Genomic DNA, 72089 nt, shown 5'->3' on the forward strand with positions numbered 1-72089 from the left:
GCAAGTGGAAGTGGCAAAGAGGCAGGTGCTGGAGGAGCCCCTGGGACTGAGGGAGGTGCTGGATATTATCAGGGGTATGAAGTCGGGGAAGGCCCCTGGGCCGGATGGGTACCCGGCGGAATTTTATAAGGAGTTTGTGACGGACCTGGCACCACATCTATTGGGGGCGTTTAATGAAGCGCTGGAGGAGGAGAAGCTGCCAGAGAGGATGGCGCAGGCAGTCATCACACTAATCCCGAAAAAGGGGAATGACCCGATGGAATGTGGGTCGTATTGGCCCATGTCACTGTTGAACACGGATGTGAAAGTATTGGCTCAGCTGTTGCTGGGGAGGATGCAGGATTGTGTCCCGAGGGTGGTTGCAGAAGATCAAACAGGCTTCGTGAAGGGTAGGCAGCTCACAAGTAATATAAGAAGGTTATTGAATGTAGTTAGGAATCCGTCAAGAACTCTGGTACCGGAAATGATGGTGTCGATGGATGCGGAGAAGGCACTTGATCGGGTGGAGTGGCGGTACTTGTTCGAGGTTCTGGGAAGTTTGGGTTTGGGCCGCGATTTGTGGCATGGGTGCGGTTGCTGTATGTGGTCACGACCAGGGTCTGGTCTCGACCAGGGTCTGCATGCTCGTGGCCATGGCGCACACGGAGTGGGTCATCTCCCTCTGGGACTGGGCTACCTCCCTCTGTGTCTGCGCAACGCTGCCAGCGCCTGGATAATGCTGTGACTGAGCCACGCTGAGGAGCGCCACTGCACTGTCTAGGTGGTTCTGGCACATGGCTGCCTTGAGAGGGCAGCCCTGCCCTGAGCCTCGGCCACCACCTGCACAGAATGCCGCAGGCCTTGGGCACACTGATCCATAGCCAAAACCATCACCACCAATGTCTCCACCGCGGACTCCACCCGCGCGGTGTCAGCCTGGGTGGTACGCATGATCGGCACCACACCCTGCTCCTGCACATGTTTGGACTCCCCCGCCTGCAACTGCAGGTGCTGGATGCTCGCCGACAACCCCTGCTGTAGCCCCTGGCTGTCTGACTGCATCTGCACTGTGGCTGGGACTGGTTATTCCAGAAGCCCAACCCATCTGGATGGCTGCTGGGGCTGGCCTGCCTTCCGACCGTCCAGCCCCTCCGCTGCTCCTACTCCACCTGCTGTCCGGATGCGGTGTGTGGTGAGCACCAGATACTGTCCCAAGAATCTCTTCACTAATGTACATAACCGAGCTGATAGATTTTGGGACGGTGGAGCGTGTTGGTGACAGCTGTGACGGAAAGTCAGTATCATCCTCCGACCCGAGCTCCGGGGTGTCCTGAGTCTCAAGCGGAGGGCTGGTGTTCGGGCTGCTCTCCCCGTCAGTGCTTCGCTGTCTGGGGACACCGGCTCTGGCACTGCCCGGGGGCGGGGGCCCCAGATAGACCGGCCCCATCTCCGGCAGGTCTGTAAGACACAAGACGACACGTATGATTAGACAGCGGGCCAGGGGGGAGTGGGGTGGGCAGGAGGGGTGAGAGGGGTGTGAGACGAGGGGGTGAGGTGGGAATAGGGGTGAGGGGGTGTGGAGGGCGAGGGTGCATTGGTGGTGAGGGGAGTGTGGCGGGTGAGGGGGGTGTGGCGGGTGAGGGGGGTCTGGGGCGAGGGAGTGAGGGAGCTGGGGCAAGTGAGGTGGGGGGTGCCCACACACATGTCAAGGGCAACCGTTATTCAGCGGGATTTCACTTGCTCGCCCGTGACCGCACTCCACCTCAGCGACCTCCCTCTCCCCTGGGCCACCCTCTGCTCGGGCATGGTGAGGGGACGCGGTTCAGCTGGTCCCCCTCCGGGCTTCACCCGTTCCCAGCAGCTGTGCGCCGCCTTCTCGTGGGGAGTGGGGGGGGGGGGGGGGGGGGGCGGTGGGGGGTGAAACACATACAATGAATCCGTCAGACGGTCCAACACATGCAGCCCAGGGGTTGGGTAGAAGGTGGCCTCAGTGGCCAGGGCACCAGGTCATGGCGGATGGTATGATGCTGGCAATATGGGGCAGGGTGGGGTACGTCCGCCCCCCGGGGGGGTGGATGCCGGGTTATGGGTGTGTGGGAGGGGTGGTTAGTGCCAGGGGTACGGAGCAATGAACTCACCCTGGCCACATGGTCATGAAGTTTCTTCCGGCACTGCATACCAGTCGGGACAATGTTGTCCATGGCACTGTGCTCAGGCAACCCCTCCCGAGCTGGATCGAGCCCACTGATCACTCAGGCGGAGGCCCTGTCCCAGCAAACCAGCGTGGGCAATTAACATGAGGTTCTGTAGTTTTAAAGAGAAGGAACAAGTTCTCAGATCGGCGAAGGATGATCGAGACTACAACTGGGTGGGTCACGCCATCAAGCTCTTATCAGGATATGGGTGTGGAGTTGGCTAAAAAGAGGGAGGAATTAATAAGCAGTGCCTGCTGGAAAACAGGACATCTGACCTGCGGGACATGGTAAAGCTAGCTACCTTGTTTGAGGTGGCCTACCAGAGCCTCAGTACGTTCCCCGCGGGCCCAGCGAACCCCTCGTAGACACCATCGTCACGGCCCCCGTCGGACCTGACTATGTCACAGGCCTGTGTCGCGCGGCTGCCAGTCCAGCCCGGGGAACCGCAGTGCTTCTTCTGCGGCCAGGGTCTACGCCCCCAGCAGCGTTGCCCAGCCCGCACAGCGACGTGCAGCGACTGTGGGGAAAAAAGGACACTTCGCCCCAGTCTGTCTGGGCCGACCTAAAGCCCAGAAATCGAAAACTCACCAGGCCCGACACATGGACTCACAGGCCCGCAGACCCCGCAGTGTGGCTGAGTGCCTGCTCAGAACGCCCCCTTCAGATGTGTCATCAGCCTCGTGCGACTCGTGGGGGCCGCCATCTTGGCCGCCGGCTCCAACACCGGCCGGCACGTGCCACTCATGGGGGCCGCCATCTTGGCCATCGGCTCCGGCACCGACCGACACGTGCAACCGATGGGAGCGGCCATCTTGGTCGCAATCTTCGACCCAGCCCGACACGTGCGACTCATGGGGGCCGCCATTTTGTGACCCCGATACTACCGACCACGCTGGCTACCCGCAGCTTGGCGAAGTCACCATCGACCAGTCGTAGCCAAAGCACCTCAAAAACTCAATGATGGTCGTCCGGGTCAACGGGCACGAGACCGCCGGTCTTTTCGACTCCGGGTGCACGGAGAGCTTCGTCCACCCTGACACAGTAAGGCGCTGCTCCGTCCACATCTACCCCGCATCCCAAACAATCTCCCTTGCCTCTGGTTCCCATTTGGTTCAGATCCGGGGTGTCCTGAGTCTCAAGCGGAGGGCTGGTGTTCGGGCTGCTCTTCCTGTCAATGCTTGGCTGTCTGGGGACACCGGCTCTGGCACTGGCTGGGGGCAGGGGCCCCAGATAGACCGGCCCCATCTCCGGCAGGTCCTGTAAGACACAAGAACGAAGTCACTGGAACGAAGGAGGTTGAGGGGAGACCTGATCTCACTGGAACGAAGGAGGTTGAGGGGAGACCTGATAGAGGTCTACAAAATTATGAGGGGCATAGACAGAGTGGATAGTCAGAGGCTTTTCCCCAGGGTAGAGGGGTCAATTACTAGGGGGCATAGGTTTAAGGTGAGAAGGGCAAGGTTTAGAGCAGATATACGAGGCAAGATTTTTACACAGAGGGTAGTGGGTGCCTGGAACTCACTACCGGAGGAGGTGGTGGAAGCAGGGACGATAGTGACATTTAAGGGGCATCTTGACAAATACATGAATAGGATGGGAATAGAGGGATACGGACCCAGGAAGTGTAGAAGATTGTAGTTTAGTCGGGCAGCATGGTCGGCACAGGCTTGGAGGGCCGAAGGGCCTGTTCCTGTGCTGTACATTTCTTTATTCTTTGTTCTTAGTAAGACGCCACGTATGATTAGACAGCGGGCCGGGGGGAGTGGGTTGGGCAGGAGGAATGAGAGGGGTGTGAGACGAGGGGGTGAGGTGGGAATAGGGGTGAGGGGGTGTGGAGGGCGAGGGTGCATGGGTGGTGAGGGGAGTGTGGCGGGTGAGGGGGGTGTGGCGGGTGAGGGGGGTCTGGGGCGAGGGAGTGAGGGAGCTGGGGCGAGTGAGGTGGGGCGTGCCCACACACATGTCAAGGGCAACCGTTATTCAGCGGGATTTCACTTGCTCGCCCGTGACCGCACTCCACCTCAGCGACCTCCCTCTCCCCTGGGCCATCCTCTGCTCGGGCACGGTGAGGGGACGCGGTTCAGCTGGTCCCCCTCCGGGCTTCACCCGTTCCCAGCAGCTGTGCGCCGCCTTCTCGTGGGGAGTGGGGGGGGGGGGGAATGGGGGTGGGGGGTGAAACACATACAATTAATCCGTCAGACGGTCCAACACATGCAGCCCAGGGGTTGGGTAGAAGGTGGCCTCAGTGGCCAGGGCACCAGGTCATGGCGGATGGTATGATGCTGGCAATATGGGGCAGGGTGGGGTTCTTCCGCCCCCCGGGGGGGTGGATGCCGGGTTATGGGTGTGTGGGAGGGGTGGTTAGTGCCAGGGGTACGGAGCAGTGAACTCACCCTGGCCACATGGTCATGAAGTTTCTTCCGGCACTGCATACCAGTCGGGACAATGTTGTCCATGGCACTGTGCTCAGGCAACCCCTCCCGAGCTGGATCGAGCCCACTGATCACTCAGGCGGAGGCCCTGTCCCAGCAAACCAGCGTGGCCAATTAACATGAGGTTCTGTAGTTTTAAAGAGAAGGAACAAGTTCTCAGATCGGCGAAGGATGATCGAGACTACAACTGGGTGGGTCACGCCATCAAGCTCTTATCAGGATATGGGTGTGGAGTTGGCTAAAAAGAGGGAGGAATTAATAAGCAGTGCCTGCTGGAAAACAGGACATCTGACCTGCGGGACATGGTAAAGCTAGCTACCTTGTTTGAGGTGGCCTACCAGAGCCTCAGTACGTTCCCCGCGGGCCCAGCGAACCCCTCGTAGACACCATCGTCACGGCCCCCGTCGGACCCGACTATGTCACAGGCCTGTGTCGCGCGGCTGCCAGTCCAGCCCGGGGAACCGCAGTGCTTCTTCTGCGGCCAGGGTCTACGCCCCCAGCAGCGTTGCCCAGCCCGCACAGCGACGTGCAGCGACTGTGGGGAAAAAAGGACACTTCGCCCCAGTCTGTCTGGGCCGACCTAAAGCCCAGAAATCGAAAACTCACCAGGCCCGACACATGGACTCGCAGGCCCGCAGACCCCGCAGGTGGCTGAGTGCCTGCTCAGAACGCCCCCTTCAGATGTGTCATCAGCCTCGTGCGACTCGTGGGGGCCGCCATCTTGGCCGCCGGCTCCAACACCGGCCGGCACGTGCCACTCATGGGGGCCGCCATCTTGGCCATCGGCTCCGGCACCGACCGACACGTGCAACCGATGGGAGCGGCCATCTTGGTCGCAATCTTCGACCCAGCCCGACACGTGCGACTCATGGGGGCCGCCATTTTGTGACCCCGATACTACCGACCACGCTGGCTACCCGCAGCTTGGCGAAGTCACCATCGACCAGTCGTAGCCAAAGCACCTCAAAAACTCAATGATGGTCGTCCGGGTCAACGGGCACGAGACCGCCGGTCTTTTCGACTCCGGGTGCACGGAGAGCTTCGTCCACCCTGACACAGTAAGGCGCTGCTCCCTCCACATCTACCCCGCATCCCAAACAATCTCCCTTGCCTCCGGTTCCCATTTGGTTCAGATCCGGGGTGTCCTGAGTCTCAAGCGGAGGGCTGGTGTTCGGGCTGCTCTTCCCGTCAATGCTTGGCTGTCTGGGGACACCGGCTCTGGCACTGGCTGGGGGCAGGGGCCCCAGATAGACCGGCCCCATCTCCGGCAGGTCCTGTAAGACACAAGAACGAAGTCACTGGAACGAAGGAGGTTGAGGGGAGACCTGATCTCACTGGAACGAAGGAGGTTGAGGGGAGACCTGATAGAGGTCTACAAAATTATGAGGGGCATAGACGAGTGGATAGTCAGAGGCTTTTCCCCAGGGTAGAGGGGTCAATTACTAGGGGGCATAGGTTTAAGGTGAGAAGGGCAAGGTTTAGAGCAGATATACGAGGCAAGTTTTTTACGCAGAGGGTAGTGGGTGCCTGGAACTCACTACCGGAGGAGGTGGTGGAAGCAGGGACGATAGTGACATTTAAGGGGCATCTTGACAAATACATGAATAGGATGGGAATAGAGGGATACGGACCCCGGAAGTGTAGAAGATTGTAGTTTAGTCGGGCAGCATGGTCGGCACGGGCTTGGAGGGCCGAAGGGCCTGTTCCTGTGCTGTACATTTCTTTATTCTTTGTTCTTAGTAAGACGCCACGTATGATTAGACAGCGGGCCGGGGGGAGTGGGTTGGGCAGGAGGAATGAGAGGGGTGTGAGACGAGGGGGTGAGGTGGGAATAGGGGTGAGGGGGTGTGGAGGGCGAGGGTGCATGGGTGGTGAGGGGAGTGTGGCGGGTGAGGGGGGTGTGGCGGGTGAGGGGGGTCTGGGGCGAGGGAGTGAGGGAGCTGGGGCAAGTGAGGTGGGGGGTGCCCACACACATGTCAAGGGCAACCGTTACTCAGCGGGATTTCACTTGCTCGCCCGTGACCGCACTCCACCTCAGCGACCTCCCTCTCCCCTGGGCCACTCTCTGCTCGGGCACGGTGAGGGGCCGTGGTTCTGCTGGTCCCCCTCCGGGCTTCACCCGCTTCCAGCAGCTGTGCGCCGACTTCTCATGGGGAGTGGGGGGGGGGGAGGTGAAACACATACAATTAATCCGTCAGACGGTCCAACACATGCAGCCCAGGGGTTGGGTAGAAGGTGGCCTCAGTGGCCAGGGCACCAGGTCATGGCGGATGGTATGATGCTGGCATATGGGGCAGGGTGGGGTTCATCCACCCCCCCGGGGGGGTAGATGCCGGGTTATGGGTGTGTGGGAGGGGTGGTTAGTGCCAGGGGTACGGAGCAGTGAACTCACCCTGGCCACATGGTCATGAAGTTTCTTCCGGCACTGCATACCAGTCGGGACAATGTTGTCCATGGCACTGTGCTCAGGCAACCCCTCCCGAGCTGGATCGAGCCCACTGATCACTCAGGCAGAGGCCCTGTCCCAGCAAACCAGCGTGGGCAATTAACATGAGGTTCTGTAGTTTTAAAGAGAAGGAACAAGTTCTCAGATCGGCGAAGGATGATCGAGACTACAACTGGGTGGGTCACGCCATCAAGCTCTTATCAGGATATGGGTGTGGAGTTGGCTAAAAAGAGGGAGGAATTAACAAGGCCAAGGCCGCATTGTATAAGAGTGGAGTTCGATTTGGCGTGGTATATCCTGCACGTCTCAAAGTGACTTTTGATACAAAGTGCTATTATTTCGATTCACCGGAGGAAGCAGATGCGTTTGTTAAGAAGCATTGGCTGGGGGGCGAGTTAATCGTAATTTTCATAAGGTCTTTGTATATCTGGGAAGGGTATGTGGTTATGGGGATTTGTTGGGGCTTCTTCTGCAAGTTCGTATTTTCTTGTTCTTGTGTGGGAAGGCTGTTTTTCCTTTGATTATTAAAGTTAGATTTGGGTGACGGCTGGTGGTTCTGGCTATTCATGGTGTTCTCTCTGGGCGGGGGCCGCCGTCCTGGCTGAAGTGTTAGCTCACGGGAGCAGACTGGTGGGGTAACTACATTATTTTAGTGTAGTTTTAGATAATGAGTTGTTATTTGGTGTTTTTGTTTTGTTTGGGGTTGGGGGTAGTTGAGGTAGAGGATGGGGTATTTTGTTCCCAATTTGGTTGATTGATTGTTTATTCGGGTATAGGGAGGGGTGAGGGGCAGGGAAACCTTTCTGACAATGATTACAGTTTTTTCTTTTTTTTGTCTTGATAGGTTTGGCAGCCACCTTGGATGGGCCCGGTGCCTGTACTCTTTAAGTAGTTGCTGGATTACCCCGTGTGGTAGAAATGGCTGACTCTGGCTCGTGGGTGGGTTGGGGGGGGGGGGTGGAGGCAGGGAGGTGGGATTGGGGGGTGCAGTGGGGGAGGAGGTGGTGGAAGGCACCCAATTCAGCTGGTCACTTGGGGCAGCACGGTAACCTAGTGGTTCGCACAGTTGCTTCACAGCTCCAGGGTCCCATGTTCGTTTCCCGGCTGGGTCACTGTCTGTGCGGAGTCTGCACGATCTCCCCGTGTCTGCGTGGATTTCCTCCAGGTGCTCCGGTTTCCTCCCACAGTCCAACGATGTGCGGGTTAGGTGGATTGGCCATGCTAAATTGCCCTTAGTGTCCAAAAAATATTAAGTGGGGGTTACGGGGATATGTGGGCTTCAGTGGCGTGCTCTTTGTAGGGGCCAGTGCGACTCGATGGGCCGAATGGCCTCTTTCTGCACTGTAAATTCTATGATTCAATGAATGTAAGGCCCAGTGAAAAGTTTGAGGATATTTACTCAAATGCATGTAGGCTAGCTAGACACTAGAGGGAGCACCAGAAACATCACACGCACACACTCAACCAATATATCAGTTAGATAGGACACAACCAATGGACATTCACGATACACACAGAGGTGACACGACCACAATAGGGCATTACACCAACCCATATATAAAGGACACCACACACATGATCTGCCTCTTTCCAGTGGAGACAGTCAGTGAGTAGAGACACAGGGTTGATTCAATATTACACCCACCACGTGGATTGCAGCAACTGATTAGTCAGTCTGAGTAGCTATAGTAGGATTAGCAGTAGTGTCGAACCCGATTAATAGAAGTGTAAATAGTTTAATAAATGTGTTGAAGTTATCTCCACGTCTGAACCTTCCTTTGTCAAGTGCACCACAAGGAAGCCGTTTATGTCACACCGAGAACATAACAAATCATTCACCTTCACTCAATCAAGCGATATATATTCCAATGGGGCTTACCTGTTGAGTGTAACTTAAATTGCGTCTGCAACCTTTTTTCTACACGCCAGCAACTCCAGTGTAGGGGCAAGCGAGTACTGATGGTCCATCATTGTCTTGTTGTTGTCCTTCATTTGGGCTTGGACTGTCATCGTTGCTTTGTTCTTCACTGTAGCATGATAGACCATCATGGTCGTCCTGCTGTGCACTGGAGCGTGGTAGACTGTCATAGTCTTCTTGCTGTTTACTTGAGCATGACAGACTTGCATTGTCTGCTGCTAGTTGGTCAGAGGAGGTTGCTAGACCCTCATGGTCTTGTTCCTGCAAGGACTGCGCGTCGGAGTCTTGTGTTTCTTCTATCATGGAGTCTGTCCACGAGCTCGCTGCGGAGGCTTGTGACACTGGAGTCACTTCTTGTTCGTGCAAGGACTGCGGTGTGGAGTCTTGCGTGTCTTCTTTCGTAGAGTCGGGAACCCTGAGTGGTACGTGGACCACGTTCTGTGTGGCACCAGGCCGCTCTCTTTGGGCTTGTACCGCTCTCTGTCTCTTGGTGTCAGGCCGCAGCATCATCCTGCACTCACGAGTCGGGATGTCATAATCTGCTGGGCTGAAGATCCTCAAATCCAAAAAACGAATCCGCGTCTGCGTCGGATTCAATATAGGGGTCGCCAATGTGCAACACGTCTAGTTGAGGTTCGGATTTGGTACTGGGGTAGCCACCCAAGGTGAAAGGTTCGTCTGAGTCGTTGTCTTCCAGGACCATATCATCACTGTTTGCGTCGGAGCTGGCATTGGGCTCGCGAGGTCCAGAGAAAATGTAAAGGTCGATTTTGAAGTATTCAAGGTCGGAATCATCGCTTTGGGCGTAGGTAACTGCTTGTTGCAGGGTTCTTCGGAGGTTAATTTCATTTCCTGCTTCAATTTGAGGCACTGTGCTGTCATTCCAGGTGAAGGAAGGTTGTTTTACGGCTTTAAAATATTTTTTCTTTGATTTGGGACGTTTCCCCTTTAAATGGGCGTGGTCCGGGGCCTCTGACGTCATGACACATGTGACATCATACGTAGGAAGCGAAATCGCTGCTCCTGTACCGATGGCCGTTTTCGTAATTGCGCATGCGCGGCGTCTCGGTCATGCGCAAACGGACCTTCCCGTTCTGTGCGCTTCTCGCGCAACTGTGCAAGTGCAGACCCTTTAGAAAGATGGCCATTGATCAAAATTGTTCCCTGCTCCAGGATCTCGGCCTCGTGGTGAGTACTGGCGCTTCTCTTACCTTTTCTTGCTGGTTGGAATGCGTTTTCCTCCCAGTATTTGCCGAATTTGTCCAAGACTGCCTGGAAGTCGCTCCTGTTTTGCCCCTTGGAGAACTTGAATTTTTAAAAGATTTCTTCTGCTCTGGCACCGGCGATGGTGAGGAGAAGCTCTGTCTTTTCAGCATGGCCACGTCTTCTAGTTCGGCTGCTACCAGGAAGATTTCAAACAGTTGCCGGAATGCCCGCCAGTATTCGCGGAGAATGCAGTGGCACTGGAGCTGCTGCGGAACCCGGATCTCGGACATCTTGCCTGGGTATTGTTGCTGGTTGTCACTGTACGCTGAGGTATGGCTATCTGGATTGAAACAGTTCAGTCCTGGTACCTTGATTTGTTATGTTCTCGGTGTAACATAAGCGGCTTCCTTGTGCACTTGACAAAGGAAGGTTCAGACGTGGAGATAACTTCAACACGTTTATTAAACTATTTACACTTCTATTAATCGGGTTCGACACTATTGCTAATCCTACTATAGCTACCCAGACTGACTAACCAGTTGCTGCAATCCACGTGGTGGGTGTAATATTGAATCAACCCTGTGTCTCTACTCACTGACTGTCTCCACTGGAAAGAGGCAGATCATGTGTGTGGTGCCCTTTATATATGGGTTGGTGTAAAGCCCTCTTGTGGTCGTGTCACCTCTGTGTGTAATCGTGAATGTCCATTGGTCGTGTCCTATCTAACTGATCTATTGGTTGAGTGTGTGTGATGTTTCTGGTGCTCCCTCTAGTGTCTAGCTAGCCTACATGCATTTACATTGATGCACATCACCACAGTTAAATGGGAGGAGGAGTTGGGACCCATCTTAGATGAGGATGTGTTGAATGAGGCCCTTTGTAGGGTAAATTCCACCTCATCCTGTGTGTGTCTCAGCCTCTCCTGCTTAAAGGCCCCCCTGCACACCCCTCCTCCAGCCCCCACCTCCACTCGTAGATTAAAAAGCAACCAAAGTCACAGTTCACCCCATCCTTCTGCCATTTAAAAATAGTACTCCCGGCCTTCAAACGTGACCTACAGTTTCACCGGGTACAGCACCCCAAACCGGATCTGCCTTGGGTACAACACCCACCTTGGATCCTGCGCACTTCTTCGCCAGCACTCCACCAATATCCTGATGTATTCGGACACAGTTCCCTTCCATTCACAGTCTCGCATCTCCCTGGTCCATTATCGAATCTTTTCTTTCTCCATGAATTTGTGCATTCGCACAATTACCGCTCAGGGCGGCTCCCCCGCTCTCGGCCTCTGTCTTAAAGACCTATGGAGCCTTGTCCAGCACATCACTCCCTGCTCCACCAGCCCAGTCAACATCCTTGACACATATTTCATGCCGCTCGTTCCTTCCACAACTTTTGGCAGCCCAACGATTCATAGGTTCTGCCCCCTGTACCTGTTTCTTGCTCCTCCATCTTCACCCTCAACAACTTGCATAGGTCTCCCAGGACCCCCGCCTCCGCCTCCAAGGACATGATCCGGTTGCTCTAGTCAAAGACCACCATCTCCACCTCTTGTATCTTCGCCATTTGTGCCGCAAGGCACATCTTTACTCAGTCCATTGACCCTTGCAAATGTGCTACTGCCGTCTTTGATGAAGACCAACAGCTGCTCCTTCTGGGCCTTTCCCATTGGCACCAACCCTTCCCCCTCCGCCATTTGCTGCACCACATGTCCCCTCCAGCTCCTTAGCCAGGTATTTAACTGTTTTTTGTCAGGTCTGGTAGCCAGTAGACACATCAATCCTGGGGAGAACCTCTCCCTCTACACCTTCTGCACCATTTTCCTGTTGGAGTTACCCCACTATTGTGCCCAAGCCAACGCCTTTGAGCCGGAGTTGCTCTGTCTGTGACCACTCACTCCATGGCCACCGCTGGAAGTCCAGCTCTTATATCTTGAGTTACCCACAGGGGCCACAGATCTTCGAGGCTCTCAGGGCATTTAGGTTTGGCTCATGGATGCGAAAGGCTATCCCAAAAGACATGGCTAATGACATCCATTGAGTGTTCACAGACTGCTTCAGAGAAGAGTTACAATGCGGCTCATTCTGCAAGACAGTCCTTAATTGAACAGACCGTCGGCATGTTGAAGGTGCACTAAAGAGAGGAGGAAGCTGCAGGAAGGGGAAGGAGCAGTATGAGTGGCGACCTCTTCATCTGAGGAGACGGATATGGCCATAGTGCCTACAGCCACACACCTGACTGCCAGGTGAGCCCTCAAAAATGTCTGGACGGTCAGGCAGTACTTTCCAGCACTCCCCCCAGAGAGTGGTGTGCAGCATCCTGGCTTGCTATCTTCTACATAGCGTGGTGTTCCAAAGGGGGATTGAGTTGCCAGATGGAGAGATCCTGTCTGGAAACTCCCTCTTGTGGAAAATCTTGACAGATGGACAGATGCCAAAGCACATGATAAACATGCCTGCCTTCTGTACTAAGTGGATCTGTGTCAGGGCTGAGGATGTATCTTGTGCAGGATGTGACAACAGATGAAGATGCAAAGGTGAGTGTGTGAGAGAATCAGTGATATTGTCCCTTGTGCTGGTAGTGTGTGAGATCCCTGTAGTCTGTAACCCTACAAATACCTGATGGCCTTGTAGGATTGTGAGGTGAGAGTGAGGAGAAAGTTAACTTATCTTTGTGAAGTGGATGAGATCGTTCCTCCTTTTCGGCACTGAAGAGCAGTCTCTTCTGAGGGTAGCAGTCGCCGACCGCACTGACAGTCTCCTCCATGGCTTCAGTGGTGAGGTTGCTGGACCTCTGGCTCCATCACAGGAGTGAAGGACCTACTGCCAGTCTCATGGTCTCTTGTTGCATCTCTCATTCACCCTGGACCCATCAGGTGAATGGTATGACCAGGTTGTATCATGTGAATGTGGTCGGATTGTTGACTTTTGGGAGGAATTGCATTTGGGCATGGGTAGGAGGCACTGGGTTTCTGAGGGCAAACTCAGATGCTCTCAGGTACTCAGGTTAAGTAAAGCATGCCTGGATGAGACCATTGCAGGCTCATCTGACAGCCAGGAGTGTGGCTGTAAGCACTATGGCCATATAGAACATTGAACATAGAGCATACAGTGCAGAAGGAGGCCATTTGGCCCATCGAGTCTGCACCGACCCACTTAAACCATCACTTCCACCCTATCCCCGTAACCCAATAACCCCTCCTAACAGTTTTGGTCACTAAGGGCAATTTATCATGGCCAATCCATCTAACCTGCACGTCTTTGAACTGTGGGAGGAAACTGGAGCACCCGGAGGAAACCCACGCAGACACGGGGAGAACATGTAAACTCCGCACAGACAGTGACCCAGCGGGGAATCGAGTCTGGGACCCTAGCGCTGTGAAGCCACAGTGCTAGCCACTTGTGCTACCGTGCTGCCCTAATATCTGACTTATCAGAGGAGGAGGTTGCCTATCATTGCTCCTTCCTCTTCCTGCAGCTGTGCAATGTTGTGAAGGGCATAGCAGACTACAACCATCGCGAGATCATGGGTGGGGCATTTTGAAGGGCATCTCCTGATCTTCAATCTTCAACTTTGCTGAAGCACTGCAAGTTACCCAGCACAGCTCACACAAACTCAGCACCTTTGAGAGGGAAAAGGAGTTTGGAGAAAATTGATTGAAAAGGAGTGTAGGTAGAAGTATTATCAACAGCCAAAGCAGTTGTCAAATCTGTCTGCTGAAACAATTCACAGTTCATTGATTTGACTATAAAGCCACAGATTTTATCACAATGAACAATTAAGAATAGTGGCAAAGGAGGTAGTTACTAATTTTGTTTGATATTGTATTTATAACTACATCACGTACAATCAGCGCTGTTGGTTGATTTGATAATGCAGTCAACTAAATTGATGACAACAAAAGTTTCCATCACACTTGAGTGAAGGCATGTGCACTATATAAGACTGTTTTGGGAACAATATATAACTGTGCTCTGGGGTGACAAATTCATTGTGAGTAATGGAGATTAAAAGTATGGGGGAGTTCCTCTTTAAAATGAAAAATAGACATGCCCTTAAGAAATGAGTAATTCTCTCTCAAATATACGTGCTACCCACACTGATTTGGCGTGAATTATTCATCAATAATGCAAATTATTTTTGTTCCATAATTAGATATTAACTCGTGTGTTTGAATAAAAGTATTTTCAACAATTTAATATAGGACCTGATAGGAATAATAACTGACAACAGTTTTCTTTATTGTTTGGGCAAGTAATCTCTTTTAAAACGCCTCCAAAAACAAATACAAGGATCTCATCTACTTCTTTGTCACTATGATTGAGACAATCCAATAATCTGCCTCGGCCACATCCCTCCGATCCTCTAGCCCACATGGGCAAATTTCCTCATATTCTTCCCTCTGCGCTATCCTGAACTTTCACCTTTCTTTAGTTACTTTTCTATCTTTGCCACACCCAATCTGAGCTCATCTGGTCCACGAGATCCAAATCCTGTTTCCTCAATCCTATTTGTACTAAACTGCTGATCACCCAACTTCCCCTCCTGGCCTCCATGTTAACCAATATAAATGGGACAACGCGGGAGGGAAGGGACATCCTCCGCCCCTCCCCCCAGCCACAGGGGAAACACAGCCGAAGCCGACGGGAGAAGAAAAGAAAGAAGGGGGAGGGGAGAGGAAGGGGGGAACCCCCCCCCGCACCCCCCAGACCAACCAGGGGTGACAAGGCTGGGGGTGGGGGTTGGGAGGGACTGCACGCCAAGCCAGGTGGCGGCAGACTGTATATACAAAAATTCAAGGGAGGGAAAAGACAAACCTTTCTGTCTGGTCCAGTGAATGAACACGACCAGCAATGTACATAATTGTTTATAATTCTTGAAAATACCAATAAAAAGATTTTTTTTAAATGATTCTCTCTCTCTCTTTTAAATTTACCAAGATCATTCCTCTCCTCAAAAAAACAACACTTGACCCTGCTGTACATGCAAAATACCCTCTCATCTCCAACTGCCCTTTCCTCTTAAAAGTCTTTGAAAGCATTGTTGCCTCCCAAATCTATTCCAATCTTTTCTAGAACTCCAATGTTTGAATGCCTCCAATGAAATTAAATAATGTTTATTGTCACAAGTAGGCGTACATTAACACTGCAATGGAGTTACCGGCGGCTGTTCGAGAATACGGAGGGAGAATTCAGAATGTACAAATTACGTAACAGCATGTCTTTCAGGATTGTGGGAGGAAACCGGAGCACCCGGAGGAAACCCACGCAGACACGGGGAGAACATGCAGACTCTGCACAGCCAGTGATCCAAGCTGGGTATGAAACCTGGGTCCCTGGTGCTGTGAAGCAACAGTGCTAACCACTGTGCTACTGTGCACTACAACCACCACCTTTGTCAATTCTTCTAATATTGCTCAATTATTAGATTGCTTGTGCGTCATTCAATACTAGATAAGGCAACATTTCCTTCAATTAAACATTGGGAAGGCTGAAGCAATTGTTTCCAGTCCCTGCTCCAAATTACATTCCCTACATTTCTAGCCTCACAACCTTCTAATATAACTGTGCTTATAATATAGCGGACTCTTGAGTTCCCCCGATATCAATCACTTTGAAGGCTATGCATTCAGATTCCTGAAATTCCCTTCCTGCACTTCTCCATCTCTCTACCTCACTTTCTTCCCTTGAGACATTCCTTGAACCTATATCTTGAGGGAGATTTTGGTCATCTGACCTAATATTTCCTTGTGTAGCTTCGTATGATTCTATGTTTCATAATGCTCCTGTGAAGCACCTTCGGGGATTTTGTTATCTTAAAGGTGCTGCTTAAACATAAGCTGTTCTTAAAATTAAGTCCCAAAGTGAAGCCTATCAGGTATTTTTTGTGAAATTAAAAGATAAAGTACTGGATTCTCCAGTTCCGCAGCCGTGCGTTTCTCAACAGAACGCCGTTCGCTAGCGGTGGGATTCTCTGTTCCCTCCACTTGTTGATGGGATTTCCCATTGAAGCCGCCGGGAATCCCACGATGCACGGCCGGTGGGAAAAGAGAATCCCAAAGGCTGGGGAATTCTGGCCGAAATACATAATTAATTCATTTTGGTTTAGAGTTCAATGTGAATAGTGGGGAATGCGCCACCATTTGACAACAATCACAATGAATATTGTTACAGGGTCCCCTCATCATGAAAGCTTATTTCTATTACAAACTGTAGTTCTTGATCAATCCTCTTACTCATGGACAATAGCCTTCATCAGCCGACATGCCGACTGTCAAACTCACTGCTACACATCCCAGCACATTAACCCTCAGCTTCAGTGGCCTGTGCCATGAGGCAGTGTGCTTGAGAAAAGAGCATTCAACATTCCTATTTTCCAGGAGTTATCCAAATGTATAATGTTCATCTTTATTTCTGTGATAATCTCAGCTCTTTAGGAAGGCTGAAATCATTGTTAATTTGGAAACATTTCTCAAGACCATATGTTCTCCATTTTCTTTCTTCATTCAGGAGATCCAATATTCTCTCATGGTTAACATGGCTGCAGCTGCTGCAGGACTTCATCAGTCCCCCTTCATGTAAATCATTCACAGTTGTTTTTATTTTGAATTCCTCTCTGGAGAGCTAAATAAGTCATGTCAAACTTCTATTTTTATTCTTTCTGGGATATGCGCATCGCTAACTGGGCCAGCATTTATTGCCCATCCTGAATTGCCCTTGAACTGTGTGGTTTGCTAGGCTATTTCAGATGGCATATAAGAGTCAACCACATTACTGTGGGTCTGGAGTTACATGTAGGCCAGATTAGGTAAGGGTGGCAAATTTTTCCTTCCCTAAAGGAAATTAGTGAGCCAGATGTTTTTTTATGACAATCTACAATGGGTTCATGGTCATCATTAAACTTTATTTTTTTAAATTCACATTTCACCATCTGCCATGGTGGGGTTCGAACATGGGTCCTCCAGAGAATTACCCCGGGTCTCAATGTTATTAGTTTAATGACAATGGCACGATGCCGCTGCCTCCCCTAAAGTTGGCCATACTCATCCTCTGCCTTCATCAGGTCACCTTCAATAAACTCCCATTGAGATAGCAATCACTTTTAATGTTATTGGCATCTAAACTGGTGTCTTCCAAAAAGCTTTCATTGCTCTTTTTCGAAGTCAAACAACTAAATGTGATTTGCCCCCCCTGGGGAAATCTGAGAATTCAATTATTGCATCCGCCTTGGCATGGATATCTACTGATTTGATCTGCGGGCCAAATCTGAGGTCAAAGTAATGAACCCCAATGGCCTGGATATCGAGGCACATATTGCAACATCTCAGTTGACAACAACTGACTTTCTCCTCTAAGCAGATGTGGTATCCTCCCTCTGATTGTGTGCAAGGTTAGCAGTAGCGGTCACAGTGGGCACAGTTTCTGGAACCATGGGTGGGATTCTCCGGTCACCGATCGGCCGGAGAATCCACGTTGCCGCAAAATTGGGGACGACACTGCTTTTGCGATACTCCACCCCCTCCAAAATGCTGTACTCTAGGAGTACGCCGCACGCCATATGGACAGCCTCAGGACATTACCTGAGGCCCTCCCCCCCGATGCTCCGCCCCCAATAGGCTGAGTCCCGACGGCGTGGGTCACTCATGCTATTTTTTTCGGGAACTCTGGTTGGCAGCTACGGACTAAGTCTAGCACCGCCACAGTCAGGGGGGGGAGGCGATTAGCGGACAGGGGGGGGGGTGGGCCTGGCCAAAGGCAGTCCCTATTTGGCAGGCCGGGTCCATGCGCGGCCAGTGCATGGGGGATCGGTGGCTGTCTTGCGTCGTTGTTTCGGTTGAAAAACGCCACTGTTCCCACGCCGGCGTCGGCACTTAGTCTCAGAATCGGAGAATCTAGCCCCATATCTCGAACAACTCCTGAACCAAAGTATGTATGTACATTGAAGAATAGGTAGAGACCACTTGTCTCTTGAGTTTGCCCTATATTCTAATTGTGTAATTTCTGCACATTAGCATCACCCCCACCCTACTCACTACTGAAGTATACATCACCTGGAAGAGACAAACAAATCGGGAAAAAGAATCTTTGATTAATGTGGGAAAAAGGCTCTTACAAATTCCTATAGAAAACACAAAGGTGATCAAAGAATATCCCGGTTACCACAGTGACTGAGAGACATATTATCCAATGCCCAACTACCTTCTGTATATATTTATATCAGGCACACATCTAGAATGCATCTATTTCCCTTTTGAATGTCAGATGCAAATCTGCAGTCGCTGTTCACAGCAACAATTGAGCTTGTTTGAATGTTCAAATATATGTTACTGTAGCTTGTGGTGGAAAATAGGTATAGAATTAATTTTGCATAAAATGTGGTGATTTGATTATGTTTTGCTTTATTATACATTCTGCACTACATTCTCTTCTATTAATCATGGCACTTTGTCATTACGTAATTTGGCAAATCATCCATCTTTACCCCTTGTAAAATGGAGAATTTACACCTTATGGATGCTATGCCCCTAGGGGTATAGATAGACATGATGGAGGTGAGCTTTTGATGTCTTACCATCCAAGACACTCCCTGTATTAGCAACACTTATTGATTTAGGTTGCTGAAATATATTTACTCTGACCTTGCATGTTAGACAAAGCTTTTTATTGCCTCAATGGATCAAGTGAACTTCATTAAAGTAAATGTCCTGCCACACACGTCTATATATTGTTCAGATGTTGCTTGCAAGGGTTCTTAATAGCCCATTGCATCATTGGACACAATTAGGTTATTCAGAGCGACAAACATCCCTGGATATATTGTGTGGCTGAAAATCTTCAGGGATGGTCTTAATGTACAGCACAATTGGGTAGCCCAGGTCCAAATTCTAATGCGGTCATTCAGTGTTTCCTCAAGTGTTTTATGATGAAAATTAAATGGGTGGGATTCTCTGTCGCGCCAGCTCTGTTTTCTGGTGCAGCGCTCCCCCGCTGGCAGTGGGATTTTCTGTTCCCGCAGCCGGCCAATGGGGTTTTCCATTGTGGGCCACCCCACACCGTCGGGAAACATGCGTGCGTGGATGCACTGCCGGCGGGGCGGAGGATCCCGCCGACGGAGAATCCTGCAAGCTATGTCCTTTCATAGATGAGTTCATATGACGATGGGTACCTTTTCCAAAAAGCTGATGAAGGCTAAGGTCATGAGGTCCTAATGTGTGTGCCAGGGTATGCTAGTGTTCAGCAGAATTCAGATGAGACAAGGCCGGAATTCTCCGGTCGTTGTGATTCACTTTTCCCATCAGCAGCGCACACTCACCCGTGGGTTTCCTGGCGCCGTGGGGGTGGTTACAATAGGAAATCCCATTCACAAGTGGCGTGAAGGTAGAATCCCGCTACCAGCAAACTGGCAAGCTACTGGGAAACACGCAGCTGGGAGACCTGAGAATGCACCCCAGTGTATGTTCTAGGATGCAGAGTTCAACTTTTATGAAAATGTAGCAGTTTTGTGATGAGTATTGAATGAAAACTGAATAACTGCAGGTCAGCTTGAAGATGACTTTAAGCCCTACCGGCAGATCTAGAAACAAGACAAAGGCTGAAATTCGCCAGTCATTGCAATTCCCATATCCCGCCAGCAGTGCACTCCCAGCAGCAGATTCCCTGGTGGAAAGGGATGGCTACAATGGGAAATCCCATTGACAAGTGGCGGGAGTATAGAATCACACCACCAGCGAACGGTGAGCTGCTGAGAAACCCATGGCTGGTGGACCAGAGAATCCTGCCTTAGTAAGAGCAGTTATCTAGCAGGAACCTTCAGGTCTGATTCTTAGTTATGGATAACATCAGTGGATTGTGCCTTGTGTTCCCTCTACAGAATATCCCCATGAATCTTAAATCATGGGAACATTTTTAATTGTTTCTGCTGGATGGGAAACAAGTGAGGACATGCAAACCAACCATTTTAGGCACTGCCCAATTATCCATTTTACTGAAGTCAGTAAAAGAAAAACTAAGTGGGGCATAACATGTGCAGCTTGCTCACAGGTTTCAATGTTATAATGGGTGGAATTCACTGTTTGGGAGACTATGGGCTGGATTCTCCATCCCATGACGCCCAAAGTGTGTTTCCCCAATGGTAATCGGGCATCAGGGGAAAATGGGAATCGGCGCCAGATGCTGATCTGAAAGCGATGCTCCGAACCCCCGCCCTGCCATTTGCAACCACTTACCGGGCCCAGCACCAGAGTCTCCAGCCCTGTGTGAGTCTCCGGTCCCCAGCGTGATCCTGATGTGGGGAATTTCGCGGTGGGCTAAAGGACTAATCCCTGAGATCCAATGGCCACCTTCCCCACTCCCTTAATGCACTACATGCCCACTCCTCCTCTACCAGATGAACGCATGCCCTCCCCCCCCCCAGAGACCCCATGAGGTGAGAGATCCCATGAAGAGAAAGAACCCCAGGATCCCCTAACTGAAGGAAACCTCACCACGGAGACCCTCTAACTAAAGGGGCCCACACAGGGATCCCCTAACTAGAAGGACCACCCACAGAGACCCATAACTAAAGGGACTCCCCCACAGGGACCCCCTGAGTAAAGGGACCTTGAAGAAGAACAGCTGTGACCTCTGTTTCAACCCCATAGCCAGCAGATCCATTAGCTGCAAGCCATTCATAACTTTCTAGTATTGGGCTATGATTGACAACTTCCACAAATTGGCTGCAGGCTTGATTCATTCATCTCCCTTTGTGGATCAGTGGCTCTAAGTGGTGAAACCCAAAGAGAGGTAAGCGCATTCCAATCACACACTTGAGGTAAGTGTTTTCTGTAAAGAAAAAGAGATAGTGAGAGCACTTAACTGATTTTGATGTGGTCCAGGAATTGTCAATCACAGCTAGATGTTTCTAAACATTGCAGTTAGTTTAGCAGCAGGCTACTTAAAATCAACTCAAGCGTGAAGGGAAATGAGTTTAAACAATCCAGACAGCTGGGTGTGTACAAATTGTCAATCACAACCTGTAAAATCAATTTCAGATGAAAGATCTGAGGGGGTTTGAGCCCAGCAGATGTGGCTTTTTCTTTCCAAGAATTTACAGTTGCTGCTTCCTCTGCCTGAGCCAGCAGGTGTATTGCACAGGTGAGTTTTAAAGCAATGATTTTTTTCCCCTGTCTCTGTCTATACTCCTCTCTAGCTTCCACGAAAGGGTCTCTGCAATGGAGAGTTTCCAGGAAGGGGCCTCTAAAATAGGGGGGGGGGGCTTCCAGGCAGAGGTCCATGTAATGGGGGGGCTTCCATGCAGGGATCTCTCTTATGGGGAGGTTTATAATGGGGTCTCTCTTACGGGGGTTCTCTGGTGGAGGGACCGATCCTGCTGGCTTGGAGTGTGAACCTCGATGCCGCTGCCAGTGGGGGACGGAAGCAGCGGAACTTCTCATTTTTTGGATGACGTTGAATTCTCCGCCGCATCAAGAACTCAACTACTGGCGGTGGGTGGCAGAGAATCCAGCCCATTATATTTTTATTCACATATTTGATGAAAATTTGCAATCAGGTTTTTTGTGATAAAACCATTTAATTGTGAAACTGTAATCAAGTTAAAATTCTGAGTAGCACAATAAAACATTACCTGCATGATTTCAAGCACCTAAGAACATAAGAAATAGGAAGAAATGTTGACCAAATGGCCCCTCAAGCCTTCTCTGCCATTCAACACAAATGTGGCTCATCTTTTGCCTCAACTCCACTTTCCAACCCGTTCCTCACATCCATTGATTCACTGAGAGACCAAAGATCTGTCTATCTCAGCCTTAAGTATACTTAACAATGGGGCATCCAACATGAACAATTCCAACAATTCACAAGAAATTTCTCCCTATCTCAGTCCTAAATGATTGACCCCTTATGATGCGATTGTCCTCTGATGTCTAAATTCCCCAGCCGGGAGAAACAACCTCTCAATGTCTAGACTGTATAACCCCTTCAGAATCTTGTATATTTCAATGGAAACACTCTTATTCTTTTAATCTCGAGAGTAAAGGCCCACAATTTACTCAGCTTCTCATCATAGGACAACCCTTTCAACTCATCACACCTCAACCAGCTTAGAAGTGATAGCAAAATGGGCTTCTGCTATACAACGTTCACGTATGCCCTAAAATTAATCAAAAACATCTTTTTAGGCAATTTGGGTTAATACTGGGCGGGATTCTCCGATCTCCCAGCTGCATGTTTCCTGACAGCGGGAGGTAATGCGCCTTTGGTGGGCAGCGGGATTCTCTGCTACCAATGGGAATTCCCATTAAAGCCACCCCAAGCCGCCGGGAAACCCGTGGGAGGGGTGCACTGCCGGCGGGATCAGAGAATCCCACCACCGGCAAACAACCGGAGAATTCCGGCCACTGTAATTGATTACAGTGAGACGGTTGCAATGTTACCAAGGTTACGAACAAAATATTCAAGGTGTTGTGTGAGAGTACCTTTAAGAAATGGATATTTATCAAATAGCTGTAGTGGATGTACCTTTAAGAAATGAGTGTTTATCGAATAGCTGCAGTGATGTCAGTGTGTGGGTGGAGCTGGGATGGCTGTCTTTCACTTTCGCTATTGAGCAGGCAGCTACAGTGTGTTTTAGTTTCGCTTTCAGAACTGGATAGCTGCAGGCAAAGCAAGTAAGACTGTCTCCAGATCATTTGAGGAGTTCAAAGTAATACCTGTTCCTGTAGAGAATTTAAACCTGCTGTCTTTCTGTAAAAAGGGTTTAACATATGGCTGTTGTTAGGAAAGTTAAGAAGGGTTACTTATATAATATTGTATCTGTGGGATTATTGGTGTTGATAATTGTTAAGATGTTTACTGTGGGTTTATGAAATGTTAACTGGATTCATAAATAAACATGGTTTTGCTTTAAAAGTACGTAAGATTTCTGTTGCACCATACCTGTAAAGTAGGCCGTTGTGCTCAATAACCGAAATCTATTAAAAGTTGTGGGTCAGGTGAACTCCATGATACATTTTGGTGTTCCTAAACCCTGGCCCATAACACATGATTCTTAACTTTTAAAGAAATTGGCAAAATAGAAAAGGTGAACGGGCAGCCCTGATACTGTTCGTCTCAAAAATGGCAACATTGGGATTGGGCTGTGCTGGATTTCAGATCTTGCTGGTTTTCAGATCAGGCCATTCGGGCTGGGACAGGTTGGCCAGTTCCAGGCAGATCGGGTCAAGAGATGCAGGAATTACTCGGAGCATGGGAAAAGTAGGCAGGCCAGGCCGATAACTAGTGAATTCAATGCCATGCCAAAGCTGGTATGTTATTGTATTCATCAAAGAATAATTAAAATTCATGCATGGCAGCTTCAAAAATGTCCAATTTTCAGACATCACTAGGTATGGATAGCCGTGTTTGAGATACTTGTTTGTAATAAAGGATTGAGACAAAGGGAATAGAGGGAGAGGATATTAGCTCAGAAAATAAATAAGTAAAATCAGCCTGGTTGGGGCTAAGACCTAGTAAGGGACAGGTAACAATTTTTTTTCAAATAAATGTAGAGTACTCAATTCTTTTTTTCGGGGCAATTGAGCATGGCCAATCCACCTACATGCACATCTTTGGGTTTGTGGGGGTGAGACCCACGCAGACACGGGGAGAATGTGCAAACTCCACAGAGACAGTGACCTGGGGCCGGGGTTGAACCTGGGTCTTCAGCACAGTGATGCAGTGCTGCCACCTTACCGCCGGGGGGGGGGGGGGGGGGGGAGCAGATAACATTGATGGGAATTGTTCACAGACACCCTAACAGTAGATTGATTTTAGGGCAGAGTTTAAATCAAGAAATTATAAGTGCACGTATTACGGATAATCTAATAATTATGGGAGATTTGAATATAGACTGGGCAAACCAAACTGACTGTAATGGTATGGTGATGAGTTCATAGCATGTATACAAGATTGTATTATCAGGGATGTGTTGCAGGCAACTTAGATAATGTTAATATGATTAAGCAGAGTCAACACAGATTTCTGAAAGGCAAATCGTGTTTGGCAAATCTGTTAGAAATTTTGAAGATTGCAACGAACAGAAGATAAGGAGGAACCTGTGTACTTGGATTTTCAAAATGCATTCAATAAGATGCAACACAAGAGATTATCACAGCAAATTAGGGCACTTGGAACCGGGGGTAGTATATTGGCAAGGCTTGAGAATTGGTTAAACAGAATTAGTTGAATAGAAAATAGAGAGCAGGAATAAACAAGACATTTCAGGTTGACAGTGGGGTGCCAACTGTCAATAGAGATCAATACTTGGGCTTCAGTTATTTACAATCTACATTGACGGCTTAGATGAAGGACTTTGATGAATCATAGAATCATAGAATTTACAGTGCAGAAGGAGGTCATTTGGCCCATCAAGTCTGCACTGGCATTTGGAAAGAGCACCCCACTTAAACCCACGCCTCCACCATATCCCCGTAACCAGTAATCCCACCTAACCTTTTTGGACACTAAGGACAATTTGGCATGCCAATCCACCTAACCTGCACATCTTTGGACTATGGGAGGAAACCGGAGCATCAGGAGGAAACCCACTCAGACTGGTGAGAACGTGCAAACCCCACACAGACAGTGACCCAAACCGGGAATCGAACCTGGTACCCTGGACTGTGAAACAACTGTGCTAACCACTGTGCTACCGTGCCGCCCAAGTACGATACAGATACAAAGTTACATGGGAAAGTAAGCATTGAGGAAGATGCAAAGTGGCCATTTCTATTCTTGTGACCATTCTTGTAAACCTCTTCTGCACTCTCTCCAATGCTTTTACATTCTTCCTGCAGTGTGGTGCTCAGAATGGTCCACAATACTCCATCTGAGGTCTAATTTGTGTCTTGTATAAGTTCAGCATGACCTCCTTGCTTAAGCTAACTTCCCACTAGATTTAACAAATACCATACAGACCCTACATACAGTAGGGCTGATTGTCCTCAACACCTAAAACATTTGTGCAATGCAGAGGAGAATGACTGCTAATTTTTTGTTTTCCCACGTTTACTCATGAATAGCACTTTTACACTTGAAATTCTCTGTGGCTTTACTGGTGTCTGCATCTGAAGAGTGGGCAGCAATTCATGCAAATGAATGTCAGATCTTTATATTCAGGCTTCTTCTTACAGCAGTATGTACAATTTAAGGACAAACTGTTCCCACAAAAACCTAATATTACTGCTGCTAGAACTGCTGTTTAAGTGTTTAAGTGCAATCTGTCTTCAGGGACAGGCTGGTATTCATTTTTTTTATAGATTAATGAAGTTCCTTTACTTTTTGAAAATAAATAAATGATCTTGCTGTTCCTATAACATGTTGTAGAATAATCTTAGTACTTACAGTTAGTGAGAAGGGATGTTTCAGTGTCATGCTACCCTTGCTTTTCTGATATTGCTTATTTGGAGGCAGAAGGGGGTGGGAGTGGGGGAGGAGGCGGGGGGGGGGGGGGGGTGCGGGTTGGTGTAATAGCCACACCATGACAGCTGCATAACTTGCCTGGGCCTCTCCTGAGCCACAAACACTTGTTTTCCTCACAAAAGGTAAGAACCACAATCCCACCCCTTCCCCCCCACAACTGCATTCACCTTAATGTACAACTGCACCATGCCACCAGGAATAATTTCCCACTCACAAGGGATAGAACCTTTAAATAAACAAGAAGACCACTGCTATCCCCACCTGCTGCCACTCCCGGTACCCCCGGTAGTACCTTGAATCCAACCCTGCCGGCGCAAACCTATAATTATCCCAAATCGGCACCCACAGGGATCGATCCAGCCACCCCTGCCTACAGCGCCTTGTCTAATACACAGATATCAATCCGAGAGGACACCCGGTGCACGTGCGGAAAATACGAAAATTCCTTTGTCCTCAGCCTTTCAAACTGCCACCCCCCTCGTCTTCATATCCAATCCCAAATGGAACACTTGCCCCACCCAGCCCTTCTTCAGCCTTGTCTGGTCCCCCAACGTCTTGTGAAGAAACACAACATCCTCATGTTCCACCATTGACTCCTCTACCTTCTGGAGCGCTGAACTCTGCACCTCCAACCTCTGCTTCACTCTTTCAATGGCCGCCCTGAGCAGCTCCACCAATTTGGCTAGGTCTTCTGAGGCCTGGTCCGCCAGTTGCTCAGTAGACCACTGGACGGGCAATGATGCCCTAGAGCCCTCCGCCATCTTTCCTTCTGTTGCAGTTCAAAACACCTCCCGGTCAGACTGCTGCCTCTTGCTTGTTACACTCCTCATCTGATAAGCCATAAGCCAGCCCCACCAGGGGAGCACTTCTATCTCTCTGTGCTCCTGCACCTCACACCAGCAAACACCCCCTCAATCGGGTGAAAAATGGATAAAACAATTCCGCCTCGAGCAGGAGCCACCAAATGCGCGACCACTCACTCCATGACCGCCACTGGAGTCCTCAAGCTGGTTCTGCTCCTATGTCTTATGGTCTTGCTCTATAAATTCCCACTGGGGCTAGTGGTAGATTTGGGTGTAAATTCCATCCCCCTCATTGATTTAAAAAAAAATAAACTTAGAGTGCCCAATTACTTATTTTCCAATTAAGGGGTAATTTAGAGTGGCCAATCCACCTACTCTGCACATCTTTTTGGGTTGTGGGGGTGAAACCCACACAGACACGGAGAGAATGTGCAAACTCCACACAAGCAGTGACCCGGGGCCGGGATTGAGCCCGGGTCCTCGGTGCCGTGAGCAGCAGTGCTAACCACTACACCACCATGCTGCCCTCATTCACCTCATTGATGGCCTGAAATCAGGAATCAGGCAAGGTTGGTGACATGGCATCTCCAATCGGAATTCCCAGTGCTCCTGTCTCATGAGTCCCAAGCAAACAGGATTTGACATTTAGGACACTGGGGTGATGGGAGTTGCACGTTCAGGGGTCTCCAGGCAGGGGTAATGATCAATAAGGCCCACATTTACCAACAGTATGTTTTTAACATTGGGTTTCATATGAAGGGTGATTATTATCAACAGGTCTTTAATTTTTGACAGATCTGATGACTTCTAACTAAGCAGACTTTTAAAAAATCTTTTTATTCTCCACATTTGCATAATTTTCATCAAACAAGCAACGCAAGAAAAAGAAACAAAACAACAATCCCCCAAAACAGCCCCATCAATATACAGTCTGATACATCCACTCGAACATTCCAGAAATAAGTTGAGAAAACAGAGATAATTAAACCCAATAGCCCCTTAGCCCCTCCCGCCCCCCCCCCCCCCCCCCGCAAAGTGTTCAATGGCATCAAGTTACAAAAGTACATAATAAGCAATCCGCATGAATTGTAGAATCCCGCCTTCGCCCTTAGCTCAAATTTCACCTTCTTAAAGGGTCATGAATTCCAGTCGGTACCCTTGCCAAGCTGAGGCACAGGGTGGAGAAGCTGACCTCCACCCCAGCAGGTCCCGCCTCCGGGAAATCAGCAAGGCGGAGGCTAAAACATCCGCCCCCGCACCCGTCTGCAGCTTGGGCGGTCCAATACCCCCAAGAATGGCGTCCAGGGGGCCCGGTTCCAAATCCATGTCCAAGTTCCTCCAAGATGATGCTAAAGACCTCCCTCAATACCTCTCCAAACTTTGGACAGGACCAAAACATATGTACATGGTTTGCGAGGCCCGTCCCACACCACTCACAGACATCCTCCAGTCCCTCGAAGAGCTGGCTCATCCTCACATTTGTGAGGTGCGCCTAGTATACACGACATTCAGTCGTATCAGCCCCAACATCGCGCATGAGATTGAGGCATACACCCTTCGTAGCACCTCACACCACAAACCTTCTTGCATTACATCCCCCAACTCTTCTTCCCACTTGGCCTTAATCCCTATCATGGACAGCCTGTCCTTCTCCAGAATCTTCCCGTAAATCACTGACACCACCCCCTTCACCAATCCCCCTGCCGTCAGTACCTCTTCCAACAATGAGGAGGTTGGCACTATTGGGAAGCTCGGACACCCCTTCCTTATAAAGTCTCGGAGTTGTAGGTACCTCAACCCTTCCCTTGTACCAGTCCATACTTCTCCCCCAACTCCTCCAACCTCACAAAACGACCCCCCAGGAACAGGTCTTTTATTAGCTTGATTCCCCCTCTCCTCCCATCTCCGAAACCTCCCACCCAGCCTCCCCGGTTCAAACCTATGATTCCCCCTGATCGGCATCTCCTCTGACCCAGCCTCCAACTTAAAGTGCTGCCCCAACTGCCTCCATATCTTCAGAGTTGCCACCACCATCGGACTCCCAGAGTACTTGCCTGGTGCCATCGGAAGCAGTGCCGTTGCCAGAGCCCACAACCCCAACCCCTTACGCAAACCTTCCTCCATCCAAACCCACAGGGGCTCCCCCCCCCACCCCAACCCCACCCCCACGACCCAGTCCCTCACCTTCTCCGCATTCGCCGCCCAATCGTAATATAATAAGTTTAGGAGGTCTAGCCCTCCTACCTGCCAGGCCCTCTCTGCAGGATCACCTTCCTGACCCTGGCTACCTTTTCCCCCCAGATGAACGAGGTGATCACTTTGTCCACTTCCTTGAAAAATGATTTGGGTAAAAGGACCGGCAAGCACTGGGACAAGAACAAAAATCGCGGCAACACATTCAATGACAGAGGAAGATTGTCCCACCTTGCCAAGTTGGCCTTCACCCTCCCCACCAAGTTAGTGAAATTGTACCGACCGAGCCCCCGTCCCACACCACCTGCACCCCCAGATACCTGAAATGAGTGGCTGCCCTGCGAAATGGCAGCCCCCCCACTCCCACCCCCACTCCTGGCTGGGACACCATAAAATATTCTCTCTTCTCTAAATTTAGTTTATACCCTGAAACTGTCCTGAATATTTGGAGACGTCCCATTATGTTCCCCACCGATGTACACGGCTCTGAAATATAAAACAATAAATCGTTGGCGTACAGGGATACCCTATGTTCATCCCCCCTCCACCCAGCACTATCCCCTTCCACAGTCCCAAACTCCTTAAAGTGATGGACAGTGGCTCTATCGCTAATGCAAATAGCAGGGGGGGGCATTGGACACCTGGTACCCCGATTCAGGACAAAGTATCCCAAGCTAATATTATTTGTATGGACACTCGCCATCAGTTCCCTATACAATGGCCATACCCACTCCGCTACCTCGGCCCAGTCTCAAATCTCTCTTGGACCACCATCAAGTACCTGATCAAACACCTTTTCCGCATCTAGTGCCACCGTCACCTCCGTCTCCTTTCCCTCGACCCACGTCATGATCACGTTTTATAACCTTCTGACATTCGAGAATAGCTGCCTTCCTTTCACAAACCCTGTCTGGTCTTCCCCTATCACCTTCGGGAGGCATCCCTTGAGCCTAGCCACCAGTACCTTGGCATCCACATTCAATAACGATATGGGCAGCTTCCCGTTGTGGCTATGCCTGGGTAGGTCGCACGGTCGGCAGCTCCTGCCGAGAACAGACTTTTGGGCCCGTTTAAGGAGCTCCAGTGGCACTTGGACGACGATTCCCGGTGTGGGAACGAAGCAGTGAGGTTCCCCCAGCACTGTATGGAGTGGACCAGGAGCGGAGCGGTCAAAAAAGTGGCTTTCGAGAAAAGAGGAGAACGGGCGCGAAAAAGCACGATGGCGGCGGGCGGGGACCAGGCAGCGTGGGCTCAGTGGTCTCGGGAGCAGCAGGAGTTTTTGAGAAGCTGTTTTGCGGAATTGAAGGCGGAGATGTTGGCCCCTATGAAGGCGTCGATTGAAAGGCTGGTGGAGACCCAGACGATGCGATAAAGGGGACGGCGATAAAGGAGGTGCAGCAGAAGGCCTCTGATAATGAGGATGAGGTCCTGGGCCTGGCTGTCAAAGTGGAAGCGCACGAGACGCTGCATAAAAAAATGGCAGGAGAAGTTCGAGGACCTGGAGAATAGGTCAAGCAGGAACAACCTGTGGATTCTGGGTCTCCCTGAGGGCATGGAGGGGTTGGTTGCTGGGGCATCTGTGGCTATGATGCGGAGTACGCTGATGGGCGCGGGAGCCTTCCCGAGGCCCCTGGAGCTGGATGGGGCGCACAGGGTCCTGGTTAGGAGGCCGAGGGCGAATGAGCCGCCGAGGGCCATGGTGGTGAGGTTCCACCGTTTCACCGACATGGAGTGTGTCCTGCGATGGGTGAAGAAGGAGCGGAGCAGTAGGTGGGAGAATGCCGAAATCCGCATCTATAAGGACTGGAGTGCAGAACTGGCCAAGAAGCGGGCAGGGTTCAACCGGGCCAAGGCAGTTCTCCACGGAAAGGGAGTGAAGTTCGGGCTGTTACAGCCGGCGCGGCTGTGGGTCACGTATCAGGACCGTCACCACTATTTTGATACGCCAGATCAGGACCTTTATCAAAAATGAGAAGTTGGACTCAAATTAATGGTTTGTAGCATGTTATGGGGGATGCTGGGGAGTGGGAAGTGGCGATGGTTTTTCTTTCTGTGGGCTTGTTTGGGGGGGGTTGTCCCCCGCGTTTTCTTGGGGTTGTATGGGCCTGTGGCCCTGGGCCTTCGGGGATATGGGGTGAGGCTGCAGGTGGAAGGAGCTGCGCCACAGGGGGCGGGGTCAGTCCAGGCAGGGAGCGCGGGCTTTTTCCCGCAAAAAGGGGGGGCTGGGCCCGAGGCGGGGGGCGGTACTGGCTTGGTGTCCACATTGGTGTATAGGGAGGGTAGATGGGGGGACTTTGGCTACCCCACTTTAGTGGGGGGAGGGCTGGAGACTTTTAGGTTGTACCGTGAAACGAGGCAGGGGTGCCCTCTGTCCCCCCTGCTCTTTGCCCTGGCGATTGAGCCGCTGGCCATGGCGTTGAGGGAGTCAGAAACTGGAGGGGGTTGGTCCGGCGGGTGCGGGGGGAGGGGGGGGGGGGTAGGAGCACCGTGTCTCACTATATGTGGATGACCTGCTGTTGTATATTGCGGATGCGGTGGAGGGGATGGGGGAGGTCATGCAGACCCTTAGGGAGTTTGGAGACTTCTCGGGATATAAGCTCAACGTGGGGAAGAGCGAGCTGTTTGTGGTGCATGCGAGGGGCCAGGAAATGAGGTTGGAGGAGCTACCACTCAAGATAACGGAGAGGAGTTTTCGCTATTTGGGTATTCAAGTGGCTAAGAGTTGGGGGGTCTTGCATAAGCTCAATCTGGCACTGCTGGTGGACCAGATGGAGGAGGATTCAGGAGGTGGGACATGTTGCGACTCTCCCTGGCGGGTAGGTTGCAGTCCGTTAAGATGACTGTCCTCCCCAGGTTCCTGTTCGTCTTTCAGTGCCTGCCCATTCTCATCTCCAAGGCCTTCTTTAAGCGGGTAAACAGGTGCATTATGGGATATGTGTGGGCAAATAAGACCCCGACAGTTAAGAGGCTGTTCTTGGAGCGCAGTCTGGGGGGCGGGTGGCGCTGCCGAACCTGTGCAGCTATTACTGGGCAGCGAATGTGTCTATGATTCGGAAGTGGGTAATGGAGGGAGAGGGGGCGGCGTGGAAAAGGTTAGAGGCGGCGTCCTGTATTGGTATTAGCCTGGGGGCACTGGTGACGGCACCGTTGCCGCTTCCGCCGACGTGGAATACCACTAACCCGGTGGTGGCGGCGACATTGAGGATTTGGGGGCAGAGGAGACGGCATAGGGGGGAGATAGAGGCCTCAGTCTGGGCTCCAATATGGGACAACCAGAGGTTTGTTCCAGGTAGGATAGATGGTGGGTTCCTAAGCTGCCACCGGGCGGGAATTAAAAGGATGGGGGTTTTATTCATCGATGGGACTTTTGCCAGTCTGAGGGCACTGGAGGAGAAATTTGGGTTACCTCCGGGAAATGCCTTTAGGCATATGCAGGTTCGGGCGTTCGTAAGGGGTGCATGCCCCATTTTGCTTTGAGATGGGTGTTAAATTGATAATCGTTTACAAAGTTGTTTTGTTTTATTGGCGTATTGCCCTGTTTCCTTTGTATTATTTTCCTTTTTAGAGTGTTTTGTAAAAATTATTGAAAAACCTTGAATAAAAACATTAAAAAAAAAATAACGATATGGGCTGATACAACCCACACTCCATCGAGTCCTTGTCCTTCTTTAACAACAGGGAGATTGAAGCCTGTCCCAAAGTTTGTGGTTGTACCCCCCTCCCTATTGCCTCCTCAAACATCCCCACCATCAACCTCGCCCTATCCTGCTTCCCCAAACTCGGGTTCTCCAACCCGTCCAGGAACTCCCCTATCCCTCATCCCTCCCCCAGTGGCACCGACAGAGAACATAGAACATACAGTGCAGAAGGAGGCCATTCGGCCTATCGAGTCTGCACCAACCCACTTAAGCCCTCACTTCCACCCGAATCCCCGTAACCCAATAACCCCTCCTAACCTTTTTTGGCCACTTAGGGCAATTTAGCATGGCCAATCCACCTAACCTGCATGTCTTTGGACTGTGGGAGGAAACCAGACCATCCAGAGGAAACCCACGCAGACTCGGGGTGAATGTGCAGACTCAGCACAGACAGTGACCCAGCGGGGAATCGAACCTGGGACCCTGGCGCTGTGAAGCCACAGGGCTAGCCACTTGTGCTACCATGCTGCCCAATAGAGACCGATGGAGATTTTCATAAAATTCCTCAAAGACCTTATTGATCTGCTCCAGAGCCACCACCAATTACCCCGTCCTGACCCGCGCCTGGATTATCTCCCTCACCACCACCTCCCTCCGAAGCTGACCTGCCAACATGCGCCCCATGTTCATAAACTGCTCCCCTCGCCTGCCTCAGTTGGCGCGCTGTCTTTCCCGTAGACAACCGGTCAAACCTAACCTGGAACTCCTTCCTCCTGTCCAGAAAGGTCGGAACTGCATCTCCCATGTACCTCCTGTCTACCTTCAACATCTCCTCTACCAGCCTTTGATGCTCCTCTCTCTCCCCACCCTACCCTCGGTCCAAGACCAGGTCTCAGTCCCATTTCTCATTTCTGCCCCATTCTTTCTGCCTTCACAAAAGTATCCGCCACCTCCATCGTGTCGAAGCAAAAGTCTTTTGAGTTGTAGGTCACCCTCAACATCGCTGGATACACCACACCAAACGTCATACCGCTGCTGTACAGTGTCGTCTTCACTCGACCGAAGGCTGCCCACATTCTCGCCAGCTCCACTGTTTTTTTAATAAATTTAGAGTGTCCAATTCATTTTTTTTTTAACCAATTAAAGGGCAATTTAGAGTGGCCAATTGACATCCCCTGCACATCTTTGGGTTGTGGGGGTGAAACCCACGCAAACACAGGGAAAATGTGTAAACTCCACACGGACAGTCATCCAGTGTCGGGATCGAACCTGGGACGTCGGTGCCATGAGGCAGCAGTGCTATCCACTGCACCACCGTGCTCTCCTCCCGCCAGCTCTACTGTTAAGTCCTGGTATATACGTATACCAGCTCCTGCCCGTTGCACCTCCTGCTTCTGTTTCGCCCAACTCAGGATCTTCTCCTTCACATGGTACCTGTGAAAACAAATTCTTACTACACTTAACGGTTCATTTGTCTTCGGTTTAGGCCTGAACGACCGATGAGCCCAATCCAGTTCATACCGGGAGTGATCTTCCCCCTCCCTCAACAGCTCCGCCAACATCTTGGCAAAGTACTCAGTCGGGCCTTATCTCAGCCTTAAATGTGTTCAACGATGGAGCATCCACAACCCTCTGGGTAGAGAACGCCAAAGATTCACCACCCTTTGAGTGAAGTTATTCCTCCTCATCTCTGTCCTGAATGATCGGCCACTTATCTTGTTTTAGACTCACCAATCAGCAGAAATTATCTCTCACTGTCCACTCTATTAAGCCCCTTCAGAATCTAATATGTTTCAGTGAGGTTGCCTCTCATTCTTCTAAACCCCGGAAAATATAAACCCAATTTATTCAGCCTCTCTTCATAGGACACTTTCCACATCCCAACTGGGACCAATCAAGTGAACCTTTGCTGTACTGCCTCCAATGCAAGTATATCCTTCCTTATATATGCAGCTACCATTCTACCCATGGAATGGGGAGTCGGCCCCAGCAACTTTTAATCGCGTTCCAGTGGTTATAATCATCAAAAACGTTGGGAACTTGTCAGGGTCCAAACTGAGAGGCTATCTTCAATTTGCCAATTGTCTCTAAATGTCAAAAGTGCTTTGTGGACTGCGCATCCCAGAGGCCATAATAGGCACTGTATAAATTCTGGTTCCTTTTCTTTGTAGGGTCCACAATTAGTTTTATTAGTTTAATTGATGTTTTGGTTATTAAGTTATCCATTTTTCTGTGTCCTTTTATATTAGGCGATTTCACAACAAGGTGCAGCCAGGGCCAATAAAGACCCCAAATAGAGACCTGAATCAGTGACCCCATTCAGAGACTCCCAACAGAGACTCCTATCTGAAAGCTGAAGAGCAGTCCAGGCAGTAGAGAGAAAAAACATTGCATTTTCACTTGCCCTTCTCTCACATCTGCTGCCTCAGACAAAAGTGTTTAAAGTAGTAGCTTTTGCCAGCGTCATAGGCTTCCTTGAAAGCCAATTACACTTCAAAGCGATTCACATCATTTGATAGCCTTTGAAATATAAATCTTCCTTTCAATTTCACACAGCAATACATTGCATTAGCCAGTGAATGACAGTTTTATTACTCCAGAGACAGCTGCTTGGTGGATTGGTGATCTACCTTTCCCTTCACGCTTGTATGCAACTAAAGTACCCGAATGTAATGCTAACCACAATGTTTAGAAAAAACTTTGCTGTGATTGACAGTTTTCACCACAGCAAAGGCAGCTAAGTGCTTTCTACTGTGAAAAATAAGTGAGAGGAGGGACTTTGAGGGGCACCTCAGTTATGCACTGATCCCCTTGACCCACCACACGGTCCACTGCGTCGGTGCCACACTTGGAAAATCTTGCACCAAATCCCGCCAAGGGTATTTCCCACTGTGGGGGTTAGTGCATAATGGGGCGGGGGGGGTGGAGATTCGGGCTTACAGCCCATAAATACGATGCTACATCCAGCGGGGGATCGGAGCATTGGCGGGTGTTAATCACTTTTTCCTGCCAACACTCCATTCTCCGCTGGACCACAAAACCCACTTCCAGCACTGGGCAATGGTGAATCCACCCTGAGATTTTTCTGATTCTGTGCCCAGGCACATTGAACGATATGAAGGTCAGGATTCTCTGACCTGGGCTCAGCCCGCCACTGCTGCCAACGAGAACAGATAATTTCACGCTCAGCCAAGTCTCCATTCACAGCAGCGGGACTGGAGATTCCCACCGGGGTTAACGGATAGAGAATTCCAGAAAAAATATCAGAAAGCCTAAATTAGCAGTGGGAAAATTGAGTGAGAGTTTTCACAGGTGTGTAGCTAATGTTCTGATATTTACCGTTCCCAGGTGACCCAGCGCACCTCTGTGCAGATCAAGGAAAATCCCCTTGAAGGTAAATAAAGTGACAGCACTTTCTACCTGTGCAGAAACCGGAGCTAAAAGCTATTTTGTCTTAGACATCATATTGCTTTGCAGGAAAGAAAGTGCACTTTGTTGAAGAGGTTTAATGGGGAACAGACTGGGTTTTACCTATCCCACAGATTTACAGACTCAGACAGTTACATGCCCACAAAAGGTTGCAATTTTTCCTCTCCATTGCACTTTGAAAAATTGTTCTTACAAAGAAAGCAATACATACAAGCCTTGGCTTGTCTGGAAATTGCCATGATGGTCTGGAAATTTATGATGGGAAATATAAAATAGAAAAAAAGCGAATGCTCGGAGACCATCTACGCAGGGGTGTTTTAAATATATATTTAGGGTAGAGTCCAATTCAAGCAGAAAGTGCCCCAACTGTACAAGATGTAGGAACTTGGCAGGTTAACTCAATCTGGTTTGCCCCTTATTTTTGCAAACCACTAACTGTTATTAAGGTTTTCATTCTGTTAAATGGTTTGATTGCCCAGTATTTAAGGTTCACAGTGAACAATGCTTCAGTTGTGAACTGGTCTTTTAACTGTTTAGTGTAATTACTTTGATCATTTCTTTCCCAGTGTATTTTTGGAAGTGCCCCATCGCAGGAAAATGATTGACACATTGATTTGTGAAATCGAAGAGCACCTCCTGCTAGTTTGAAGTGAGAAAAGCATGACAATTTGTTAAGTACAGAGATCTAAATTCCATTAACTTGTTCTCTGGAGAAGGAAAATGGTTTTAATGTGAACTGTTGTGTAAGAGAGGATGGAAAGAAAGTAAAAGCAACAACTAAAAAATAACTTAGCAGAGCAAAAGGAAACTGCGTTCCAGCAGATAATGTGCACTTTAAGTACCAATCTGTCATAAGTATATCCTCGCTGTAGCATAAATCTGTCTGTTGTAGTGGTTTAGGTGGCAATGGAAAATGTCATGGCATGACCTGAATTGGGGCAGGGAACTCTCCTGGAATCTTGGCAAACATTCCTCCTCCACCCAACACCGCCAAAAACAAATTAATGACACATTCATGTCGTTGTGATTGTGGGATTTTACTGTGTGCAGAATTACTGGCATGTTCATTCTTCAAGTGCTGTGTGCCTAAAATGTATGTTCTTTTAGATGCAAGGTTGTCATTCTTGTTATTGTGTGTTTCCCTGTTTTATATCTGTGGGTACAATGAGCCAATTTAACAGAAATCCAAATTACTGAGTGAACACCTAGTGCTTCTTTAGAATCCAGACACTTAATTATATTTCTTACCAGCACAATATCCAACTGCTTTGTCACCATTACAGAACTAAAATCTTGCTGCTCACATAAATGGCAGGCGCACAAAGCTTCCTTTATTATATGTTGCTGCTGATACACTGAGTAATAAATACCTAACTGAGCTTGCGCTTCATTATTCCAAACTAGTCAGCAGACAAATCCTTATCTACAGCCCCAGGTTGCCCTTTAAAGGAAGAATACTTCTCAATATTGCCACTTAGTGGTGACACTTGTGGATAATAAGCATGCCAGCTCACAGAGAAAAATACCTTCTGAAAATCCATACAATGTGCATATGGTATCAATACTAAAATAAAATACGAAACACCAACTGCATTATTTTTCATCAATGTAAAAAAAAGGATATTTATGCAAAAAGGCAAAACCTTTAGCCCTAATCAATGACTGGCTATTAACCTTCAGGTTGATTTGAAATGAAACCGGACAACATCCTCTCAATCAACAATTTATATAACAGGAATTTATTTCGAATTTGGTAATTAAATAACTGCGAATAACTGTACAAAATCACATTCTAGATGTATTGTTTTTAAGCACTAAATTGATCATAAAAGTCACAATACTGCATCTTCTCAGACATCTATGAGCAAAGTGGCAATTAATATGCCCCTAGCAAATTTGTAAAAAAAAATCTCTTCAAGATATGATCTGATTAAATAGGGACAGATTTTCCCAGTCAGTGAATTGTTCCCTCAGCCATACTATTTTTACTACAACCAGGATTTAAGAAAATGCAGACTCACTTAGGAATCCTGCACTTTGACAAGATAGTGAAGGGAAATAATTTAAACAATATTATTTTATTGATAATAAAAATGTTTTTTCATTGACATGTTCAATACGAATAAAATGATCAGTATGGCCTCCTGGGATAGGAGAGGCCCAGTCATTTTCTTTGCAGAATATGATTGGGCCAAGCAATACACGTTACATCAGATTACTACTGGTTTGAAGTTTGGAACTTTCCAGAACATAGGGAGGCAGTTCTGTCCATCATTCTTGTACAAGCTCTTTAAAAGAGTTTTCTGATTCGTCCCGCACCCTCTCTGCAGTCCTGAAATTTTTTTCTTATTGAACATATGCTCAATCCCCTTTAGAAAGTCACTATTCTATCTTCATCTACCACCTTTTCAGGCAGCTTTTAGCTCGTCGAAGATCTTACTTAATTTATTTTATTTTTAATTGAGAGCAAGGGCCAGATTTTATTTTTTCCTTTTAAATGTGACCAGATTTGGCGAACAGGTTAAGGCTAGTCAAGTAAAAAACACTACAAAACAATAATGAAAATGCGAGCTCAAGTGTAACATTTCTTGGTGCTTCATTGAGAGCAGGAATGGGTTAAAACACTTCCGTCTTCATTTTGTTTATCATTGTGACTTGAGTCCAGTTTACGCTAATTTGGTGAAATTCTCAAAAGATCTGTTTCAGCAAGATCAACTGGAAGAAAGCAATTCTTGTTCCAAATCAAATTTAATTTGTTTAATGTGTTCAGAAACCTATTTTATAACTGGTTAAAGAAAGTAATTTTAACCCACTAAATGATTGATGTAAGTTTTGATCCTTTTAAGATGCTTGATTGTTATTTTTTCCCCCATTATGTTTGCCATTTTATTCCCTTTTTCTTTCAAGTTGATGGACATTTATACTTTCATTTTTAAACCTCCTCTTAGCCCCTGTTTCCGCATTTTATTTCAAGATTAAGATGTATTTTTATGGGTTTATTACAAAGAAGTTCTGGTTTCATAGCAGTAAATTAAATTCTATAGCATACCTGCAATAATTCACAAATAAGTATAATTCACTCAGTTTTACTCATGAATCATTTGAGGCTGCTCGAGATTACGGCTGTGTTTGTCACTGGTAGTCAAACGTATGGATTCAAACGCACTGCTATAAATTTCTCTTAGAATAACCCAGTCACGTTAAGAACACACTTATCACATTACATGGAATATCTCATCGTTGTAGCTAGTTAAACGTAACTTTACCCCATCTATATACACACAATATTTTCCAAACGATTGAAAAAGTAACTAAACATTTGTGTGCCACTTGAGAAGACAGGACTATGCAAAGTGGAAATGTCTACAAAGTGGTTATTTTCATTACACTTTTATGGACTTAAAACAAGTCTTTTTCTGTTTGATTCCTGAAGTAAAGCTGTACAGTGGTAATTTGTACAAGTTTCACCTAAAACACGTTCCTTCTCCGAGCCACTGAAAATTTAGAAATGATAAAAGGATTTAGTGGTGTACTATTCTCTATGAACAAAATTTATTGAATTTCTAGATTTGAGTAAATAGGTTAATTGAAAGAATAAACAAACGGGGTTACCTATCTGCTTTTTTGCTAAACCAGGGCATTTTTGAAAAGGCTGTTCATATTTTTATTTTAAACCTAAAAGGCAACAAGTCCATTATCAACTTTTAAAAATTTTGTTTCTGATCTTTTTGAATGCAATACTGTATGCTTCGAAGTAAAATATCAAAACTGAGTTGATCTAAACTGTTATTATCTACAAAATCAACAGGATTTTAAAAATACAATGCAACCAGGTATAACTATGTAAAAACTAAAGAGAACAAAACCAAATAAATATCTGTCAATTTATTTGGGAACCAATGAATGCCTCGAGGAACTGGGTAGAAAATTTAAGGCTAAATATAACTTAAACAGATGATTAGATCAAGCCCAACAAGCCCATCCCACCCAGCCTGCAATGCAACTTCAAATACTATTGACTCTCACCCCAAGTGACAAAACTCAAAAGAAAAATACTGCAGTTAATGTTAAACAATAAGACTTCAACATCAAAACATGGAGCTGACAACAAGGTAGGAGCCAGGACATCGTGCTCTTGATGGAGACTGAATTAAAATAATATCAGATGATTGCTGAGGCCACACACAAGTTGAAATAATTTGCCTTAATACAATTTTTAAAAGCTTTTTCCTAGTCCCCAGCCTTGGCCCCACAGTCTGTCTGCTTTTGAATGTGGCAGATGGTGACAACCCCAACAATAAAGGAATTCTTCCATTGCTGAGACTCGTAAAGTATGTTCTCATGCTTAAATATCTGTACAAGAGTTAGTCCACAGAAAAACACACAAAAATGCTTTTATGTACAACCAATTTTTATTTTGCTGAGTTTCTTTCAAGGTAAGATAAATACAACATTCATTACTCTTAGTTGTTTATGTAATTTAGTTTTATGATGAAGGATGAAATTTAAACGGAGCACTGGACTTAAGGGGGATAAAGTAGATTAGGCCATATTTCCCTAATTAGCCAACTAAGGTAACCACATCCATGTACCTCTAACCCACCCAATTCCAAGTAAGGGCTCTGACCTACTGGAAAACTCAACCCAATTTCCGTTGGTGATTGACTCCAGAAGCTTCCTCAAATGATTCTCTCATAGAATCATAGAATTTACAGTGCAGAAGGAGGCCATTCGGCCCATTGAGTCTGCATCAGCCCTTGGAAAGAGCACCCTATCTAACCCCATACCTCCACCCTATCCCCACACCTCCTCCCTATCCCCGTAACCCCACCTGACCTTTTTTGGACACTAAGGGCAATTTAGCATAGCCAATCCACCTAACCTGCGTATCTTTGGACTGTTGGAGGAACCGGAGCACCCGGAGGAAACCCACGCAAACAAGGGGCGAACGTGCAGACTCCGCGGAGACAGTGACCCAAGCCTGGAATCGAACCTGGGACCCCGGAGCTGTGAAGCAACTGCACTATCCACTATGCTACCATGCTGCCCGAGGAAGTGCAGACTCCACACAGACAGTGACCCAAGCCAGGAATCAAACCTGGGACCCCGGAGAAGTGAAGAAATTGCACTATCCACTATGCTACCTTGCTGCCCATAGTTCATAAAGAACTTCGAACTGACAAAATCATCACACGTTTTGTTAATTGAACCTATGAGTCATTTTATTTTATGCACATTTTAATAAAAAGTAAGACAAATAATGCCCAAGTCCAAAAGGATGTTAACTCAGTATTTTGATTTTGGGTTCTTAACTTCTACAATATTTGGGTGATTAAATATGCCTTTACACAAAAGAGAAAAATGCATCCTTTGAAATTCAGACTTGATAGTGTATAGGTTTGTACACTGCCCTTTCACCTCAGCAACTTAGGTTTAAACACTGTTCAGAATAAATGGATTAAAGTGTCCTTTATTTGTTGGCTGCCAGAATCCAATGTGAAATGATTTTAGATTATCACTTTTTTAAAAAAAAATTTAAAATACCCAATTCTTTTTTTCCTAATTAAGTGGGAATTTGGTGTGGCCAATCCACCTACGTTGCACATCTTTTTTGGGGGGTATTGGGGGTGAACCCACGCAGACACGGAGAATGTGCAAACACCACACAGACAGTGACCCAGGGCTGGGATTTGAACCCGGGTCCTCAGCACCATAGGCAGCAGTGCTAACCACTGTACCACCGTGCTGCCCCAATTTTAGATGATCACAAGAGCCCATTACACAGTGTAAAATTTGTCTTTATATTACCAATCCTACACACAGAAGTCACAGTATGGTTCATAAGCAAACTGGTACAAAAGTGTGTGATCTTCTGAGGTTAGACATTGAGTCATGTTCTCAAGTTTGAGTCAAGGGAGCCTCCCTATGTTCAGTGGCAGTTATTCTACTTCTGATTCAGAATGTCATGGGTTCAAACCCCACCATGGGACTTCAGCATCAAACCTTGGCTGACATTATAGTGCAGTACGGAGGTAGCGTTGCAATGTTAGAGGTGCCATTCTTTAAATGAGACATTAAATTGGGGTCCTGTCTGCCCGAAAAATTTGATATAAATCATCCAATGATACTATTTGAAGAAAAGCAGCTGAATTCTCTAGTTGAACTGTCCTCTGCACATCCCTGGGCACTAAGGGGCAATTTTTATCATGGCCAATCCACCTAACCTGCACATCTTTGGACTGTGGGAGGAAACCGGAGCACCCGGAGGAAACCCACGCAGACACAGGGAGCAAGTGCAAATTCCATTCAGTCACCCAAGGCCGGAATCGAACCCTGGTACCTGGCATTGTGAGGTACCAGTGCCAACCATTGTGCCACCGTGCCGCCCCAAATAAATCACCAGCGTCATCCCTATTAGCAATCATGTCCTCATTGGCTATATGATTCCCAAATAATCATCTTCTGTAAATCAAATGCATTGCATACCCTACATCTCTTGAATGATTTGGCAACAATCTCCATTCTGATTACATTCCAGGTCTCCATTATCCATTCATATACAACATCGAAGCCCATGAGCTACCTCCCTTGGTGAATATTTTCTTGCTTCCAATCATCTAGTAATTTCACTTGTTTTCCTCATGCTGCCCTTGAAGGGATTGATTAGAGAAGCATCCAACGGTTGCAGATTAGACCACCAGGAATCAATGCAAAGCCCTGCATTGCCATCCTCGAAGTGGGTAGTGGGAGCCGGGATTTTGTTTTTGTTTATTCTTTCATGGGATGTGGGCATTTCTAACAAGTCCAGCATTTGTTGTCTATTCCTAATTACCCTTGAACTGAGTGAAGTGCTAGGTCATTTCAAAGAGAAGTTGAGAAGTTAAGAGTCAACCACATTGCTTTGGTATGGAGTCGCATATAGGTCAAAGATTTAGATTTATTTTGATAGTTTCATGGTTATCATTATTGAGACCAGCTTTATCATTAAATATTATTAATTGAATTTAAATTCCATCATCTGCCATAGTGGGACTTGAAAGCATGTCCTCGGAGATATTACCACCACCTCCCCTTGTATGAAACTTGGCTGAGAGCCCAGAAATCAATTAGCCTGTGGAAACAGCTAAGCCCCAAAGAAAACATTGTGTAATTGACAATTCTGACTCTCTGATCTCTTCTGTCAATTTCACAATGTTTATTTACACAGCATATAGAGGCTTCAAGTGCTTTTAGTTTCTGCTATTGAAACTTTAAAGGGTCTGGATGTGTGACGCTTTTATTGAGCTGCACTAAAAGCTAATTGTATGAATGAATGTCTTTTCAAATCTATTTTTCACACATATTACTGCTACCAAAGTGTTCGTTGGTTCCATGAAAGTTGCGAAGGACTAGGACATGCCTGTTCCTGCAATAGAACAGCCAGATTGAGAGTGAAGGGTGAAGGACTTTGATCCGAACCAGACCACACCCTTAAAAGGAATTCCTGAAAATCTGAAACCCCAGGAATTGGGTTGGGAATCCCAGCATCAGGATCTGCCCACCATTTTTAAACGGTTTCTGAGTCATCCCAATTCAGTGAAAATCCAGGCTAATATCAATGTTTTGCAGTCTAACTTCAGCAATATCATCAACATGGTGTGATCTAAACATATCCCAAATGAAAAGACATTGGGGGCGATTCTCCGAGCCCCGCGCCGGGCCGGAGAATCGGTGCAACCGCGCCATGATGCCCCCCGACGATGGCGCGTGATTCTCCGAGGTGCGGAGAATCGGCGCCGTTTGCGCCAGTGCGTTTAGCGCGGTGCCGGCCACAGGAATCAGCGGGTCTGCCGATTCTCCGGACCGGATGGGCAGAGCGGCCGCGCCGATACGACAGAGTCTCACTGGCGGCATTCACCCCTGGTCGCTGTTGGCGGGAACTCTGCGGGAACGGTCGGGGGGGGCGGCCTGTGGGGTGGGGAGAGGGGCTCCTTCACCGGGGAGGGCCTCTGATGGGGCCTGGCCTGCGATCGGGGCCCACCGACCGATGGGCCAGCCTCTCCCCCCCGGGCCTACTTTCTGGCGCGCCGGCCCCTGAACACTGACTCCATGTTAAGTCGGGGCCGGCGCGTTAAAGACTCCCCCGCGCATGTGCAGGTTGGCGCGGTGCCCATTTGGCGACGCAAAAGGATGCTGGAGTGGCGTGAACCCTCCAGCACCGTGCTGGCTCCTGTGGGGGCCAGAATCGGTCGTACCAGGGCCCGGTTCACGCCGTTGTGAAACGCGACGGCGTTCACGACGGCGCGAACACTTGTGCTCCATTTCGGAGAATCGTCCCCATTCTTCCTTACAGAACCCACCTGGTTGGAAACTCCAAACTCTCCTCAACTAATTTTCAAGCCACCTTCATCCATCCATCCTTTATCATGGACATGGATGACTGCTCCTTTTGGGAATCGCTGCGTTGGGAAGGTTTTTGTCCTGAATATCACCATTGGTTTAAGCATTCTTTCTGTCTGACGTCAATGGCAGTACAATAGTGATACTCTGCTTTTCGTGGCCAGATGTCTCCACTAACGTTATTTTCTCTCCAACCATTTGACTGCCTGGCATGTCAAAATTCATTGGAATTTGATCCATGTTCCCAATGTAGGGCAATCTGTATCCATTATTTTGTCAATGTTTGATCATAAACAGCTGGAATTCAATAACCTTGTCATCAAATTCTTCTGATAGGCACTGTGAAATCTTTGTCTTCTGCTACAATGTAAAATTAATTCTCCTCATAAAATGGTCGCACCACCCAGGGCCGGCTTTGAAATCTGCAATGCTTAATATTTTTGCTTGTTTCAGGGCAAAGATACAGATAGATCTGCAGGAAACTGAGAGTGCATTTGGCAATCCTCATTGATGTATTTTGTACTTCATTTTCTAACAATGGCCACTTGCCATCAAGATGTATTGAGAGCTTCTTCCATCTCTAATATTCTATTCCGATATCTTGAATTCTGTAGCTGCTCTACAACTATTTATCTGCTCTTAAACTAAAGACTTTCAGTTTGAACTGGATTGTATATCTGCTGTTTCTTCTTAATGGCATATTTTCACAGTATTGGCTGGTTCAGAGGGCATGATTGGCAGAAATAGTTTCCAACTGTTGCTAGCATCTATTATAGCTTCGCTGGTCTCAAACTGACATTTCTCACGCTGAATAGTTTTCTCATCTCAAAAAACTTATAATGACTTATACACCAGGGGCTGGATTCTCCGAGTCTCTGCGCCGACATCGCGTTCGGCGCGGGGGCAGAGAATGGCCGTTTACCCGGAAATCGGGACTGGCACCGCTGAAGCGATTCTCCAAGGGAGTCGCCCGCGCATGTACTATGCGGCGCGGGTAAGGGGCCATTAACAGATGCCCCGCGATTCTCTGCGCAGAACTGGCCGAGTTCCCAACGGCGTGGTTCTAACCACATATTGGCCGTCGGGAACCTCGGGTGGCGGCTACGGACTCAGTCCGTGGTCACCTGGTGGGGGCGGGGGTATCGATCACCTGGGGGGGGGTGATCATGGACGGCCAGGGGAGCAATCGGGCGGCACGGACCCACGGGCGCACGCCATCTCGGGGGGGCCGCGGTGCGAATCCGCCATGTCGCACGGCACGACTGCCACTTGCCACCGCCGTGCACTGCGCGGACTCCCGACCGAAAGTGCAGGGCCCCATATCCGCAGCCAGAGATGCGAGGAGCACTCCGGGGCCCTGCCAGCCCCCTGCAGATGGGAGAATCACTCAGGACTTTCTTAAGGAAAGTCAAGAGTGAAATGCCAGCATTTTTAAACTGCCGTGGGGGCATAGCCCCATTTCTGGAGAATCCAGCCCCAGATATATCAAGAATGAAGAAATATGGGGGCAAAAGTCGGGGGTCGGCTTTTACCTGTACATATTCAGTGGTTTGAGTGAGCAATTTAAAGAGAATGGTGTTATTTGTAAATGTGATCAGCCTGATCAAATTAACTGGTTCCCAAGTGGCAAGCCATGTTACATCTTCACTGAAACAATGCACTGTGCCTCTAACTTCAAAAAAGCACAAAGCACTGCCCTTCCTTCCTGATGAGTAACTGCATCACAGTGCTCACGGTGATTATACCTGCTCTTGGTGGTAATGATATGCTGCCCAGTGAGGATGCAGGGGCGTCATTCTCCGACCCCCCGCCGGGTCGGAGAATGGCCGTTGGCCGCCGTGAATCCCGCCCCCGCCCCCGCCGAAGTCTCCGAAGGGAGAAAAGTCGGCGGGGCGTTAATGGCGCCGCTGCCGCGGAGAATGTCACGGGTCTGCGCAAGGCAGCCGATTTTCGGCCTGCCGATATTCTCCCTTCCGGATGGGCCGAAGTCCCGTCGACGTGAATCAAACCTCCTTTTCATCGGCGTGACCCGGTGCTCCAGGCTCACGTCGACCAGCGAGGAGGTGAGTGACGGCCTGGGGGGTTGGCTCTGGGCAGGAAATGGCGTGGCCGCAGACTGATTGCCTGAGGAGAGGTGTGTCTCGGCTTGTGTGTGTGTGCGGCGGGGGGGGGTTGGTTAGAGTAGGCTGGGCTCCGGGGGAGTGCCGGGAGGGGGTCCGTGCCGGGGTGGAGGTTGGGGGTTGTGGAGGGGGTCCGTGCCGGGTGGAGGTTGGGGGGGGGGTCCGTGCTGGGGTGGAGGTTGGGGGTTGGGGAGGGGGTCCGTGCCGGGGTGGAGGTTGGGGAGGGGGTCCGTGCCGGGGTGGAGGTTGGGGGGGGGGTCCGTGCTGGGGTGGAGGTTGGGGGTTGGGGAGGGGGTCCGTGCCGGGGTGGAGGTTGGGGGGGGGGGTCCGTGCTGGGGTGGAGGTTGGGGGTTGGGGAGGGGGTCCGTGCCGGGTGGAGGTTGGGGGGGGGGTCCGTGCTGGGGTGGAGGTTGGGGGTTGGGGAGGGGGTCCGTGCCGGGGTGGAGGTTGGGGAGGGGGTCCGTGCCGGGGTGGAGGTTGGGGGGGGTCCGTGCTGGGGTGGAGGTTGGGGGTTGGGGAGGGGGTCCGTGCCGGGGTGGAGGTTGGGGGGGGGGTCCGTGCTGGGGTGGAGGTTGGGGGTTGGGGAGGGGGTCCGTGCCGGGTGGAGGTTGGGGGGGGGTCCGTGCTGGGGTGGAGGTTGGGGGTTGGGGAGGGGGTCCGTGCCGGGGTGGAGGTTGGGGAGGGGGTCCGTGCCGGGGTGGAGGTTGGGGGGGGGTCCGTGCTGGGGTGGAGGTTGGGGGTTGGGGAGGGTGTCCGTGCCGGGGTGGAGGTTGGGGGGTGGTCCGTGCTGGGGTGGAGGTTGGGGGTTGGGGAGGGGGTCCGTGCCGGGGTGGAGGTTGGGGAGGGGGTCCGTGCCGGGGTGGAGGTCGGGGGGGGGTCCGTGCTGGGGTGGAGGTTGGGGGGGGGTCCGTGCTGGGGTGGAGGTTGGGGGTTGGGGAGGGGGTCCGTGCCGGGGTGGAGGTTGGGGGGTGTCCGTGCTGGGGTGGAGGTTGGGGGTTGGGGAGGGGGTCCGTGCCGGGGTGGAGGTTGGGGAGGGGGTCCGTGCTGGGGTGGAGGTTGGGGAGGGGGTCCGTGCCGGGGTGGAGGTTGGGGGGGGGGTCCGTGCCGGGGTGGAGGTCGGGGGGGGGTCCGTGCTGGGGTGGAGGTTGGGGGGGGGTCCGTGCTGGGGTGGAGGTTGGGGGTTGGGGAGGGGGTCCGTGCCGGGGTGGAGGTTGGGGGGGGGGGGGGTCCGTGCCGGGGTGGGTGATGGGAGGGCAAATGAGTTGGTCCACCTGGCCAGGTGCCAACCTCCAACAGTTGGACCCATGCGGTCCATGCCACCTGGCTGGGGGGAGGAGGGGATATGGGCAATGATGACATGTCGTCGTTCCCCTCCCCCCCACCAGGCCGTCATGTTTTCAGACCATCCAGCGATGTTGGCCGCCGTGGTGGCAGCCGCTCATGTCTATGTTGCCCTGGATGAGGAGGAGGAGGAGGAGGAGGAGCGTGCCAGAGAGGCGGCGCAGGCTGCCGCAGAGGGGCAGGCGGCAGCCGCCCAGGCTGGAGGGACACCTGACCGACAGGACGAGGAGGGGGAGGAGGACGTCGCGGCCCCACGGCAACGGAGGCACCCGAGGGCGCCCCGTGTGTACCGGCCCCGGCAGTCATACCAGGACCTCACGGACCGGGAATGCAGGAGGAGACTCCGGATGAGCCGGGAAACCGTGGCACACATCTGCCACCTGCTGGCACACCTGTCACCGCGTGGCACTGGCGGGGGACACCCTCTCCCCGTGTCCGTCAAGGTTATGGTGGCCCTGAACTTTTATGCAACGGGGTCATTCCAGGCACCGAGTGGGGACCTGTCCGGCATATCGCAGACATCGGTGCATCGGTGCATCCGGGCAGTGACAGATGCCCTTTATGCCATGGCGCACCGCTACATCCGCTTCCCCGTGGACCGGGCCAGCCAAGATGCCCGGGCCGTGGGCTTCTCTGCCATTGCCGGGTTCCCCATGGTCCAGGGCGCGATCGATGGGATGCACGTCGCCGTGCGGCCACCTGCAGATAACAGGGCCGTGTTCACTAATAGGAAGGGGACCTATTCGATGAACGTACAGGTGGTCTGCGACCACCGCATGATGATCCTGCACGTCTGCGCCCGTCACCCAGGCAGTGTACACGACTCATTCGTGTTGTCGCGGTCATCCATCCCCGGCATGTACGAGGGACGCCATCCCCGGCTGAGGGGCTGGTTGCTGGGCGACAGGGGCTACCCATTGCGATCGTGGCTGATGACGCCTATACGGACGCCACGCAATGAGGCGGAGAACCGCTACAATGATGCCCATGTAGCGACAAGGGGAGTGATCGAGAGGTGCTTTGGCGTGCTGAAGATGCGTTTCAGGTGCCTGGACCTCTCTGGGGGCGCCCTCCAGTATCGGTCAGATAGGGTCGGCCGCATCATTGTGGTGTGCTGCGTCCTGCACAACATAGACCAGCAGAGGGGCGATGTGCCGCAGGCAGAGGAGGGCGGAGTGGAGGAGCAGCAGGAAGAGGCCCAGTCCTCCCCAGATGAGGGGGATGGGGGCAATGGTCAGGGCAGACGGGGTAGACACAGACGGGTGGCTGTCCACCGTTACCGGCTGGCCCAGCGGGCACGGGACAGACTGATAGACGCCCGCTTCACTGACTAGATGGGCGTGGGAATCGGGTAGTATGGCCACAGACCGCACACCATGACAACAGCCGACCACCCACACCCCCCACCCATCCACCCACCCAGCACCCTCACCCCCCTCACCCCCCTCCCCAACCCCACACACCCCACCCGCATGCACACCACCCCCCCACTCCCAATTGCCGATCCACCGGCGGCACAACGGGCCGGGCTCACCCAGTTGCGGGTGGACGCGTGTCTATCGCAGGCCATGGAGAATGATGACAACCCGCCTCCGATGAGCTCCTGGCTCTACATCGTTGGACTATGTCTGACCCATGGCCACAGTACCACCATCCACCCGGACCATCCCTGCATGCGGCTGTGACACTGCAGCGCACGGTCCCGTCCTCTGCCCGGGGGATGTTGATGGCGGCCCAGGGGGAAGGGGGCAGACTCACCTGGAGCTGAGGTAAGACCACCCCTCACACACACACTTGCGCTCAACGTACATGACACCCCCGCACACTTTGGACAGAGCACAAAGGCAGCTTCGGTAGGTGTAACATTGACTTTAATAACGAAAGGAGTTCATGCACGTGCCCTAGCGCCTAAAACTCATCTGTGCCCTGCACCCGTGCCAACTTACTCAGTGTCTAATTGTTTGGCCTTACGGGCCCTTTGACTACGTCTACGTGGTTCCCCAGACGGTACAGCAGAACTGGAGGTGGACTCCTGTGATTCCTGCCCTCTGACACTGGATCCCTTTGGCGGCCGTTTCCTGGGGCGTCCTGGCCTAGATGGGCCAGGCTGCGGCCCGGGCGACTGGGATGGCGAGCTGCCAGCCTGTCCTGCCCGTTGCCCACCCGATGCACCTGGGACGGAAGGGGGGGAGTCCGAGGTGTCGCGGTGTACCGGGACCTCCCCTACAGAGGGAGCCGGGACGGACCACACCACCTCCTCCTCCCTCGGGGTGCCCGATGGCCCCCAGGCCTCTACATGGGTGGGGGATGCGAACGGACTGGCCATCCGACGCGCCCCCGACATCTGGCGCTGCCAGTCCTGGAGGCCCGTGCTGGTATCGACAGGGGTCTGCAGGTTTGCAGCCATGGAGCCCAGGGGGTTGTCGAACCCTGTCTGCGACAGTGCGACGCCAGCTCGCACATGGCCACTGGCGCCGATGCCCTCAGCGATGGCCTGCTGAGACTGGGCCATGGCCTGCAGAGACTGGGCCATGGCCGGCAGAGACTGGGCTATGGCCTGCTGAGACTGGGCCATGGCCTGCTGAGATTGGGCCATGGCCTGCTGAGACTGGGCTATGGCGTGCTGAGACTGGGCTATGGCGTTGAGCGCCTCTGCCATCTGGCGCTGGCACTGGCTCATGGCCTCCTGTGAGAGGGCAGCCATTTCCTGGGCCAAAGACGCCGCCTGCACGGAAGGCCCCAGGCCTCGCAAACCGTTCCCCATGTCTGACACCGTCGCACCCATTGCCTCCACCGCGGACGCCACCCGTGCGGTGTCAGCCTGGGTGGCACGCATGACCGGGACCACTCCCAGCTCCTGGACGCGGGTGGACTCCTCCACCTGCGACCGCAGCCGCCGCAAGCCACCCGTCACCCTATTCGCTCGTCTCCGTGTCGGTGGTTGCATCGGATCTATGTGTGGGTGTGGTAACTGCAGGAACCCGGGATCCATCTGGGCGGCAGATGTTCGCTTGGCCTGGGCTGCCCTCCGACCGCCCGGTCCCTCTGCTGCTCCTACCTCCACCTGCTGTACCGGGACGGCTGTGTTGTGCGCACCAGTGAGTGTACCAGACGCCTCATCACTAAAGTGCCCAACCGTGGTGAGTGTTTCTGCGATGGTGGAGGGTGTTGGTGACAGCAGTGGCGTTGTGTCGTGCTCTTCGTCCCACTCTGAGTCCATGGCACTTTGGGGTGGGGGTTCGTCTCCACCCATCCACTCTGAGTCACTGTCCGGTATTTCGTCTTCCCGGGTAGGGGTGTCCCGGGTAGTGCTGTCCCGGGTAGTGCTGTCCCGGGTAGTGCTGTCCCGGGTAGTGCTGTCCCGGGTAGTGGTGTCCCGGGTAGGGGTGTCCCGGGTAGGGGTGTCCTGGGTAGTGGTGTCCCGGGTAGGGGTGTCCTGGATAGTGGTGTCCTGGGTAGTGGTGTCCTGGCTCGGATGTGACGGGGGCCTGTGGCTGCCCCCCTCATCGCTGGGTGGTCGCTCCCGCACGTGACGGGGGTGTCGTCTCCCTGTTGCTCCAGGTCTCTCCGTCTCCCGTGGTCTCCGAGGGGCATCCTGCGGGCGTCGCATGCTGGAGGGTCCGGGTCTCTCCGTCTCCCGTGGTCTCCGAGGGGCATCCTGCGGGCATCGCATGCTGGAGGGTTCGGGTCTCTCCGTCTCCCGTGGTCTCCGAGGGGCATCCTGCGGGCGTCGCATGCTGGAGGGTGCGGGTCTCTCCGTCTCCCGTGGTCTCCGAGGGGCATCCTGCGGGCGTCGCATGCTGGAGGGTGCGGGTCTCTCCGTCTCCCGTGGTCTCCGAGGGGCATCCTGCGGGCGTCGCATGCTGGAGGGTGCGGGTCTCTCCGTCTCCCGTGGTCTCCGAGGGGCATCCTGCGGGCGTCGCATGCTGGAGGGTGCGGGTCTCTCCGTCTCCCGTGGTCTCCGAGGGGCATCCTGCGGGCGGTCTGCATCTGCGGGGATGGGTGCCTGGACGTTTGGTCCTGCGATACACAATGAAGCATGCATGGTTAGACATCAGGCAGTGATCAGGTGATACGGGAGAGGGGGATATAGGGGAGGGGGGATATGGGGACGGGCTGTTGGTGGCTCACTTGCTCGTGGGGCCCCGACCTCTGCATCAGCAACCTCCCGGTCCTCAGGTCCGCCAGCCAGTTCCAGGGCCCTTTCCTCGTGTACGGTCAGTGGCCTCTCATCAGCGGGCCCTCCTCCAGTCCTCACATGCTCCCTATTGTTGTGTGCGCGCTTCTCCTGGGGGGGGGGGGGGGGGGTGGTGGCAGGGGTAAAAGGCAACAGTGTTAGGCAGGTATATGAATGCACGCCATCGGTTGCGCGTGCATTGCAGAGGTTAAGGTTAGGGCTGGATTCACTTGGGGATATGGGGGATATGGGGGAGGGGGGGATATGGGGGAGGGGGGGATATGGGGGAGGGGGGATATGGGGGATATGGGGGAGGGGGGATATGTGGGAGGGGGGATATGGGGAGGGGGGATATGGGGAATATGGGGGAGGGGGGATATGGGGGAGGGGGGAATATTGGGGATATGGGGGATTGGGGATATGGGGAGGGGGGATATGGGGGAGGGGGAATATGGGGGATATGGGGGAGGGGGGATATGGGGGATATGGGGGAGGGGGATATGGGGGATATGGGGGAGGGGGGATATGTGGGAGGGGGGATATGGGGGATATGGGGGAGGGGGAATATGGGGGAGGGGGGAAATGGGGGATATGGGGGAGGGGGGAATATGGGGGATATGGGGGAGGGGGGATATGGGGAGGGGGATATGGGGAATATGGGGGAGGGGGGAATATGGGGGAGGGGGGAATATGGGGGATATGGGGGAGGGGGGATATGGGGGAGGGGGGATATGGGGGAGGGGGGATATGGGGGAGGGGGGAATATGGGGGATATGGGGGAGGGGGGATATGGGGGATATGGGGGAGGGGGGATATGGGGGATATGGGGGGGATATGTGGGAGGGGGGATATGGGGGATATGGGGGAGGGGGAATATGGGGGAGGGGGGATATGGGGGATATGGGGGAGTGGCGATATGGGGGATATGGGGGAGGGGGGGATATGGGGGAGGGGGGAATATGGGGGATATGGGGGAGGGGGGATATGGGGGAGGGGGGATATGGGGGATATGGGGGAGGGGGGATATGGGGGAGGGGGGATATGGGGGAGGGGGGATATGGGGGAGTGGGGAATATGGGGGAGGGGGGGGATATGGGGGAGGGGGGGTATGGGGGAGGGGGGATATGGGGGAGGGGGGGATTTGGGGGAGAGGGGATATGGGGGATATGGGGGACGCTCACCCTGCCTGCTCTGACGAGGTCGTTCACCTTCTTGTGGCACTGGGTGCCCGTCCGTGGTGTTAGGGCCACAGCGGTGACGGCCTCTGCCACCTCCCTCCACAGACGCCGGCTGTGGCGTGGGGCAACTCTGCGGCCGTGCCCGGGATACAGGGCGTCCCTCCTCTGCTCCACCGCATCCAGGAGCGCCTCGACATCGCGTGACTCGAACCTCGGGGCTGAGCGACGGCCAGCCATCAAGTCGGGTGTTGCGGTCGGCTGTTCCGGTCGGGTGGGGGGGAGCTGCGCGGCCTTATGAGCCGTCACGCCGTGCGGCGCATATGACGCTGCACGGCGTGAACCACTGCGCAAGCGCGGATCCCGTTACGTCGCTTCTAGCCCATTTCGGGCCGCAGACTATCGGCCCATTTTTATGACGTGACGCAAGTGGGATTTGCGCCGTTTTTTGCGCCGATCGGCGGAGTTTCCGCCGATAACGGAGAATTTCGCCCCAGATTTGCAAATGTACGTACCCAACTCAAGGGGCGTCATTCTCCGACCCCCCAGCGGGTCGGAGAATGGCCGTTGGCCGCCGTGAATCCCGCCCCCGCCGGTTGCCGAAGTCTCCGAAGGGAGAAAAGTCGGCGGGGCGTTAATGTCGCCGCTGCCGTCGGAGAATGTCACGGGTCTGCGCAAGGCAGCCGATTTTCGGCCTGCCGATATTCTCCCTTCCAGATGGGCCGAAGTCCCGTCGACGTGATGACCGTTCACGTCGACGTAAATTAAACCTCCTTTTCATCGGCGTGACCCTGTGCTCCAGGGTCACGCCGACCAGCGTGGAGGTGAGTGACGGCCTGGGGGGTTGGCTCTGGGCAGGCGATGGCGTGGCCGCAGTCTGAATGCGTGAGGAGAGGCGTGTCTCGGGTTGTGTGTGTGTGTGCGCGGCGGGGGGGGGTGGTTAGAGTAGGCTGGGCTCCGGGGGAGTGCCGGGAGGGGGTCCGTGCCGGGGAGGGGGATGTGGGGGGGGTCCGTGCCGGGGAAGGGGATGGGGGGGGTCCGTGCCGGGGAGGGGGATGGGGGGGGTCCGTGCCGGGGAGGGGGATTGGGGGGGTCCGTGCCGGGGTGGAGGTTGGTGGGGGGTCCGTGCCGGGGAGGGGGATGGGGGGTCCGTGCCGGGGTGGAGGTTGGGGGGGGGTCCGTGCCGGGTAGGGGGATGGCGGGTCCGTGCCGGGGAGGGGGTTGGGGGGTCCGTGCCGGGGTGGAGGTTGGGGGGGGGTCCGTGCCGGGGTGGAGGTTGGGGGGGGGGGTCCGTGCCGGGGTGGAGGTTGGGGGGGGTGTCCGTGCCGGGGTGGAGGTTGGGGGAGTCCGTGCCGGGGTGGAGATTGGGGGGGGTCGGTGCCGGGGAGGGGGATGGGGGGTCGGTGCCGGGGTGGAGGTTGGGGTCGGTGCCGGGGTGGAGGTTGGGGGGGGGGGTCCGTGCCGGGGTGGAGGTTGGGGGGGGGGTCCGTACCGGGGAGGGGGGTGGGGGGTCCGTGCCGGGGTGGAGGTTGGGGTCCATGCTGGGGTGGAGGTTGGGGGGGGGTCCGTGCCGGGGTGGAGGTTGGGGGGGGTCCGTGCCGGGGAGGGGGATGGGGGGTCCGTGCCGGGGAGGGGGATTGGGGGGTCCGTGCCGGGGTGGAGGTTGGGGTCCGTGCCGGGGTGGAGGTTGGGGGGGGGTCCGTGCCGGGGTGGAGGTTGTGGGGGGGGGGGTCCGTGCCGGGGAGGGGGATGCGAGGGCAAGTGAGTTGGTCCACCTGGCCAGGTGCCAGCCTCCAACAGTTGGACCCATGCGGTCCATGCCACCTGGCTGGGGGGAGGAGGGGATATGGGTAATGATGACATGTCGTCGTTCCACTCCCCCCCACCAGGCCGTCATGTTTTCCGATCATCCAGCGATGTTGGCCGCCGTGGCGGCAGCCGCTAATGTCTATGTTGCCCTGGATGAGGAGGAGGAGGAGGAGGAGGAGGAGGAGCGTGCCAGAGAGGCGGCGCAGGCTGCCGCAGAGGGACAGGCGGCAGCCGCCCAGGCTGGAGGGACACCTGACCGACAGGACGAGGAAGGGGAGGAGGACGTCGCGGCCCCACGGCAACAGAGGCACCCGAGGGCGCCCCGTGTGTACCGGCCCCGGCAATCATACCAGGACCTCACGGACCGGGAATGCAGGAGGAGACTCCGGATGAGGCGGGAAACCGTGGCACACATCTGCCACCTGCTGGCACACCTGTCACCGCGTGGCACTGGCGGGGGACACCCTCTCCCCGTGTCCGTCAAGGTTACGGTGGCCCTGAACTTTTATGCAACGGGGTCATTCCAGGCACCGAGTGGGGACCTGTCCGGCATATCGCAGACATCGGTGCATCGGTGCATCCGGGCAGTGACAGATGCCCTATATGCCATGGCGCACCGCTACATCCGCTTCCCCGTGGACCGGGCCAGCCAAGATGCCTGGGCCGTGGGCTTCTCTGCCGTGGCCGGGTTCCCCATGGTCCAGGGCGCGATCGATGGGATGCACGTCGCCGTGCGACCACCTGCAGATAACAGGGCCGTGTTCACCAATAGGAAGGGGACCTATTCAATGAACATACAGGTGGTCTGCGACCACCGCATGATGATCCTGCACGTCTGCGCCCGTTACCCAGGCAGTGTACACGACTCATACGTGTTGTCGCGGTCATCTATCCCCGGTATGTACGAGGGACGCCATCCCCGGCTGAGGGGCTGGTTGCTGGGCGACAGGGGCTACCCATTGCGATCGTGGTTGATGACGCCTAAACGGAGGCCACGCAATGAGGCGGAGAACCGCTACAATGATGCCCATGTAGCGACAAGCGGAGTGATAGAGAGGTGCTTTGGCGTGCTGAAGATGCGTTTCAGGTGCCTGGACCTCTCTGGGGGCACCCTCCGGTATCGGTCAGATAGGGTCGGCCGCATCATTGTGGTGTGCTGCGTCCTGCACAACATAGCCCAGTAGAGGGGCGATGTGCCGCAGGCAGAGGAGGGCGGAGTGGAGGAGCAGCAGGAAGAGGCGCAGTCCTCCCCAGATGAGGGGGATGGGGGTAATGGTCAGGGCAGACGGGGTAGACACAGGCGGGTGGCTGTCCACCGTTACCTGCTGGCCCAGCGGGCACGGGACAGACTGATAGCCGCCCGCTTCACTGACTAGACGGGCGTGGGAATCGGGTAGTATGGCCACAGGCCGCACACCATGGCAACAGCCGACCACCCACACCCCCCACCCATCCACCCACCCAGCACCCTCACCCCCCTCCCCAACCCCATCCACCCCACCCGCATGCACACCACCCCCCCCCCCCATTGCCGATCCACCTGCGGCACAACGGGCCGGGCTCACACAGTTGCGGGTGGACGCGTGTCTATTGCAGGCCATGGAGGATGATGACAACCCGCCCTGCGGTGAGCTCCTGGCTCTACATCGTTGGACTATGTCTGACCCATGGACACAGTACCACCATCCACCCGGACCATCCCTGCATGCGGCTGTGACACTGCAGCGCACGGTCCCGTCCTCTGCCCGGGGGATGTTGATGGCGGCCTAGGGGGAAGGGGGCAGACTCACCTGGGGCTGAGGTAAGACCACCCCTCACACACACACTTGCGCTCAACGTACATGACACCCCCGCACGCTTCGGACAGAGCACAAAGGCAGCTTCTGTAGGTGTAACATTGACTTTAATAACCAAAGGAGTTCATGCACGTGCCCTAGCCCCTAAAACTCGTCTGTGCCCTGCACCCGTGCCCACTTACTCAGTGTCTAATTGTTTGGCCTTACGGGCCCTTTGACGATGTCTACGTGGTTCCCCAGACGGTACAGCAGAACTGTAGGTGGACTCCTGTGATTCCTGCCCTCTGACACTGGATCCCTTTGGCGGCCGTTTCCTGGGGCGTCCTGGCCTAGATGGGCCAGGCTGCGGCCCGGGCGACTGGGATGGCGAGCTGCCAGCCTGTCCTGCCCGTTGCCCACCCGATGCACCTGGGACGGAAGGGGGGGAGTCCGTGGTGTCGCGGTGTACCGGGACCTCCCCTACAGGGGGAGCCGGGACGGACCACACCACCTCCTCCTCCCTCGGGGTGCCCGATGGCCCCCAGGCCTCTACATGAGTGGGGGATGCGAACGGACTGGCCATCCGACGCCCCCCCGACATCTGGCGCTGCCAGTCCTGGGGGCCCGTGCTGGTATCGACAGGGGTCTGCAGGTTTGCAGCCATGGAGCCCAGGTTGGCAAACCCTGTCTGTGACAGTGCGACGCCGGCTCGCACATGGCCACTGGCGCCGATGCCCTCAGCGATGGCCTGCAGAGACTGGGCCATGGCCTGCAGAGACTGGGCTATGGCGTTGAGCGCCTCTGCCATCTGGCGCTGGCACTGGCTCATGGCCTCCTGTGAGAGGGCAGCCATGTCCTGGGCCGCAGGCGCCGCCTGCACGGAAAGCCCCAGGCCTCGCAAACCGTTCCCCATGTCTGACACCGTCGCACCCATTGCCTCCACCGCGGACGCCACCCGTGCGGTGTCGGCCTGGGTGGCACGCATGACCGGCACCACTCCCAGCTCCTGGACGTGGGTGGACTCCTCCACCTGCGACTGCAGCCGCCGCAAGCCGCCCGTCACCCTCTTCGCTCGTCTCCGGGTCGGTGGTTGCATCGGATCTATGTGTGGGTGTGGTAACTCCAGGAACCCGGGATCCATCTGGACGGCAGATGTTCGCTTGGGTTGGGCTGCCCTCCGACCGCCCGGCCGCTCTGCTGCTCCTACCTCCACCTGCTGTACCGGGACGGCTGTGTTGTGCGCACCAGCGAGTGTACCAGACGCCTCATCACTAAAGTGCCCAACCGAGGTGAGTGTTTCTGCGATGGTGGAGGGTGTTGGTGACAGCAGTGGCGTTGTGTCGTGCTCTTCGTCCCACTCTGAGTCCATGGCACTTTGGGTGGGGGTTCGTCTCCACCCATCCACTCGGAGTCACTGTCCGGTATTTCGTCTTCCTGAGTGGTGCTGTCCCGGGTAGGGGTGTCCTGGGCAGTGCTGTCCCGGGTAGTGGTGTCCCGGGTAGTGGTGTCCTGGGTAGTGGTGTCCTGGGTAGTGGTGTCCTGGGTAGTAGTGTCCTGGGTAGTGGTGTCCTGGGTAGTGGTGCCCTGGCTCGGATGTGATGGGGGCCTGTGGCTTCCCCCCCTCGTCGCTGGGTGGTCGCTCCCACACGTGACGGGGATGTCGTCTCCCTGTTGCTCCAGGTCTCTCCGTCTCCCGTGGTGTGCGAGGGGCATCCTGCGGGCATCGCATGCTGGAGGGTCCGGGTCTCTCCGTCTCCCGTGGCCTCCGAGGGGCATCCTGCGGGCGGTCTGCATCTGCTGGGATGGGTGCCTGGACGTTTGGTCCTGCGATACACAATGAAGCATGCATGGTTAGACATCAGGCAGTGATCAGGTGATATGGGGGAGGGGGATATAGGGGAGGGGGGATATGGGGACGGTGGGGATATGGGGGAAGGGGGGATATGGGGAGGGGGTGATATGGGGGAGGGGGGGATATGGGGGAGGCTCACCCTGCCTGCTCTGACGAGGTCGTTCACCTTCTTGTGGCACTGGGTGCCTGTCCGTGGTGTCAGGGCCGCAGCGGTGACGGCCTCTGCCACTTTCCTCCACAGACGCCGGCTGTGGCGTGGGGCAACTCTGCGGCCGTGCCCGGGACACAGGGGGCGAAATTCTCCCCCAACGGCGGGATGTCCGCCGACTGGCGCCAAAGCCGGCGCCAATCAGACGGGCATCGCGCCGGCCCAAAGGTGCGGAAGGCTCCGCATATTTGGCGGCCTAGCCCCAATATTGAGGGGCTAGGCCGACGCCGGAGGGATTTCCGCCCCGCCAGCTGGCGGAAATGGCATTTGTTTCCCCGCCAGCTGGCGCGGAAATGCGGCGCATGCACAGGAGCGTCAGCGGCCGCTGTCAGTTTCCCGCGCATGCGCAGTGGGGAGGGTCTCTTCCGCCTTCCGCCATGGTGGAGGCCGTAGCGGAGGCGGAAGGGAAAGAGTGCCCCCATGGCACAGGCCCGCCCGCGGATCGGTGGGCCCCGATCGAGGGCCAGGCCACCGTGGGGGCACCCCCCGGGGTCAGATCGCCCCGCGCCCACCCCCAGGACCCCGGAGCCCGCCCACGCCGCCTGGTCCCGCCGGTAAATACCAGGTTTGATTTACGTCGGCGGGACAGGCAATTCCTGGGCGAGACTTCGGCCCATCTGGGCCGGAGAATCCAGCGGGGGGTCCCGCCAACCGGCGCGGCCGGATTCCCGCTCCCGCCCAATCTCGGAGACTTCGGCGGGGGCGGGGGCGGGATTCACGGCGGCCAACGGCCATTCTCCGACCCGGCGTGGGGTCAGAGAATGACGCCCAGGGCGTCCCTCCTCTGCTCCACCGCGTCCAGGAGCGCCTCCACATCCCGTGACTCGAACCTCGGGGCTGAGCGGCGGCCAGCCATTCAGTCGGGTGTTCCGGTCGGGTGTTCCGGTCGGGTGGGGGGGAGCAGCGCGTCCTTATGAGGCGTCACGCCGTGCGGCGCGTATGACGCTGCACGGCGTGAACCACTGCGCAAGCACGGATCCCGTTACGTCGCTGCTAGCCCATTTCGGGCCGGAGACTTTCGACCCATTTTTCCGACGTGACGCAAGTCGGATTTGTGCCGTTCTTTGCGCCGATCGGCGGACTTTCCGCCGATAACGGAGAATTTCGCCCAAGGTTACTTTGGTTAATATAAAATAATCTACTGGGCCAGACAGCCCAAGATGAGAGGAAAAGACTTAAAGGGGCATTTGTTTACTTTTTTTCAGCCCAACGTAAATTAAAAGGCAAATGAGTCCAATCCAGTCCAATAAGCAATTTTATAAAGCAAAATTGTTTCAGTGAAAAACTGTACTTCAATGTGTTAATATGCTTGTAGTGAACAGCTCAGCATGTTACAAGCTGGAATAGGGGACTGAGAGCTGATTAAAGTGCAGGGTGCAAATGAGTGATTTCACCAGCTTGAGGTCCCCTATTGCAGCATTTAACGCAGAAGAACATTCATTATAGCCATTAGTAGGTAAGACAATGGCGAGCGCGAGCCAGCAGTGGCAGTTTAAGAACTCACACTATTGCTTCTGATCTGCTGAACTTGCTCAGGGTTTGTAGGCTATTACTGGGCATTAATGGTTATTCTCTCAGGCAATTGGATCACAGTGCTATACAATAATCCATTTCCTAATCTCCTCCTGTTTTCACAGTTCTCCTGAAGAAATGTAATCTGCTGTTTCTTAAAGATCTCAAGTGAAAACCTATCAGCACATTCTATTGCCATAGTTACAATCCGTAATTAAACATGTACAAATTCTAGTTTGAGTTGAGTTGTTGGCATCACACAGAATAGGTCAAAAATTAGTTTTGATGTTTTTTGTTCTTGCTTTTAATCTTAACCGGTAATGTCTATCAATCTAAACACTAAAGACAGTGTAGTTTCCAATGAGAACAATCTGTAGCAATGGTAAAAGCCGCACCATTTTGCTTAAAGGCCGACAGTACATAATTAAAGGGAACCCCCAGGCTCAGGAAATAAGCAACAATGTACCAGGTTCTTAGAGCTTATCTTGCCATGTTATCTTTCTGAGCCATGGTCAGAAAATACTTTTATTCTATACCAGGTAACCACATAATGTCAACGCCTTTTAACTAGATTGTTTCTTTCAGCAGTAATTCAACTAGGGTGACAGTTTGATTCACAGGTCTTACATTAACTCATAGAGTACCTAATGTTTCTATACCGTTTGTGGCAAGTCAAGACAATTTTTTAGGTAAATGGTCTTGCAGCAGGAATTGTGATTTTACTGCTGCGTATAAGAATTGGAGCAGAGAACACAAAGTCACTTTCTTTTACAAGTTCTGTCCTTCTCACAAGCAAACATACAGTGAATTGGGGGCAGGAGGAGGCCATTTACCCCTTGGGCCTGCTCCGTCATTCAATAAGATAATGGCTGATCTGACTGAGGCCCCAACTCTGCATTCCCACATACTCCCCGATAACCTTTAATTCCCTTGTTAGTCACAAATCTAGCTACCTCTGCCTTAGAAATATCCAACAACACTGCCTCCACCATTCTCTGGGGAAAAGTTCCAAAGTCTCGCAACCCACTGAGAGAAAAAAATATCTCCTCATCTCTGTCTTAAATGGGAGACCCTTTGGCCGGGATTCTCCATCGGCCGACACCGGAATCGGGAAATGCGATTGTGCAGAGAATGGTGCGTGAGGCAAAAATAATGGTCAGTGCTGGGCACCCAACAGAATGTCATGCTCTGAAGTGCCTCGACAGCAGAGTCAAAGCGCTCTACTCCACACGTCCAGTAAACGCTGTTGGCATATCATTAGCGGACCTGACCCGGTATTCTCTAGGGTCTCCATGATGCCCTGTCTCCGCCAGGAGGAATTACCATTGTCGAGTTTCACTTGTGCTTTTAAAAATCTGGAAACAGGTGCCGTGGCTGCTGAGGGAGAGAAAGGGGGTACATAAAGAGCCCAACATCGTTATAGTGTGCTGACAGTCGTGCCGCTGGTTAGGGGAGGCTTCTGCCAGGGCCAGGGGGAGTAGAAGGGGGCAGCCATAAGGTGGGCCATGAGGTCAGGGTGGACGGGTATTGAATACCATTGCCGCAGCCTGCAAGGCAGCCAAGTGGCTGTGCATGCCGCTGACTGCCCACTTAGTGGACTTAGTGGGCTTAGTGAACTTAGTACCACGGGTCATATGGGTGTCTCCTATGTACTCTGGCCCCAGCCGATCCTTCGACGGGATGGGCGCACTCCAATACAACCAGTGCCATCTTGTTGGCTGGGATGAGTGTGTGTGGGGCATTGAGTGCTAATATGTGGCTGCAGCTTGTCAGCCTCTTGAGTGTCAATCCTGACCCTGGCGAGTTGGAAACTTTCCATTGGAGTCGCTCGTGTTCTGCGTGGCGCTGGTGGTAGCCCATTAATGGTTAATTAATTGGTCCGGTACCGCCGCCATTTTTGTTATCGTGGAAGTCCACTGATTCAGTCCCAGTGTCAGCACTTAGTCTCTGAAACGGAGAATCCCGCTCCTTGGGCGAGATTCTCCGACCCCCCCCCGCCGGGTCGGAGAATTGCTGGGGGCTGGCGTGAATCCCGCCCCCGCCGGTTGCCGAATTCTCTGGCAGGAATCGCGGCACGCCGGTTGGCGCCCCCCCCCCCCGGCGATTCTCTGGCCCGGATGGGCCAAAGTCCCGCTGCTAGAATGCCTGTCCCGCCGGCATGGATTAAACGACCTCTCTTACCGGCGGGACAAGGTGGCGCGGGCGGGCTCCGGGGTCCTGGGGGGGCGCGGGGCGATCTGGCCCCGGGAGGTGCCCCCACGGTGGCCTGGCCCGCGATCGGGGCCCACCGATCCACGGGCAGGCCTGTGCCGTGGGGGCACTCTTTTCCTTCCGCCTTCGCCATGGTCTCCACCATGGCGGAGGCGGAAGAGACCCCCTCCACTGCGCATGCGTGGGGATGCCGTGAGCGGCCGCTGACGCTCCCGCGCATGCGCCGCCTGGCAATGTCATTTCCGCGCCAGCTGGCGGGGCACCAAAGGCCTTTCCCGCCAGCTGGCGGGGCGGAAATCACTCCGGCGCCGACCTAGCCCCTCAAGGTTAGGGCTCGGCCGCTCAAGATGCGGAGGATTCCGCACCTTTGGGGCGGCGCGATGCCGGACTGATTTGCGCCGTTTTTGGCGCTGGTCGGCGGACATCGTGCCGATTACGGAGAATTTCGCCCCTTATCTTTAAACTATTTACCCAAGTTCTAGTCTCTCCCACAAGAGGAAATATCCGTGAGATGGATAAAATATGATACATTGAGAGGTATAAGATTATTTCTGTACGGAATTATATTGATCTACGACATATTGTATAGAAACATTGAGAAATTAATTAGAATTATGATGAAGGGTCACATCATAAATATTAAACCATCTTCTCTCATAGAATCATCGAATTTACAGTGCAGAAGGAGGCCATTCGGCCCATCGAGTCTGCACCGGCCCTTGGAAAGAGCACACTACTGAGCAAAGACCTCCAACCCGTCCCAAAAACCCCACCTACCCTTTTTGGACACTAAGGACAATTTATCATGGTCAATCCACCTAATCTGCGCACCTTTGAACTCTTTCAGTTAGGCATTGCATTTCCGAGACTTCTTTTTAGTTTTGATTTCCGGCATTTGCGTCTCTTCTTTTATCTATTTTCTTCTGAGTGCGCTTTGAATAGGAAAGTTGCAAAATTCAATTGCCCCTATTCTTGGGTGCTGGGGTTGCAAGTCACAATGTGCTCGCATCTGTCCAGGTAGAGGTGGGTAAGGCACACAATCCACACATTCCTGCATTTCAAATACTGATCTCCTCTTCCAAATGCTGCCGGCAAGGTCTACAGGAGCAGGTGGTACCAGCAGGCACCTTGTGGGACAGGCAGCCTGTTATCTTTTTACTTAAATCAGGCTGCCTTTAAATGGAAGGTGAAAAAATGATTCTTACAAACTGAATATCAGGGCCCATAGAGGGATCCAGACTGACGGCTGCAGCGCTGAGGCATAAGTAGTGCAGGTAGGCAGGAAGAGAGACACCACGGTCCCAGGAGGAGGCTAGGGAGCCCTCAGAAACTACTCTCAAAAAGATGTGGGAGCAGGTGACTCGGAAGGGCAGCTCCTGGAGTCTAAGCCCGAGGATCTGGCAGCAGTGCCTCAAGAGGTCGAATGACCTGACACAGCTGGCCAAGGTCAGCGAGTGCATCTTCACATATGCGCATTCTACTCAGCCTCTGATCACTGTAAGGAGCATGGAAAAATCCAGATCAATTGGCCGAGGGAATCATGTAAAGTTTCTGCAGACTCTGCTCCTTCCTCCTGCTGTGATGCAGACTCGCTGTCACTGTTGCCCCTTGACCGATTGCAGCCTTTGTGTGGATCGGCCACGTACTCCTCTGCCATCCCTGTATGGATGCAGCAACAGCTTCTGGCAATGGACCAAAACACCTACAGAAACTCTCCAGACTGCTTTCAGATACCTTTCAATGGAATAAATTGCATACATGTTACTTACCTGCAATTAGAGTGCCGGGTCCTTTAAATAATGCTCCTGCAAGGCCGTTTGTTGCTCAGGAGTGGATAAGATAGATAATGCTTAGGGTTCACATTGTCCAAATGGTATTTTGGTTGCATTTGGACTGTTTAGCACAGGGCTAAATCGCTGGCTTTGACAGCAGATCAAGGCAGGCCAGCACGGTTCAATTCCCGTAACAGCCTCCCCGTACAGGTGCCGGAATGTGGCGACTAGGGGCTTTTCACAGTAACTTTATTGAAGCCTACTTGTGACAATAAGCGATTTTCATTTCATTTTTCATTTTCATTTCATCAGCCATTCTGCTTTGTGGTGTCAGAATAACATCAATTCAGCATGTCTGGGTGCACACAGGGGATGTGTGCAGCTGCACATGCTCAGATCAATGAAGAATACCCCATAGGCTGCAATGGTAGCACTGTCACATGAATGAATCTCACAGCCACAAGCTCTGTTTTCTGAGGCATGGAAGTACAATTGCATTCCATCTGTCTGTGGACCACTGTGGTTATTAGAATATTTATATAACCTGTACATCAACTACAGGATTGTCATTTAACAATTTATCCCAGTACACCTGATATAAAATGTAGGGCAGGTTGCTCTCCCCCTAATTAAAATAGAAACATTAATTATTTCCATCTAAAGTCACCCTGCAGCAACAGTGGGAGGAGAATCAACAACCTTTTCTGATACTACCAGATGACAAGCAAGGTTTACATATTTATGTTGGTGCTCTGATCAGATGGAGAAAACATTTGGGTTTGGCAGGAAAGAGAACAGAGGAGATCAATGAATGGACAGACAGATACAACTTTGACATTCAACAGAATTATCATCATCAAGTCCCACACAATCAACATCCCGGAGATCACCATTGACCTGAAACTCAACTGGACCAGCCGCATAAATCCTGTGGGTACTAAGGTAAGTCAGGGGCTGGGTATTCCACAGTGACTAACTCACCTCCTGACTCCACAAAGCCTGTCTACTATGTACAAGGCAAAAGTCAGGAGTGAGATGGAATACTCTCCACTTGTCTGGATGGATGCAGCTGTGACAACCCTCATTGTGGGCAGCACGGTAGCATAGTGGTTAGTACAATTGCTTCATAGCTCCAGGGTCCCAGGTTCGATTCCCCGCTGGGTCACTGCCTGTGCAGAGTCTGCACGTTCTCCATTGTGTGCATGGGTTTCCTCCGGGTGCTCCAGTTTCCTCCCACAGTCCAAAGATGTGCAGGTTAGGTGGATTGGCCATGATAAATTGCCCTTAGTGTCAAGATTGCCCTTAGTGTTGGGTGGGGTTACTGGGTTATGGGGATAGGGTGGAGATGTGGGCTTGAGTGGGATGCTCTTTCCAAGAGCCGGTGCAGACTCGATGGGCCGAATGGCCTCCTTCTGCACTGTAAATTCTATGATTCTATGATATGATTCTATGATTAAGCTCGATACCATCCAGGATGAAGCAGTCTGCTTGATCAGCTCGCCATCCACCAGCTTAAGCACGTGCTTCCTCCACCATTGATGTTCTATGGCTGCAGGGAGTACCATCTACAAGATACAAGGCAGAAATTTGCCAAGTCTTCTTCAGCAGCTTTCAGCAGGCAGGACAAGGGCAGTAGGTGCATGGAAATGCGATCACCTCCAAGTTCTCATCTAAGTCACACACCACCCTGACAAATATTTGGCTAAATTTTCCAAACCCTGAATAAGCAGCTTGATGATGGTGGCAGGGGAGAGGGGGACATCAGAATAGCTGCCCAATGCATTCTCACCACAGGGGAGTAAGGGAGGACTCCCGGGGCCATCAGAGCTGGAGGCTCTAGCACCCAAAGAGGAAGCTTCATCTTCAAACACCGTGCCTGCGGCCCAAACACTGCCATCAGAGGAGTTTCCCCTCTGCTCAGTGGGGCCATGCCTATTTGGTCCCTCTGAATTTTTGGGTTAAAATTTACACCTTCAAAGGAAACTTAATTTTGTGGTGTCCTCACAATGTCCCACCAGCATCAGCATCGCCCACCTTCTGTTGGGGCTTCCAATGCTACAGAGATGCCAGGCCTCTGATGGGGCCTGCAACATCAAGTGCCCTCCCCCATCCTTATAGGATGCAAGCACGGAGGGGGCCTCCTCCAGTCTGAGTCCCAGCATGTGTGGCTTGGGATCACCATTTAGTCCTGAAGCAAGATTTTGGAGCCCATGGGAAAATTCCATTGACTTTAAGCAGGACCTAAAAGATTGTACACAAATTACAGACTGACAGAGATCTCGTCCTTTAAAATAATACTAAATGTTATCCAAGCAAAACAAGGTAAACATTTTTTTATGAATACTTCCACAGTTGACGATGGCTGCTCCATTTGCACTGCATCCCATAGTAGGTAGTTGTACTGCACGACAATGTTGCAATATCTGGGGCGGGATTCTCTCCTACCCGGCGGGGCAGGGGGTCCCAGCGGGATGGAGTGGCGTGAATCACTCCGGCGTCGGGCAGCCCCAAATGTGCGGATTTCTCCGCACCTTTAGGGGCCAAGCCCTCACTTTTTGAGGGGCTAGTCCCGCGCCGGAGTGGTTGGCACGCCGCCAGCCGGTGGGAAAGGTCTTTGGCGCCATGCCGGCCGGGGCCTAAAGGACCTTGGCGGGCAGCAGAAGTCCGTGCATGCGCGGGAGCGTCAGTGGCTGCTGACATCATCCCTGTGCATGCACAGGGGGGGGTCTCTTCCGCGTCGGCCATGGTGAAGAATGTGGCCGAGGCGGGGGGAAAAGAGTGCCCCCACGGCACAGGCCCGCCCGCAGATCGGTGGGCCCCGATCACGGGCCAGGCCACCGTGGGGGCACCCCCCGGGGCCAGATCGCCCAACGCCCCCCCCAGGACCCCGGAGCTCGCCTGCGCTGCCTAGTCCCGCCGGGAAGAGAGGTGGTTTGATCCTTGCCGGCGGGACAGGCATTCCAGCAGCGGGGCTTCGGCCCATCGCGGGCCAGAGAATCGCCGGGGGGGGTGCTCGCCAGCCGGCGAGGCGCAATTCCCGCCCCCCCCCGAGTATCCGGTGCCGGAGAATTTGGCAACCGGCGGGGGAGGGATTCACGCCAGCCCCCAGCGATTCTCCGACCCAGCAGGGGGGTCGGAGAATCCCGCCCAAAATGGTAAGATGCCTGTAAGGCATCAGGTAGAGATGCTGCCAGTTTGTTAGTGGCAGGTAACTTCATCCAGCTGCTAGAAAGGAAGATTTTCCTGAGACCACTGCTACCCCTTTGCGATTCAAAGCCACGTTTAACATACCCGCAAAGTATCGAGACTCTGCGCCGGGTAGCTTCTGAGTTATCAACCTGACAGTGTTTACACTAAATCCATTGAATGCTATTAAATCCGACTGATAGTCAGTCTGACATTAAACTGAGAGCACAAATAGTGCAGAAGGGACTGCAGTCTAGGCTCTGTGTTGAGCTACACCAGTGGGATTCTTTAACAAAAATACACTGCAGCAATGTATGCAGAGATTTGACAGATCATATATATTTAACTTGTCAAAATGACAACTTCATTTTCTGATGGAGGAAAATTAAGTAATTATCTACTGAAAGTAAACAACATTTCTCTATCCAACTGCAAAGCAAAGGTTTACTAATTGATCAGCTTGTTTACAAAAAAGATGTCACACATCATTTCATGGTTGCTCTGACAGTCGGTTGTCTGTTGGTTAATTTTCTTTTTTGGATGTATAGCTAACAGGTTATAATTGACAACCGAAAATCCTTTAAAACATTTGTCAAGGAACACTACAAAATAGCTGGATGTCTGCCCTCCAAACATATACTGAACCTTTAGAAGATAAACTGGGGAGTGAATCTTTCTTTCCTGACTATAAACCACACGGACAAACCTGATCAAACATATCCAGAAAAATCCAGATTACCTGGATCTATTGAAAGGGAAATCTTCCATCATTGTTAAACTCATAAGGTACAACACAAGGCATCCATCATGTCCACAGCCTCCCTCAATGTAGTTACAAGGCCTCCATCCATCATAGTATTCCCCCATACCTCTGATTTATAAATGTCTATACTGAGTTAGTTTATCTCTGCCAATAAAGCAATAGGGGGCTATTAGATTTGGTCTTGAAAACAGTAGGGAAAGTGAAGGAGATAAAATATCAGCCAGCATTGCTGCTCCGGTTCACTTACCATTCACCTTTGCTGGAATGGGTGTTGTATGAAGACATTGGATAGAAATAGAATCAGACGCTATTGTGATCATCCCTAATGAAGGAACAATAGGTTGATGCTCCCAATAGGATTTTTATTCCTCATCTGTTGTCTGATTTTGGGTCTTACTGGGGCTGACGAAGGTGAACAACAGGGTGGTAATTACACCAGGTCCATAATCAATGGCAAAGTCAATGGAGGCGAAAACTGGGAAGGCGTAACATGGATTGATAATTCACATTTCATATGATTGCACAAAGTCAAACTTAAGGCCAATGTTTCTTACCCAACATGCATTTTCTTGATACTAATATGACATGGGATCTTTTCAGTCATAAGCTTTGTCTGAATGTATGAGATAGCCACATGTTGGCCAGGATTTAATGAAAGCCAGGGTATATGTTGGTTGCCCGTTTCTGGGCAAGATAGTTTTGGTGCTAGTGGATGCCCACTCAAAGTGGCTATAAGTTCAAGAGATGGGGGCCACGACCTGGGCGGCACGGGAGATGCATTGCGCTCAAGTATTTGCCATTCATTGGCTTCAAAAGTCAATTGCACCTCTTCACCGGCAATGATTTCCAGTGTCTTGTGACAGTAAATGGCACACAACACAAGAGGACAGCTCCCTCTCGCCTAGTGTCCAACGGTCTGGCTGAAAGGGCCATTCAAACTTTCAAGAATGCCATGAAAAAGAAATCTAATAAAGCACTTCACCAGAAGTGGGCTAATATTTTGTTGTTGTACAACTCAACATTCCATTTGAAATTAAAAAATTAAAAAATTAAAATCGCTTATTGTCACAAGTAGGCTTCAAATGAAGTTACTGTGAAAAGCCCCTAGTCACCACATTCCAGCGCCTGTTCGGGGAGGCTGGTGCGGGAATTGAACCGTGCTGCTGGCCTGCCTTGCTCTGCTTCCAAAGTCAGCGATTTAGCCCTGTGCTAAACAGCCTCTTTTACCCAAAGGGGTCACATCAGCTGAGCTGCTCATGGGTCGTCGGTTGCGAACTCGATTGGATCTTGTATTTCCAAATTTCGCTGGGAGGGTGGAGGCATGCTAGGCTCCCAGAAGAGTCAGCGATCAGAGCAGAGAGGGACAGGTTGTTCTGGGTGGAAAATCCGTTTTTGGTCCGCGATTTCGCTGCCCGTTTCCCTTGGTTAGAAGGACGTGTTGCGCTCGATGTTAAGGGGAAGACCATCAAAAAGCATGTCGACCACATGAGGAGTCGAGGGGTGGCAACACCCAACGTAGAGTCAAAAAGTCCAGCGAGCATCGCGAATAATCCTGTAACTTGCTCCAGCCAAGGGAAGCCAAGGACTCCAGTTTCTGTTCAACCTCCTGCATCTGTCAAGGCCAGTGAGGCTAGTTTACCTGCCGTCGGAGTGGGCCCTCCTGAGGCGGTATTGACTGTGGATCACTCAATTGCCCAAAAGAGTGCCAAGTCTGTGGCTGGGCTACGGAAATCCAGGAGGACCCAAAGGTCTCCAAACTGATTGATTCTCTTTCCTTGGTTGCCCCTGTCAACCATTGAAACTATTGTACATAGTTTTGTGGTAGTGTGTTAAGGGACTTAAGGGGGGGGAGGAATGTTGTAGCATGTCCCCTTTAAAGCGTGGGCCCCACAGAGCACGTGACCAGCTCAGGGCCAATCGTGCAGGAGCACGTGAACCCCGGCCAATGGAGAGATTGCGCAGAGCCCTGGGAGCAGGACCCCGAGCAATGTGGACCAGGGAGCTGAAGTGTAAAGTCTTGTTGTTCAATGTTCTGTGCCTGTAATCTAACTACCTTTGCCTTTTATCAATAAACCCCTTTTTCTTAATTACTGGAAGCCTCCAGTGTATGTCTCAAGCCACTACACAAAGCATTGTTGAATTTCTTATTGCCTTTATCAACCTGCTCTCAAATTTCATTACACTGAAAGAATGACCACATTAGAAAAGTATTTAATTAGTTGTGAAATGTTGAAGCACTTTTGAGTCACCTGGTGACTATATAAAGCAGTATACAAATGCAATCAATCAATCTATTTATTTTGTCCTCTCGCCCTCCCACCATTCCAAATCACTCCACAACCAGCAACCCTCATCCAGTGCGGTGCCTGATGGTAGATGGTTAGTGATGCCCTATGTTGCACAATGCTGGCAGAAGGCAGATCAGCTTGACCTTCCTCCGTGGCTTTGTTTTGCTGTGGGACATAGAAGGGAGAAGGAAGTGTTTTCAAGGAGTAAAACACACAAGTGACCTGCAGTAGGAGGAGCTGCATGATAATTTATGATCCAGTTGGATGACAGCTTCTGTGTGGTCCCATAGCATGAGTAGGAAGGGAAACAGAATATTCTGACAAACCTGCAGCTGGCACTTCCTGAACATTTTCGATTGGCTGCCACTCCAGCAATTCCAGAGTTTCTAACTCCTAAGGGATGAGTGATCGGAGGTTGGGTGGGGCCGCGCCACCAATCATTTCCTTGCATCATGGGATGTCTTCGCCTCTGAAAAGAATGCACAATGTGTGAATGCCTTCTGGTTGCCATGAGATGGTGAATAATCCAAGTGTTAACAGACAGCCCATAATGAGTTGATGATGCGTGCAGGAAATCCACAATTACACATCTCATGCGGATTTCTGAGAGGCACAAGCACGCATTGTTGTGAGTAAGGCAACAATTTGAGGTGAAGATTAGGCAATAAAGAGGGTCCCGCTCTTGGCCTATCTTGGTAAACCCATGAAGCCCTTAAACACATTGAGGTGAAATCGATTGTGACAATATGTGTATTTTTAATGATGTAGCTGACTGTTTCCAGCTTACCTGACAATAATTATCCAGGGTTTCAAGGCCACCGTAATTACTGCTGAGGTCATTTCTCTTTCCTGTGCTTGGGCAGGATTCTTCCCCATGTCTGGAACAAACCCTCCTCACCATCCCCATATGGCCAGAAAAATCTTACAACTTTGCACCCTGAACTAAAGCCATTCAACAAACATGGGGCAAATCATGCTAGATGGGGATCTAGCGGGGGGGGGGGGGGGGGGGGGTGGGTGGGGGGATAACTGGGTTGCTGCTGCAGAAATCAAAGAGGAACTGGTAAAAGAAAGGGTGGTCGGGGTTGGAATGCGCCGCCTGGGGAACGGGTGGGTGCGCGGAACCGGGACATGGGACTGGCCTAGAGAGGGTGATGGCTAGTCGACACGGGAAGGGGGCAGGTAGCCCCCCAGTTCAGCTGATCACGTGGAACGTGAGAGGCCTAAATGGGCCGATTAAAAGGGCCCGAGTGTTCGCGCACTTGAAAGGACTGAGGGCAGACGTAGCTATGCTTCAGGAGACGCACCTGAAGGTGGCGGACCAAGTTAGGTTAAGGAAAGGATGGGTGGGCCAGGTGTTCCACTCAGGGCTGGATGCAAAGAACAGAGGGGTGGCCATACTGGTGGGGAAACGGGTGTCATTCGAAGCTAGGAACATTGTAGCAGACAGCGGAGGCAGATACGTGATGGTGAGTGGCAGACTGGAGGGAATGGAGGTCGTGTTGGTTAACGTATATGCCCCGAATTGGGATGATGCGGGATTTATGAAGCGGATGCTGGGATGTATCCCGGACCTGGAGGTAGGAAACCTGGTGATGGGGGGGGGACTTCAACACCGTGTTGGACCCAGGGTTAGATAGATCTAGATCTAGGATGGGAAGAAGGCCGGCAGCGGCCAAGGTGCTTAGGGGGTTTATGGACCAAATGGGGGGAGTGGATCCGTGGCGATTTGTTAGGCCGAAGGCCAAAGAGTTCTCCTTCTTCTCCCATGTTCACAAGGTGTATTCCCGGATAGATTTCTTTGTTTTGGGAAGGTCACTGATCTTGAGG

The sequence above is a fragment of the Scyliorhinus torazame genome, chromosome 6, assembly GCF_047496885.1.
Source record: "Scyliorhinus torazame isolate Kashiwa2021f chromosome 6, sScyTor2.1, whole genome shotgun sequence".
Taxonomy (NCBI): Eukaryota; Metazoa; Chordata; class Chondrichthyes; order Carcharhiniformes; family Scyliorhinidae; genus Scyliorhinus; species Scyliorhinus torazame.